Source organism: Aythya ferina, assembly GCF_964211825.1.
Source record: "Aythya ferina genome assembly, chromosome: 6".
Classification (NCBI taxonomy): Eukaryota; Metazoa; Chordata; class Aves; order Anseriformes; family Anatidae; genus Aythya; species Aythya ferina.
In genome coordinates, this window is record NC_140303.1 from 6533628 (window position 1) to 6605716 (window position 72089).

Consider the following 72089-nt stretch of genomic DNA (forward strand, 5'->3'; position numbering starts at 1 on the left):
TGATTATCAAGTCAGAAAGCAGCTGTTGCACAATGTGGTAACGTAGCTCATTAGGTAAGAAACAATTTGTTGCTTTGAGCTAAAATAGTAATAATCCAATTGTTAGGGGTCTTAAATATTTTGGATGGGTCAGGTTTCTCTTGTAAGTTAGGCTTAACATACAAGGAGTGATAGGGAGCAATCAGTAGAACGATTTAAGCTTTATAAAATTCATGGTACTTCAGTGCAAATAAATATTTCTCCGTTGGCTCTCTATTGCATCTCCTTCCTGAGCTAAAGGGGAGCCAAGAAAACTACAGTTTAAGCTGAGAGACTACAAGTGAAAAATACTCATATTAGATGTTTTCCAGAACAGCCTAAGTTCTGTTAACTGGCTGGGCAGGAGGAGGGGACACAAGAAGTAAATGCAAGTGTCTCTGCACCAGCAAACACCCTGAAAGCAGCTCTCAGGGTTTGGGGACAGCTTGCCATTACTCTGACCTTCAGACCTGCTCAGCTCCTTCAGGCTGACACCCTAGCTTGGCTGCGTTCCTCCCCGAGCTTCCACCTGAGTCTTGGAGCTTCTTCCAGCGTCTTGGGCAGCAGGTAAAGCCTCCTTCCCACCCACCAGTCTGTCGTGCAGCAGCCTGGGCTTGCTGGCACCCACAGCAGCTCACAGCATCGGCAGCCTCTGGCCCCCCAAAGGGCTCGTGTCAGGCGTGGTGAAATGCCTGCAGGGAAGAGCAGCTTGGGAGGAGAAAAATATTGCCCACAGGCGCCCTTGGTATTGCTATAGCAATATCTGCTGAGGTTTCTACAGTGGTATTCTCCAATTGTTGAAAGTTTGGTCACATTATTTAGGCTGCTGGTTTGTAGATTAGGGACTAAGTGGACAAATGCAGGCCAGGCCCAAAGCCCGTGGAAGTTGACAAGGGAAAAAACCTACTTTATTGATAAAGTAGTGAAAATACGGCCTTAAACGGAGATGTGGAGTGCAGTAAAACATTTCGATGTGCAGTACGGAGATGTGGGTATGAGGTCAGCAGTGTACAAAACACCATCTGCACCACCCCAAGGCTGTGCTTAATTTAATACAAGGAACTCCACCTCAGCCCCAGAATATATGTAACTGTCTTCCACACTGCCACTGATATGGAAGAAATGTTGTGCTGGAGAGCAGCTTGATCTGCTGGTCCAGAGGCCGTGAATAGCAAGGATGCTTTAGCTGCTGGAGAGCCTACTCCCGTGCCTATTCTACATCAAGAGGTTTAACCTCGACACGTGGCTGCCGACTCCAAAACATTATGTCTAAGCGAACCAGAAAATTCACATGATGCCTCTTACCTCAGGACCACTTGTTAGAATATTTGCTGTTATTTATTCCAGCACTTAGAAAGTCGTGTGTCTCAGCACACATACAGCAAATGTAATTATGCTGATACTTGTAACTATGGAGTTTCATTTCCTTGAAACCCTTCTCTTTCCTCTGACCTTGGAAAAGCAGAAATGCATTAAGGAAGTCGAATTGTTGTCTATTGGTTATCTATGGAAAGTTGGCACATGCCTCACATGATCTTTGTTTTTGCCTCGAAAAGAGCTAATGTGCTTCTTTCGCCTCGCATATGGTCTGGAATGAACTTCTGTTGCTCCTGTTTGCAAGCTTTCAGAGGTTTTTTTTTTTTTTTTTTCTCCACCCTCCTAACACAGGCTAGAAATTAAAAGCAAAAATTGAAATTGAACAAATATTTTATGAGTTATAAAAATATTTGTAATATCAGTTTCAAGTAATTTCAGCTGCTAGGATAAGAAGGGATTCTCAAATAACATTTTAATTAGAAAGTGGTTTGGTAGTGATTTGTATTATGGTCCAGCAGTTATTTGTTTTGTCAGAGTGGCAGAGATACTTGCCAGAAATGTGAGGATGAGAGGCAGCAGCTGCGAAATGACTGCGCATTGCTAAGAGACACCGAGCAGAAAGGCATTGCAAAGATATTCAGGCATTTGGAGAGGTGTATGACGAAAGCTTAAATACAGCAGGGAAAATAAAAACAGTAGGGTACATAAAAGTATTTATTTTGTCTGCCTATACAGCTACGTCTAAGAACACATTTTTCACATGCTGGCACCTGCTAAAGTTAACCAGGTGTTTCTGCCTTTAGGTGGATGAAATTTGTTTTTAATTTTATTCATTTACTACAGCATCAGAAACAATTTTATTTATTTATTTATTTATTTATTTATTTATTTATTTATTTATTTATTGGTCCTGAAAATATCTGGGCTTCTATGAACAGGGCAAATGTGTTTCTTGACCAGGTTTTGGTGGTTCTTTCTGCTGGTGAGCTACACATTCAAGGGAAAAATGACTTATACCACATCAGCTTTTGCTATTTGGTTGACAATCTGTGGGGGAAATTGGTTCTGTGAACCTTTCTCATTACGAGTTAAAGTGGGCAGCACCAAAGCCCTAATATACACACCGTGCTTAATGGCGTGTCCTTTACCATGTGAAGTAATATGTGTGACAGCACACATGTACCATCAAACCCTAAATGACATTTCAGAAGGGGAAATGCCTTCAAAAAAGACCGACTAGCTGTAAATAGTCTATTTTAATAGATCAAAATCGGAGTCCAGTGCATTGTGATTCCACCAAGAAGCACGCAGCACGCTCTGTGATTTGCTCCTGGGAGCAATTGTGTTCATTGTGCTCATGACATGTACAAATATACAAGAAATAATACTTCTGAGGTTTCACATCCTTTCCGAGTGTAATCAGAAGACCCAGGAGTAGATGTCTGAGCAACGACAGGGGTACTGCGGAGTCATATGTTTCCCATGGACATCAATCGTGACTTCCCACTCTTCGCTGCCACACATCTTCAAAGCACAAAAACAGCTTGTGTTTTGGGCAGGACAATTATTTGCTTCACATCAAAGTTTTTTTGCAGCTCTTAATTCAAAATAGGTTTCAAAGGAGTAAAACTAGTGCAGGTCTGTATAACGCACGGGGGGCGATGTCTTCTCTGCCTCTAGTACCCTTTCTACTGACAGAGCTCTGTCTCCTCTGCAAACATTAATTAAGCTGCCTGCCAGAAAGAAAATGTGCTTACTGTTTCAGAATCAGGGCCACTGCTAATTATTGCCACAACTCTTCAGCGTTTGCAAAGAATTGCAAAAATAATCATCCCCACACCTTACCTGTTGTGCAATTGCAGTGTGATACCTCTCCTGGTACTTCAGCCTAGAGTATCTGAGTGGTCTAGGCCTGTGAGGTGGGATTTTGTCCTTCAGGATCGTGCCCTTGTTGCTGCTTTGATTGGTCCTAGGGGCAAAAGTTTAATAAAATAAAAATAGGCCCTTTGTCTTATACTTAATGGATTCAGTAGCTATCTGAAACCTGCAGTTAAACGTCATACTAAACAATACAAAAAAATTACTGGAAAAATGAATTATAAAAGGGATTACTCATCCTATAAAAATCTCTATGCTGTGCGTATTCTGCTGTAAGAGTCTATCGATAGAGATGCTCGTTGCGCATAGACAACCTCCCGTGATTATCTGGACTTCTTGACCCAGGGATGAAGCAATCCATTTCATCCTTGACGTAGGACTTAAGTGTCCACTAATAAAAACTGCGGGCAAGGCTCTTACTCCCTTCGTGCTGGCTGCAGGGCAGAGCAGTCCAGGGCCTTGTGGCCGCCCGGTGTCCCTGAGCACGGCACTGGGCTGCTGGGGCCATCCTGTGCAGGGGGATCCTTGGTCCCCTCGGTGCTCTCCCTGAGAAGTGCTGCTGCAGGCTGCTTGCAGAAAGCCAGTTGTGAACGTCTGCTTTCGAAAGTCACACTCGGTCCCAAACATGCGTGAGTTGAAGGTTGTTTCTGTTTCCTGAGGTTAAAATGGGACTTTTGTTGTGTGACGAATTCACGCTAGGCCAGCCACTCAAGCTATTGCTTGCTAGTTCTCTCCAGAAGCTTTGTGCCCCCACAGAGAGGTGAGTGAGGCAGTTGTTCAGCATTATATTTACCTCTAGAAATCATCAAATCTCCATTCAAAACCCTTTACTAAAAAGCTCTTTAGACTTGAAATTTTTGGTATGAGGACAGAAAAAACTCGTGGTTTTGTTCAAGACTGTGCTTTCTTCTTATCTCTCTGGTTGCCCTTAGCCATCCCTGCCTGCCTCCAGACTGGACTCGCTTGTTCTGGCTGCCAGACTTGCTGGAGTCCAAGCCAAGGGGAATTTTTCTTTTTCCACAACATGTTTTCTGGGGGGTGGCTGTGCAGGGGAGCTGCTTCCATCCCCAGCCGTATGAAACACATGTCATCTCATGAAGGAAGCCAGCTCTCAGGAAGAACAGGAAGGAAATGCTTTTCCTGTTTCATATAAGCTCCAAAGGCTTGTGAGCTACCTTTGCAATTAATCCAAGCGAGCTGCAGTTTGTTGGTACGAAAAGAGATGTTAAAAGAGTTGCTAATCTTTGAATGCCTTTCCTCTTTGGAATTTGAACATGGAATAAAATCCTTGGCGTAGGTATATTTTTATTAGGAAAAATTGTGTATTTTTCCTCCAGTCATGTAGTTGGCCGCAGATCAAAAATTGGAGATAAAAGCACTCGGGGTGAGAGGCATACTTCAAGCTTTCTCCATCTCAGCTATTTAAAAGTGCTTTTCTAAAAATACATTTTAGCTAGACTGAAAGCTGCACTTGGAGACAGCCTAGAAGATGCTTTGGCTGGCTGAGGCCACCCGTGGCAAGGTATGCTTTGTGGGAAGTCAATGGTTAAGGACTGCTTTGCTTCTTGTTTTCAGCCTTCCTGTGGCCCTGGAGGTCCTTGTGGGAACATGTTCCAGGGGAACCGCAACCACAGCTCCCTTACTTTATCTCCTGGGTGGTTCGTTCCTTGGCAGGATGCTTAAAATAAATACATGCCATGTGAAAAGCTAAAGGAAAAGCTGAAAAACATTAAAAACTCTAAGTAATGAGAGCTACAATGAAGACAGGGCAATACTCAAGAGTTTTTGTTTGTTTGTTTGTTTTTACTCTTTTTTTTTTTTTTGGTGGTTAGTCAGCTTGGCCATTCTCTGCACAACTGGGGGGACAGCTAAGCATGAAAGATCCCCCTTTGCAAACCCCAGAAGCCACAGCAGATTTGCTCCATCGGCTTTCTCATCGGTTTAGGTGCTGGGAGCAGGAGAGCAGTGCTGTGACTCGTTAGTGGTTTGATGAGCAGGGATGTCTGAAGGAACACTTAAGGAACACAAATGACCCCTAAGTCATATGATTTTGATCTGGGGAATGTGCTCGTGGGATTAAAGCGAAGTCTGACATGTTTTTCAGCTTTGATTTACCAAAAGTCAAAATACAAAAGTCACATGACAAAATACGAATTTAAACAAACATGTGTACGGAATTAAAAACTGCAAAATATGAAAGCAGACTCATGACTAAACTGCTTCAGGGGACTGCCCACACCAGTGTTATCAGTCCCACATGAGATCAGCATTCTTGGTGGTGTCATGCTGTAGCTTTTATCTTTGAGGCCTACCAGGCCTCGGTACTGTCTCATTTCACATGATAATTTGGATCTGGGACTATCTGGATATTTTCTGAGTTTGTCATCATAAACTGGGATTGCTTTAGTTTCTCTGGAAATGAAAGTGAATAGAAATATCTATTGAAACGTCACCAGTGTAGTTGGAGGCCTTGCTGCTCTTTGTAATGTAGGCAAATCCAGCAGGGTACGCAGTGAGGGTTCCTGTCACCTAGCGCAAGGTGCGTCTTTCATTACGCATAACCCTAACCTTTTACACCAATATTGAACAACTTTTTTCCCCCATCTTCCTTAAAAGGCTGTATTTTTAAAAGCTTTTCAACAGCATGATGTATGAAGGGAGTTCCTCAGTGGGATTTTTAACTTTCCAGCAGAGAAGCCTCGAGTTGTGCAGTACGCGCAATTCCCCGGGTTGTTGGACTGCTGAAACACTGTCTGGTGACATGTTGTGCTCGCTTCCCAAAGCAAGCAGACAGGAAATAACAAACCACATACAATTTTTGTGCCATGGAAAAAAGAGTCCTTATCCTTTTGGTGACAACCTCACTGTTGGACTTGTGGGTGCCTGACCTCGCTTTTGGCCACAAGCCTTCTCTTAGTGAAATGTTCTGGGTTTCCCCCTTACAGGGCTCAGCTCCAGGCAAGGAAGCAGTGCTGCAGAGAGCTGCTTGTGCTGAGCAAGTGCACTCGGTGATGGGGGCACTGGTCACAGACCCTGCAGCCCAGGGACACGAGGTGGCCTCTGTCTTTCAGGACTAGGGTAACTGGCTGTAGGTGCAACCACTCCGTGGTATATTCCATATGAATAGAGATAGAGGGGTAGATTTATAATGGGAAATGTGGGAAAATGTCTAGATATGCACTGTTATTTCAAAGCTGTAGTCTTTTAAGCCATGCAGCCTTAGGATATACAATGTACAAATCTAATTACGTACCTGATTACCTTGAATTCTTCTTATAGACTGTTGGCCTGAAGCTAGAAAACTATGCATATATTTGCTCAGGTGAGACTTTTGTTCAGCAAAAGGGTACTGTCTGCCATTTTTCCATGCGATTGACCTCACGGACTTCAATGGGATTGTTTGTAATCTTAAATATGATGTATGCTCAACCAACTGAATTGCTGTCCAAGTAAGCTCTTTTTTCTCTCCTACATCCAAGGCTTGATATGCTCAATTTATTTATTTAGAGTACTAAACTACCACCACTGCAAGCTAAATTTTATTAGAATTTCTTTTCATCCTTTTCAATAATAGTATCCGCTCCAGGGTTTTAGAAAAAAATAAACACATTGTAAATGTTCTGTGGATATCATCTGGTTCTGGTTTCCGACTTCATTTTGTTTTCTAAATAGCAATGGAACCGATTCAGCAAATACAGGAACAGTCCAGAAACATGGTATCGATTAATGAGAGATGGTTTGGAGATGCCTGCCGTATAGCTCAGCGCATTCTGGGTGTGTTTGTGTGTTTCAGAGAGATCCCCTGATTTCCCTTATTAGCACAACGTTGGGAGTTGACATTGCTTAAAATACTGTCATGCAAAAACACTGCAAGGGAATAGATTCCTTGCTAAGGAGCAGTGCCCTGTGTTTTGCTGATGGACTGTTTAAAGGATCCTTTTTCATTAATTACAGTTTCCATAGAAGAAAGTCAGAAATCAATGTCTCAACTATTATGGGAATATGAATTAATTTGACGTATGAAATCTAGTAGAAGAGTGTTTCCTAGTAACTTCTTCAGGTTAAGATGTTCAGAAAGTTATATGAATCAAAGAACAAATAGCCCCAAATGTCACATTTCCTCTTTTTAAATGACCAATTGTTTTCAAGAGTGCGACCATGTATGCTATTGAGAGTTTAAGGGAAGAAGGGATTAGTAAAATCTGTCTGAGCAGTGATATCTGATCTCCCAAGAATGACACTTGATAAAGGATATGGTATGAAATTCTTGTCTTATTCTATGGCATTCTGTGCCATATTATCATTAATATGTCAAATCCCTTTAAAGATCTGTTATGCAGGTTTGAAATGTGCTCTTCCTTTCCTTTCATCTTATCACTTTCTAAAGTGGAGCACAGCCGTAGGATGATACATCACTAATAGATGCTGTAAATACTAATATCTGCTCATATATGTATTGGACATACCAGTGGATTTGTAGAAGGAGCAATGGGCTAAGCCAGACACGGCTGCCAGGTTATTTCTAGAACAATTTTTCCTCTCTTTTCTCTTGAAGAGCAGAAGCGTCACTGAACTATGTCAGCTAGGAACTTGGGCTGAAGGTAGATTTGCTGCCAAGAACATTTTTCAAAGCATTCAGCTTGCCTTCCATCTTTTATTTCAGTCCATTATAGTCAGATTTGCAAGCGCGGTGCACCAAGTACTTCCTTCCCCTCCTTGTTTCCAGACCATTTTAATAAAGGCTATCACGTACATGATTAAAGTAGTTAAATTCTAATAGTCTACAAATATTTGAAGGATGCTATGAACTTTCTGAACTATTTTTGAGGTTACTCATTACTTTAATGAATTAATGTTTGTTTAAATGCAAACACAGCTGTTTCATATGTTTGTTTGTTTTCTGTTCCTTTCACGAGGGACTCATGAGATGAGCAAACAAAACACATGGGGTTGAAAAACCTTATTTCTTCAAAGCCTGTAATCCCAAATGACAAATATTCTTGCTCTCCAAATTGCAAAGGGGAGGGGGGGTGGAGAATTGTTATTTTCTGTTGCCTTTTGGCTTGTAATTTACCCTAAAAGCCATAAATATGAATAAAACCGAGCTTCCAGTTATTGCTTTTACGAAGGAGCTTGTCTCCATCCATGAGATACCAAAATGCACAGACCTTTTTTCCCCAGAAGAGCTTTTATGCTTCCCTCCATCAAATATGCTTTCCTACAGGGCACTTCAACATTTACCATTTGCTCAGGTTTTTTCCAAAAAAAAATCTAATAACCTCATTTTTCTCCCTTTAAATATATATTTCCTTCATTTTATGCTAATTTTTCTTTATGAGCATCAAACATTTAACCTTCTTGATAGTTTGAGCTAGTAGTAAATATAGGATTAGCAGACTTACACGGAGGGCTGGTTCACATCTCTTTCTTTGCAATGTGATCTCCTTAATGAATAGTCAAACTGAATTTGGAAAATGAATGCAGGATTAAAAAAAAGGCTGCTTTGTAACTCTCAGATTCTACTTAAAAATAATTAATGTTGACTGGATTTCGTTAAAAAAGTGGTTTTTACTTTATTATTTTCAATTGAATGTTTACTGTGAAATTCTTTACTCTTTTAATTTCCAGAGAGGAAATGCCTAAAGACTCCGAGTTCGTTTCCGAGGAACCCTGCTGATTTAATTCCTAATAAATTCTATAGATCTGAGCCTACACCTGGTATGAAACTTAAAAGCAAATGACAAGTAAGGTGATTATTTCAGTAACGTGTTAAGAAAATTCACCTAATCCCTATTGTTAAGTGGTCAGAATTTTTTCCTCTGAGGGAAAAAAATTAGAACAAATGCCTCATTAAAAGATTTGTTTTCTGCGGTCTGTCAAGCTGCTTTTACTTTAAACTTTATTTAGATCAGTGCTAGGTTTGCATTAGTCTAGATGTGGTTTCTTAGTAGCTCTTGGATCTCAATTAAAAAAAGAAAGATGTCCAAAGCTCCTGTGGGGGCTAGGTTCCGTAATGGAAGTCGCCCACTTCCATGGCTCAATCCTGTTTCCTTGTTAAAGGCCTCTTAGCACATTAAACAGGGCGCAAGGGCTTGATCCACATTTCTGGATGGCTCTCTGGCACCAACAACATCTTGCTGCTCATGTGCACGTAGGTCAGCGGGGGCTTGAGGAGGGATTCACCCCCGTGCTGCAGGTGGCCCAGTACGTGTGTGCAGGGCAGGAAGGCACAGCAGCCACCTCTCCAACTTGGCATGAGTGGCTAGTCGAGAGTTACACAAAAGGAGAGCAAATTGATTTCTAGGTTGGTTCCATTCAAAAAAAAAGAAACTTCCTGCAATTTCTCTGTGCGCGTCTCCCTCCTCTCCCCTCCCCTTCCAAATAACTTTTGAACCCTTTGGTCACTTTTAACCCTGCTTGATCGAGAGGTTGCCCTACTGCATGCTCATTGGGATGAGCAGCTGGTAAGAGGAGAGAGTTGCCATGAGCGTCCTGCTGGAGAGGAGCCTGTGTGGGACCAGGGAATTCACATGGAGAAGAGACGTGAATGCTCCAGGTAGATGAAAAGTAGCTGCTGGAGACCGAGCTTAGAGAGCCCGAAGCCACAAAACCATGGGAAAATTAGCAATGCTGTGCTGTGCACAGAACTTTTTTCTTTTTCCTAAAGCTTTTAGGCATGTTTCCTTCCCCTTTTTTTGTCAGTTCCCCTTTGCTGCTCCTTCTCTTGCTGACACTACTCTTGCAATGTGAGCTGTGAGTCTCTGCAGGTTCGTGCTTGACTGACAAAGGGATAAGCACATCAGCTGCGTCAAATATGTCTTTGCATGTTGGATTTCTGCATTGTACATCACGCAGTTGGATGTAGTCTGAACAACTGCTCGAACTTTTCAATATAGAGAGATTTTCTTGCAAATAAGCAGCTTTTTTTTTTGATCTGTTCATATGTGAACTGGCAGCAATGTATATGTCAAGGTCTCAAGGGTGGCTGTGTCATATGTGTAGTGTGGATATCTTTGCAGCATTGCTGTCAGGTCTACTGGATTTTTTGCCCTAACTACGTAAATGGCTTGAGTTAGAGCTGAGAAGGGCCACAGAAAGCCTCCATCCAGCATTTGTATTTCCTAACCCATCTTCAGTTGTTTTGTAAGAAATTCTCCTTACAGTGCATTATTCAAGGTTGAAATGTTTTTGGAACATTCTTTGCTGGTTAAATGGAAATCTTTTATTTATTGCTTCCAGGTGATTTTCAGTGATGTGTGTTTGGGGTGGTTTTCTGGCTTCTTCTAAACCAGCTGATTTAGAAGTGGTTTTTTATTTTGCAAGTGATGCGGGTTTTTCTTTCCACTTAATCCTTGAGATCAGCTAGTGGACTTCCCATAGAAAAAGGAAGATATCCCCAGCCTGCTCGCAGAATTTGCCATCCAGAAACAACACACCATACGGACTGACTGACGAAGCACCATGGAAATTTTCCTTTCCTGCCATATGTGATAGTTCTCAGAAATCCTGCTTTCCTTTCCACCGTGGCAAGCGAAAGAGGGCTCTTTTCAACGTGGGGTGTTTATTTCAGCTCTTAAATAGCCTCTTTGTACTAGCAGCATATTTTGTAGTTGGTTATGCCTGTAGTACTTTGCCTTCTATGATTTTGAAGTGGGATGAGAAATAGAGCAACCTGCAGGCTGTCAGTTCATGTGAAAAATAAGGAGAAACGACCAAAGGTGGGCAATTTGGGGCTTGCCTTTAATGTCTTGATCACAGCAGAGCATTCGCTGCTGAGCCCTTGGACAACAGAAGGTGACAAACCCATCCTTCTCCTGAGACAAGGCTCTGGTCTTTTAATTGTCTTTCATGCTGGGAAGGCCTATTTAACGGAATTGTAATGAACCCCCTGAACTTACAGATACATGATTTTCAAAGAGGAAGAGGATTGTGACAGGTTTTTGCCCTGTCCCCCATATTTCTTCCTTTGAAGAGCCAGAACTCAAGGCAAGAGAAGCCGAGGGGGCAGGGAAACTCTAAGCACAGCCAGCACGTAACCTGAACAAAACCTTTCCATGCAGAAGCTTTCTGCTTTGGGGAAATTGCACCTTGCCTTGGAATGACAAACTGCAAGAACGCCAAATTGCAGCGGTATGATTGTTGCTATTTGTGAAGTAGGTAGCCATAAATGAAAGAGATGGCATCTCAGCTAACGCTGGGATCTGTGTGTGTCTGCTGGCTTCTTCTGCTGGCTTGGGGGAGAAATGAAAACTCCTTTGGTCACTAAAGGACATAAGAGAGCCAAGATAGCTGGAGCTTTGATCACAGTACCAAAGCTGGAAATACAATAAACTAAGCAGCACTGCAAACAAACACAAGGCGAGGCATCAATAACAGAAACTGGAGGCCAGCTTTATGGCTGAGGTAATCTGGAGGCTGTGCTATTTTTAAATCAGGGAGTTGTAAGCGTAAGAAAGTCATTTTGAAAAATAGCCCCCAGATTCTGACTTTTCCGGGCAGTACCTTCTTTCTTGAAACCTGCTCTTTTTCCCTGCTCTCATGAAGCAATGTGTTGGGTTTCTGGCTGCAGTGTCCGCTCGTGGAAGATAAGGCTCATTCCTAGCAACACAGATCCATCCGTGTGGGTCGGCGGAAGATGAAGGTCACAGCTCCAATAACGTGTTGAAAAACTCCTAATTATTTAACCGGTACTGGGACTGCGTGAGAAAAGAGTGGGATTTGGGATGTTTAGCATAAAAGCATCATCCCCCATGCATACAAAGAGCTTCTGAACCAAAAAGCCCTCCTCTGTTCTCAGTGCAGCTTGGCTGCAGCTCGGTGCCCATCTCCAGCTGTTTATTTGTGTCCTATCGGAGGTAGTTCCAAGCCAGCTTTTTTCCCCCAGCCTAGCTCACCGCAAGGGCAGTGAAAGCTTGTGCTGGCACAAGGCTGGCAGGGATTCAGGAGCAGAAATGAGCAGAGGAGGTTAGCTAGAAGGTGGGAACGCTTCTTTCCAGGGCAGCTGCTTGTGCGTTTAAAGCATTTAAGAGCCCTGTAACCTTCAGAAGTGCTGAGCCACACATTTCCAGAGCTCTGTGGTAACTCTTCCTTACACCCACACTGTTATTTACCTAAAGGGCTTCATTCTGTGTGCTATACAGGACTTTTTCTTAACATAAGTAGCTTGGACTACATCCACTTTAAAACCAAGCACGCCACTAGGAACACGGTTGATAGCAGCATTTTAAGATTCAGTATTTGCTGTGGGTTATATGTTTTTGTGCCCATGGAGTACAAAGCCCAAGGGTGCTTTTCGATGACTTCTGAAGAGTCAGGATTTCAGGCTGACTTGCTTTACAGTAACACAGGTTTCATCACAATTTCTGCCATCTCTGTGATGATTTCATGTGGTCACGACGCTGTCATAGCAAGTTCTCTCCTTCATGTGCTAAGTTAATGAAGCTGTTTAAGTCCCGAGCTGTTCAGAGCATTATTTAAATGGCTTTTGCAACCCGAGAGGTGAGTGACCCTGCTGTCCTGGCGAAATTCCAGTTTACATAATCTACTACTTAACTCCCCAAAGAAGTGCTGTGCAGAGGCCAAAACTGATGCCAGGCCCGTTCGATCCGACCTGGTGTATGCACAGAGTGTGGTGCCCTGCTGAGATTCGGGATCTGGCTCAAGCCACCAGTATTTGCTGTGTAAAACCAGTGTTAGCTGAGGTATAAACTGCTTCCTATAAACAACTGTGGCAGATACTAAAGGCGATCAACAGTAACTACAAGCCAGAATAAAGAAAGAGCAGCTTTTAGGACTGTCCAGATCCATTTGTCAGTATTAGGTGACCCTGACAAAAATTACCCTTGAATTTAAAGTAAATTAGTCAGAACAATATTTGACCTGTAAACATTACCCCGGAGACCTTCCAGAGGATCATTCCGACTCTTTTAAGAGCATAGATGAAAACAAAAATGAAAGGTTGAAGAGCTGAGTGTTTGTTTGTTTAAAGGAAATGGAGCAGATTACCAGAGAAGTTCACGACAAATGTGGAAGAAAAAAAAAAAAAAAAGAGTTGTGGCAAAGAAACCTTATTTTTATTAGGGAAAAAAAAAAGAAGTCATCAGAATAGATAAGCATTGAACAGATTGCATGGGTTGCAGAGTGACTTTTATGAGAGGATTACAAAATAAGACGAATATCTGCCAGGCATAGGAATATACCTCAGTTATTCTGCTTCAGGGCAGGAGGGGGGACTGGAAGACGCATTGCAGTCCCTGTGAGTTATGTTTCAGGTGGTGCTGCTGTTATTCTCTGCTACTTCTACTTCTGGCTGTTGCCACGTGCTCGAGCAGGCTGGACACATACTGGGAGTTGGCAGATGGAGGCAGCTGCCATGGTCAAGCAACAGAGAGGGTTAGGCAGAAAAACATCCAAAAGACAAAGATCTGGGTGATACTAGAACACCCTCACAAAAATTGCAGTTTGTATTTTTTTTTTTTCCTGTTCTTGGAAAAGCTTAAAAAATATTGTAACCACTTTTTAGCTCCTTCTACTAGCCTGAAGGTGGCCGGCCGTGAACTGCCCTCCCAGGGCATGGAGTACAATCGGCCAGTGGTAAATATGGAGAACCTTCCTGTCCGCTGAGATACAGAAGGCTTTAAAAAAAAGCAGAAGGCTTTAAAAAAGCAAAACTAAACCAAACAAAAACCCCAGAGGGCCAGCAGAAACCAACTGATTTAAAAATAAAACGTTTCAAAACATTTGGAACAAATCAGAGAGCGGAGTTCCAGCCCTCCCTCCAAATCCTTCGTTGCAATTGCAGTACCTTTCAAAAAAGGTTTTCAAAAAGGTTGGTCAGAGTCTAACTCCTAAATGCAGTAAATCTCTTAACAGAAACGTTTTTCCTGCTTGAGTAGAAGAAACATATACCAGAAGCACGAAGTGAGGACATGCACTGTAAGCATGAAAAACCCCTAAAACTTACACAGGACAAAGGTTAGAAAGGTAAGGGTAATTGCGATGTGTTTTCTTGATGACAATTCGTCATACACTGCTCCATTACCCTAACACAAAACTGAATTGCATGGGAGTTGTATCTTGTTCATAACCGGTTACTTTCCAGCAAAGCACCTTGCTTTCCCAAGAACACGATAACTTTAGGAAAAGAAAATGAACACTAGCAGTGAGATTTCCTTCTTACCTTTAAAGTTGGACTTGTGTTGGAGGCTTTGATGCAGCAAGCATTTTTGCAACAATGCGAGTAGATCTATCTACTCAGCTTGCACTTGTTTTTCTCCAGGGCTGAAGTCTGATTTTATTTAAGAAAAAGACCAAAACCTTTAAGCGTGTCTTTCCTAGTATAGCGCACGTTTTGAAAAGGGGAAAAAATGCATGCTCATCTTCTTTATTTGGTACTTTTAAAAACCTCTGAGCTTTCAAAACTGTCATTTGTCACTTACAATCTGAACACATTTTTCTAATTTGTCATGCTGAAACTTTGAATTTAGGGGAATGTCCCTTGGGTCCAAGGTTCTGAAAAAGCAACACTATCACCTGTAAATCTGTAAGTGAAATGGACAGAAATAAAAATTGCGTAATATTGGGGGAGCTGAGATTTTTCTTTGTGGGTACGTATACCTGAAGGTTATCTAAACAGCTGGTATAAAAAGGGAGAAAAACACAAACACAGAAAACTGGCCTTAGCTACGCTGTATGTAACAGCATTATTGCGTTTCTCTTCTCTCCCTGCAAATTTGTAAGATTAAAATAAAAAAAGCGAACCTTCAGGTAAACAATTTGAAAAAAAAAAAAGCATAGACTTTAAGATGTGCCATTTCTCTGCTATCCCAAAGCCTCTAAACAAACTGAAATGCCTGAAGTATGATTTTTCCTTAGCATTAAACTTTGTAGCAATATTAGTCTCAATGTAATTTATGACAGAAGAAAATATTTTGTCTGTTGTCCCTCACAATCATAAGTAATAAGCCCTTTGCTGCCAATTAATGGAGCCAGCCCCAGACAATTTAGCCTGAAACTATAACAAGTGACGTTTTTCACCTCAGTCTAACAAGAAATACATACACTTTGTGCAAGTTCCAGGCAAGAAACTGTCAATAACATGCTTTATGCAGGGCTGTATTTCTTAAAGTATGTTTTTTATTCCCCACCTTTATCTGTTTTGACATCCATGAGACCATAAAGTTCTAAAGTAAAAAGCATACTCTTTTTCCACACTAATGAATTTTAAACTAATTTTGATGTCAATTCAGCCAGTACTCATATGTAGTGGTAGACTTAATTGTTTTCAGTACAGTGTATGTTTACAAGTGATTACCATCGAGGCTGTGTTTTCATCTCCAGTACTTTGATATGAATGCAGCGTCCCTAGTGCAGGGGACATTTGTTTGCTGCGGGTTACTGCTTCATTTACTGCACAGACAGGGGTGCAGAAGGCTTCTCATTTCTGCAAGCTTCTCTGTTACAACTGTAGATTAAGACCATATACTCTTGCTAATACCTCTGTCCTCAGCTGTCACAGGACAGCCTCAGGACACCAGGGCACAGTATTTCCCAAGGCTCAGGGAACAGGCCTGTTTGTACACCACAAGCTGACAGCCAGAATTGTCAGTGCTTCTGATCTGTATTTTAATCTATGAACTGCTTCACGGGGAAGGCACTGGCAGTTGGTCAGCATGATAAACAAACAGCTGCAGTTGCATTCAAGAGGGGAAAATACGCTTTTCAACCCATGTATGTGAGGAAGAGATAGCTTTTTTCTGTTGAAGGGCACTTGTACCCTCCAAAAACCAAAACAAAAGCAAACCGGCCTTTCACTACATGGTATTAGAAATGATACAGGAAAGTGTTTTCCAGCTTGTTCCAAGGCAGGATTAAAGGCAGTAGCAAAGGAGGGAAGAGGATGATTTTTCACCAATAAAGTATCCTACCTGTTTCCAGTATTTTTAACTTAAATATTTTTAGCAGAATATTGTTTCTCCAGAGCTCTCTGACCAATGCAACCTCCACCAGCTTGCCGTTATAGTACACAACAGGACACTGTTTCTATGCTTAGCCCTCAGCTCATCCCTCTCACAGCTCTGTTATGCATACAGTAAGGTGGCAGAAAGGAGATGAGTATCCCTGCAAAGTTCTGTGGTGTTCTTGATAAATGGGAATGCAGAGGTTTCATTATGAAATAATGACTTCAAGTGCCCTATGCCTGAGAGTCTCTGTACTGTACAAATACCAGAAAACATGCTAAGACCAAATAATAGGAGGCAGTTATATTCCAGAACCAGACACATTGAACCACCTGTCACCTATGTCAGATGAAAGAATTTCTGAGGAGAAGACTTGCTACTTATCTGTATACAGCACAACCAATTTCCCTACTAGATCCTGAACTCTTGAATTAAGTACTTTATGAACTGAAGCCCTTTGCTGCTGTTCTTTGGCCTCAGTAGCCCAGTCTCTGCTGGGGAAGTTTTCAGAGGCTCAGCTGTGACTTCAGAAACTCATCACAAGTCCAGTAATGAATTCAGCTTCACAAGAAGCCTCTTATATGCACTTGCATGACAAAAAGATACAGGTCAGATGTCTTCTAAGCTCACAGAGAATCAGTGATAAAGCTAAGAACAGAGGCATTTTTTTCCAAAAACTTTAATCCCTCCCCCAAGTTCTCTCTTCTTATGGCCATAGATGTTGATAAAATTCATGGTCAAAAGAGTTGAAAGGGTTTTGGAACAGTATTTAATATCCAAAGCTTCAGCTTACAATACAAAAGAAAAAAGCATGATGTCTGTTTAGAAAGCTGATATCCAACTGTAGTCCATTTTTCTAACTTTTCGTAGCTCTTTTTCCTCAGCTTTGGACAGTTTACATGTTATCTCTCCTAATAAATCCATAGACTTTGTATTTTCTTGTTCCATTTCAGTAACATCTTTTTCCTCGTCTGAATCCTCTTCTGCTTCTTCACTTTCCATTTCTACTTCATCAGCAACTTCTTCAGCACTGTAAAAGGAAGATGATTGGAAATAGTTAAATAGGTAGTTCTGACCACACATGGTAGTACAGTTCAGTTATCATGCAAATAACTTCAAGCAAATATTGTTTTTTTTTTTTTTTTAAAGTCTCAGGCTACAGAAGAACTACTGTACTTCTTGCCATCTCCATTACAAGCTATTTCACATGGCTGGCTTCTCCTTTAAGTAAACTTCCCAAATACACATTTTCTCCAAACATAATATGTACTGTCAGAACATGCAGCTCAGCATTATGTAAGAAGTTATTCCATACTTCTATAGATTAGAAACATCGCACATACTGGTGGATGAGACAATTAAGGCCACTCTTCTTTCAGATAAGAAACAGGTCACTTGGGGTCTTAAAAAATGCTGCAATAGCACATTCCAATGAAGAATTTTTTTTAAATAGAGAGGTATTTAAAACAGCTGCTCCCTTCTCACTTGATTCAAAAGAAACTCATGCTGAAATAGAAACTATACGTTAAAGTAATTATATAGAACAACCACCACCTAAAATATGGTACTTTGACACTATTAATTCAAATACATGTTCTTCAAATACCTGTTCTGTCATTAGGAATGTCCTAGGTGACAGAACAGTCCCGGTCTCCTATAAGTCATCTGATCTACTGAAGTTTATCCCTCCAAGTCAATGCATTATAGATGTGTTATATCACTGTTTATTAATACTGATACGGAAAAGAGAAGGATTTAACATTAATAAGGATATCAGTCTATACAGTGATACACACTTACCAGCCTTTCAGGGGCCTGCTCCTACAGTCCTTGTAGCTGTATGCACTTCAAATGCACAGGCATACTAATTACTAGAGTCAAAGTATGAGCTCTACAGCTGCAAATATTTACAGAGGCCACTGAACTCCTAAATTCTTCTGTACTAAACCACACAGAAGTTTCTATATATTCTTCGTATGCGACTTTTGCCACTATTTTGTTGGCAAAAAAAGTTTACTTGGACAGTCCAGTAAGAATGTTGATCTCAGAAGAACAGGCCACCAAATGCCTGTTTGGCATTTGGTACTCAAGGCCAGGCTGGATGGGGCTATAAGCAACCTACTATTCTATCACCTAAGAGGAGCAAAGGCAAAGAGTGTTAGAAAATTATCTAAAGTGTAAGAATAGCTTTTTTGAAGATGCATTTAAATTCAACTGATCTCAATAACTAGTATGAGTTCTCCCATTTTTCTTACCTTTTTTTCTCTTTGGAGATGAGCAATGAATTAATAAATATAGGACACAGGAAGGAAGCAGACGGCAAAACGTGTGCTGGAGTGTGCAGGAGCTGAAGAGAAAGCAGAGAAGCTTTATTATGAATGCTTTTGCCTGTCATTATTTTGCTTGTTCACTTACTGTAGTTACTCCTACCTCTTTAACAGCAGGGGAATCTTGCTCGTGGTGATTACGAACTACTTTTGTAAGGTCTGTATCCCCTTGTGATTGTTGATGTCTGTGCTTTCCCAACAGCAAGCTAAATGGGGTCACTGGAAGGCTTTCTTCTACGGCCAGCTTGAATAAAAAAAAAAACCACAACTTGTACAACTTGTATTTGAAACAAGACAGTTTTAATTAGAACTTCTATTGTCAAAGATCTAAATTCCATCTCATTTTGAATTACCGAAATTTGGCTAGAAGAATTTAGAATCAATCTAGGTGACAGAACTCCATGCTCAGATTTAACTGAGCTGAGCCATATGACGTGGCTCCTGATACTTATTTCTCTCAGGCCACAAACCAAGGCTCCAAGCATTAAAGAAACCAAAACAAGGAAGAGAGCTAGCTCAAATATCAGGTGGTTTTGCTTCATGCATGCAATCTACATTCTTTTAGAAAATTATCAGATTTTGTTCAGGAAAATTAGAAAAGAAGTATTATGTTACTAATACTTCACCTTTTAAAGGTTTTATGAACAGGACTTCTGCCAACATATAAGCAAGTACAGATTAGTGCCCCTTCAGATAAGGGCCTGTGACTCCCTGTCAGGATGTGATAAGTGTTTTCATGACAGATGGGAATTAGAATCTGTCAAGTTGAACACCAACAGAATTTTGAGTACCGCTACACATTTCTATCAGAATTACTTTGAAAGGTACCTGTTTGCTTGACACCGTAAGCCTTTCTTCTGGGGACTTTGTGCTAAACGTCATTAGCTCCTAAAATAAAGAGAGATGTAGCAGAGTTATGACATCTAGAACTGCTTTCTGTGTTTCAGTACCTAGTCCACAAAAGTTTGGCCCCAAAAGATTTGTTTGTCAAGTGGAAGAAACCAATACAACTTTCTCTTTATTTTTAGAAAGAAAAGGAAGCAGGAATGAGCCCAATATCTCTGTACAGACTTTGCAGGTAGAAGGGAAAACAGACAAAACAACCACACAAATAATATGGGGAAAATCTGAATATCGTATGAAAACATTTGCATAGCTAGCAACACTTCAGCTTCTACATAGTTTTTTTCTGTGAAAAAAGCAAGAGAAACTATTGGAAGCAAAAGAGCAGTAAATAAAAAAAAAAAAAAAAATCGATGTTAAGCTGTTTTAGCATTTGAAAGATTTTAATGAAGAACCATGTATGGCTTTTGTTGCTTTGAAATTATGAAAGGAAACTAATACTCAACAACAGCTGAGCACCCTCACATCCAAGGAACCACTGCTAACCATTATTTCTTACTTGTGCATCGGTAAGAAGATATAGTTGGGATCTTCTTAGCCAAACGTATTTTTCTGAACCAACTGTTTCAGGTACGTCTCTTGGAACGAAGGCAGCACACTGGATTTTTTCTTGACAAAGGTTTCTCTGGATACAGATCGGCCGTGGCTCATTAGGCTTAAACACAAACACTGCAAAAAGAAGAAGTCTCGCCTTTAAGTCATGAAATTCTTACCTTCCTGGATAGCTGTCAAAGCCCTGTGTATGACAGCCAGTAAGGGCTGGACTGGATTGTCTTTAAGCACTAGTTTGCAGGACTTTTAACTGGATATCCTCAATGCATATGAGAAGTTACCTTTTATGGTATTCAAATCCAGAGAATACGCTTGGTAATTAACTTTTCTGTAGAACAGTAGCTCTGGGAAGAATAAACATATCAGAGCTCTGACACAGTTTTCCACAGGTGCAAACACAGACTCAGGTTTGGCTTTTATGGAATTCTAAGAAAACCTTTTCTAGAAATTATGCTTTCACAGTTTTAAGATCCACTGACTACTACTTGTCAAAGAAGCCTTTGTACTCACAGCTGGACTCTTTTGAGAGCCATGAGACAGCAGCAATGTGTTCTGAAAGGGGATCAGGTTGCAGAATTACAACGTTGAGGTGAGCACTCCATTCCACTGAAAAGCAAACATAGCAACAGACAGATGTGAGAAGGCAGCATTCAGTTCCACCCCGGTGCTTTGCCAAATAAAAGGTCAAATGGAAATGACTCAAGGCTTGGCCTCTGCAAGACGCATACAACTTCACTTATTCCCAGATTAATTAAAACACAATTATCAACTTCCTCTACAAGTGCAGGAAATACAAGCTGTTACTGTGTTATCACCTAATGTAGAATTAAATATGAACATACATGCTAAGAAGGATACTATCTTAACTAAGTATTAAAATCTGACCCACTACAAAATATTCTGTGGAAATCTGGATCAAACCAGAATTATTTAATGGTACCATAGTAAATTTGTGTTAGATGTCACCACAGTCACTCTAGTACACATTTAAGCTGATCTTACATGCACAACTGAGCAGGTTCCAGCAACAGAGAAAGCCATGATCAGTGGCACCAATAAGGTATTTGGAACATGTTAGTCTCCCAAAGCAGATGTCCCTACAGAAGCAAAAAGTCAAAAAAGTTAATGACCTTCAGATTTCATTCTTGTGAATCAATACTACATAGAGAAACAAGTCAGACACATTCAGTTAAGATTTAGTTCTGAGATTTGGTCAGGATAAGTTTGCATTTTGCTTTCACCTCTAGCGAGAGGATGCTTTCTTTCACATGCAACCACAAAACAGGTCTGGAAGATGTCAAGTATGCATGACTCCATAAGGATTACGGAGAATTTGGAACTGTTCCTACAGCATTCTGATTTTAAGCAGTGATTTTAACCTCATAAGTAACAAACATGTAATTACTAGTGTTAACATCAGGACTGGAAAAAAGCTTCCAGTATTTAAAAAAAAGATTCCCACCACTGAGCTAAGAACTAGAACAAGTAAAGTAGTAAAAAAAAAAAAAACAAAAAAAAAACTTATAGGTTGCTGATTTGTTTTCTGGAGAAAATAAGAGCCTCTAACATTAGGCCAGTAATGACTTGGAGAAGCAGCTACAAAAGTCTTAGTACTGAAAGGAAACATAGTTCATTCGTAGCATCACTCAGAATTTGTTTAGAGAGAGATCTGGCTCAAAGACTAACTAGAGGAACCAGCGAGGTCACCCATTGCCTGGCTTTCTTAAGGCAATCATAAAAAGGTGATGCTTCACCTGGATCAGGAACTACTGTATATTTGCAGTCCATCAAGCTTCATGTTGAGGTTGTCCTATTCTTTGGGCCTCTAAATTTTATCTGTACTGCGGACCTGAGCCATTCCTCACCACCCTCATGCAACAAAGAGACACCTGCACCTCTTCAGTATGTCTGTTAACATGGCAGCACCCAGCAGAACATGCTAAAGTAGTCTGCCAGCCACATACAGGTTTCCAGCAGAGGTTATCAGCAATCAAAATACACATTGACATCATTTGCATTATAAAATATGGCATAATGGCTTACCAATATACTTCCTATTTGAATTAATGCATACAAGAATAAAGCACTACCTTTTTATATTTATACTTCAGTATTTTGATTCATCTCTACATTAATGGGGAAGTTCCAGTTAGTCTTTTCCATATATGAAATATGACATTCTGCTGTTAAATTCAGCATTTCTAGGAACACATACAAAATTGTGAAGTACTATGAATTGATTCTGTTTTGAATACTCAAGTAAGACATGAAAAGCCAAATATAGAAGATACAAAAGCCAAACATACCTTATCTTTCCAGGTGGATGGCAAAACGTACACTTCAGATCCCACGTACTTGAATCCCATACAGTGACAGTTTCTTCAAAGCTAACAGCAAGCAAAGAGCCATCTTCTGAGAAACAGCAGTTAGTCGCTTGGTAGTTGTGATAGCTGCCTACAAAGTCACAGCTCCAACTCAAACTCTGCTGTGCTGCATTGAATAAGCAAATTAGATAATTAAATTCAAGTCTATACACAAAGAGAGGAAAATTCAAGTATTAGTGCAGCAAAGTAGGCTCAAGAGCATGACAGCTCAGTTTCAGAAGGCTTACTTTTTTGTGAAGTAAGCAGAATCTACCTTTCTCCAGTACAAGAAGCATCTAGTATCTAGATTTTTCATTTGCCCTCTATTTTGCATCCCAAGATTATCATGCTTGTTTTGCCAACTACATTAAATGTTCTCAAGTAAGCAGGTAATAGATTTACAAAGTGAGAAAAGATACCGAAAGACATCCTTTATCATCATCGATTCACAGCTGTTACATAAGAACTGCCTTTGAAAAAGCCAGAACCAGTTCACTTCTTTAAGCAACACAGCACCATCTAGAGGCACAGTAGAGACTTGCTACAAAGAAAACACCAAAAGGTTGTTCCACATACGAACCAGTTAGTTTATTAATTTAATACATGCTTTTATGGATATGTGCTGCACAGAAGATACAGCACATTCAATCCTTTTACCTGATAATTCCTCTCCTCCTCTGGAGGAAATACATAAGGGAAGTCAACACTAATTTTTACTTTTATGCATGCCATGGAATAGAACTCTGTGTAGTCACAGAAAAATAATAAAAACACCACCCCAGCATTAAAGAGACCAGTCAGCAGATGCAAAGCTATCTCAAAGGAAATAAAAAAAACCATTAGGTCTCATCTTCAGTCCACATTGACTTAAGATCACAGTTGCCTAACACTGAAATAAAATTAAGCAGTAAAATCTTTTGCATTTGATGTTCAAAGGCATATGGAATAATGACACACGACACGAGAGGGGCATGTATTATTTTGCAAGAAGCAAACCCCAGCATGCATTTTGAAGAGTAGGATTTGGTTACTTAAGTATCTTGGAAGTGGATCCTAAATATCCATTCTAGGACTTGTTTGATCCAATAAAAAAAAAAATCTATAAAAACTGAAACATCTAATAGGAAGGAAAGATGTTCAAAAAGTCAACTATCAACTGGTGGATTTCCAGAATGCTAAAGCGTTGTTGTTTTATACTAATGGCAACCAAAACACTATCTCTGTTCCGCATCCTGCTTCCTTGAGAGAATTGTCAAGACTATACTCACAGAAATGTCTGCTTTCCCAGCACAGAAGCATCATTACACAATGACAACCCTTTAAATAATTAATACAGGCTGCCATTCCCTTCTGCAGCTAATTTGGTAAAGTCTCTACTGTTTAAGGAACCTCTATATCAGTCTGTAATACTGCAGAACTACAGAACTTCATGACAGAGGATGCTCAGGAGAACATAATACTCCACGCACCTGCAGAAATATGTAAGTGGATGGGACCAGAGGGCCAGGTTCTAAACAGATGAAGTTAGGGTCAGATTTATATCGTGTGTTGTAAGGTGGCAAATAAGACCATGTTACACTTTGACCATGCTTACCTTCTGGATCAGTGTCTTCTAGTATCACCCAGACTTTAAACAGACAATCTTTGCCAGCTGTTACCAGTATCAGGGAGTCATCTTCCAATTCATCCATGTCACGGAAGCACATGGCTGTTATGTGGTCATCGTGGGGCATGCTTATTTGAGTATTCAACTTAAAGCTAGAAGGAAAGAAAAAAAGCTTGTCACTTATTTCATTTTGAACTTCAGGAAGATTACAGTTTAGAATTATTCTAGAAGGGGCAGGGAGAAAGGGAATCAGAGAAACAAAACTTGTAGTCAGAAAGTGATTTTTCAAATAAGCAGTCAAGAAACACATTTGAACTAGAGGCATGTTTTGTTAAAGAAAAAACAAGGTCAGTTTTCTGTAACTTAAGACTAATCAAATAGCAATTGAGTGGAGAAAGTAAGAAATTACATTCAGGACAGCTATTCCTAATCTCTACTTATTCTCTATTTATTTCATGTTTGTGGGCTGTTTCAGATGTGTCACATGCATTTAATCCCTTCCTACAGTTAAATCCAATTTTCCTATTATTAGTTCATTTGAAGAAACCCTTTACAAGACAACATTTGCGTAGATATTTGCATCATGCTTAAGGTACAGACTTGGACACCTAGAAGGCCATCTCTAGTTATCATTACCTTTGTGTTTCTTCATCAAAGAACCACAGCTTCAAGTGTAACTCAAGGTCAGGTTCTTCTTCTCTCTCTTCCACTGTTGCTAACCACTTGCCTTGGGCACTAAATGCAACTTTAACCAAGTCAGTTTGGTTTAAGCCTGCCTGCTGGATGTATTCTTGTTGAACAATATCCAACTGAAAAACAAGACAAGAATAAATATGAGAATTCCAGTGTAGATTTATAGATATTAGTCAGAAGACAATGGAGAAAGGATGTGCTGCAAGCACTGATTTGAACTGATTGGTCTTTGGCATAAAAAAAAATCAGGATAAGCAAAATTATGGCATGCAAATTCCATAATAATAGGAAGTGTGTGCATGTGAAGAGGATATTGCATGAGGATTTTACCTACAAATTTGTGGCATTTAACTTGAGAGTAACAACACTGGAGGGATTTATTCAACTGTCAGCATTTAGCTATGCGTACAGGTAACAAGACTGTGACAAAGCTGACAAAATCTCAGGCTGGAATCCAGTTGCAGGGTACGGGTGCTGGGTTTTGCTTTGTCTTCTGAGAAATTCTGATGTATCATATACTTGACTGAAGAAGTTTTAGCACAGGCCTGTCCAACTTACACTGTACAGCTGTTTGTCACTTTGGAGACAATAGAACTGCAAGTGGCCAGCCTCTCCATTCAGGACCAAAGCTTTGGTTCTAGGATCAACCACTAGACCAGTCTTGACATCCCTGGCTGGGAACAAAAGAGGACAAATGACTTCAGATTGGAAGTTACATATTCTACCCCTTAAGGAGAAGAAACTTCACTGCACTTACCTCTAATTAGCCCTTGAATACTTTTGGAAAATCTTAGGTTGCTGTTTATTATTGTGATTCCTGAAAGGAAAAGCATATAGAGACTTAGAACAGGCTTCCACCAAGCATTAACATCTCACAGAGGGAAAGGCCCTTAACTGTATACATATCAGATTGTGAAAAGATGTCTCCACGTAATCTGTGAGATCCCTAAATCAAGATGTAGCCAAGCTACAGCAAATTTGCAGAACTGATGGAAGAGCAAAACAACCTGCTTTAAGTGTATGTTCTTTCAGATCAGCGTTCAACCTGTTATGTATTATCTAGTTAACTCATTTGAAATGAATGAAGTAGAGGTAATACAGACTTGCATTCCATTTTTGCATTAGGTGGTACTTAAAATACTTGGCTTACTGTTGTCTGTATGCAAGGTGCAATAGAGAGTGCCATCAGACGAAACAGAGATGTACTCAATAGCAGATCCCAAGCGAGGAAGGAAATCCTTCTTACAGTCTGATCCGTTGTGCCACTGAACCAGAACAGCTTCAACTCCTCCACTCAGCAAGCTGGTTCCTTTCCAGGAAATAAACATGCAGTTAGAGGTTTTGTTTAAAAAAAAAAAAATATTGTCAGCACATGTATGTGTTAGTAGAAAAACACACACTGTCACATACAAAACAGTTATTCCTCATGCCCAGCCTGTGCAACAGACATATACATGTATGTTTCCTATTATCCCATGTTAAACCATTAGAGAAACTTACATGAAGTAACGAAAACTTGTGCCAAGAGTAAAATTTAAACAATGGTTTGGGAATCGTAAGCCCCATTACCTTTTGTATCAGTTCAGTATTTGTGTTAGAATATAGATGTTCTCCTTCTATAAGTATTTTGCAGTAAGAAGTATGCCAAGAAATACATTCACCTGAAAGTGAACTGGGTTTTTATCATTAGGTTTGAGCTCAGACAGGACTGGCTTACTTTCTTCAGGTTCAGACAGACTCTGGCAAGAGCTCATTGGCATTACTGATGAAAAAGGAGACAGTAGGGTGTAAGTGGTAGGAAGAGGGGCTAGATTTTACATTCTGCCACAGCAAGTCGATTTTTGTATTATGAACACCAGCCAAAATAGCACCAGAAAAGCTCAACCGCTTCCACTTATTTCAGATCCTTCCTGTACATACTTAAAATTCTACAAACTTATTTGTTAGTAAGTGGATGAACTTGAACTTCCATCGATTTCTTCCCCCCATTCTACAGCTCTGTGTCTTTGAAAGACTCTTGTACTCACCCTCTATAGAAAAAGAGAGATCCATGACCCTGTCATGATGCCAGTGCATGGTGGAGAACACATACTCTTTGTTGTGGTAGAAATTCCTCCTATGGAGAAGGAAAAGAGTACTTCAAGCACAGGGTCATCAACTGAGCAAACAAAGGGGAATATTGAATCGAATCAAGCGTATCTTTTTTCTAACCTCTGAACTACAGTTTCTTGTATGCTTTGGTGACAGGGAAGGAAACATGCCAGCAGCTTTCCCGGGGAATGCTACACCTTCCTGGCATGCACTGTACATCTTACACACACTGAGCAACCCAGAGCTGCAGAGCAACTTGGCAAGCTGACTCTTCTTAACCATGCAATTCCACGAGTGTGCTCTCACTGGGACTCTATTGCCCACAAAGTTCCTCCAATTACTCTCCCATTACCTTTTTCAAATACGTTACAGAATAGTGGAGCGTGGCTGAATGGGAACATTCCCTCTGCTTTAACATTAAAATTAAGCTGTACCCTGAAGTCAATGTGAGTATTGCAGTCCCACAAGCCTGGCTATTCTTTGACATTTTCAGCAGTCATAAAGAGCAACGTAAGGACTAATTAGACTGCTTTGCTCAGGTTTCACTTAATTTCTATGGTCATGCCAGTTTATGGGGTACACAGATGAATCAAAATGAACATACCAGAGTCGAATCTTTCCATCAGCATGGCCAGTTGCAATACAATCCTCCTTAGGATGGCACGCTACACAAGTGAAGAGGTTATTTCCACCTTTCGCGTTTGTTGCTCTTAGAGAAAACCTTCAGAAGTTAAAAATGGAACTCTAATTATATGCACATTTTTGAAAACAAAAAGAAAACTTCAGCTGATGCACAAGTACACAGAAGTAATTCTGACAGCAAAATCAACCGTCTTCCAGTTGTTATAAACTTACACACACAATGTAAAAAAGAGCGAAACTTTCTTTCCACTTATTTCATTACATCTTTGCTTTCAATCAAGTTTATTTGTTCCACTCCTCCCTATCCCACTTGGTCCTTGACCAACCTGTCACTTGTTTCAGTCCAGCATCGTCTAGAAAAATACATACCTGAGCTGAAAAAATGAGCTATCAAGAGCTACTGTGAATACTCTTACTGCCCACCTTCCTTTTTAAAGGAAGCTTCTCATGTACTGTCTACAACCCACCTAGCATAAAACCAAATGGTTGATGAGAAATGTAGATTACTGCGTGCACACATCACCAGTTAACACATTTTTAATATATTCAGATTGAAGCAATACCTGATATCTTCATCGTTCTTACCTGTTTAACTGTTTCCGTTTAAAAAAATAAACTTGGAGATGAAAGTTCTTGACCGATGCCACATATTCACCCTGTTACAGTAAAAGAACAACCAACCAGTTAGGAGATAAAGACTGTACTTACACATGGAAGAAAAAAAAAAAATCGTGGTTCACTATAAAGCACTTGAAACTGGAGATGACACCGGATTGAACACCAGCATCTGTTTTGTCTACTGGTGCTTAGAAAGTACCTGCACAGATGGCAAGAAAGGACTGTTACAACACTTTGAGCCACCACTTCTAGCACTTTTGTCTTCATCCCTGTTTTCAAATGTTCATTTGACCCCACAACCCCAAAACATAGTACACTAGGCATTTCCTTTTCCCTGTTTGCTGTTCTTTAGACAGAACCAATCCTTAGGACAGAATCAATCCTTGTGAGCAACCAAACACTGCTGTATAAGATCTCAGCAAAACAAAGCTACATATCTACTCCTAAAATCACATTTAGTTAAGATGTTAAGGATGTTAAGATGTTAAGGATTTTAAAACCTTCGATATCAAAAGGGACTTTAAGACATTCATGAAATTATGGGTAGACTCCGTTCTCCTTGAAAAACGGTATTTAACAATAGGCTCGTTTCCTGGCACTTCCTACTTTTTCCAGTCCATTTCGTATGTGTCAAAAGTTCAGTTCTAGCAGATTGTTTTAACAAGTATCACGGCTGCCTCCAAGTGCTGCTGAAGCTTATGTCTCTCAAGGAAGCCTTTCCAGAAGTCAGTAACCTACAATTTCTTTACAGCCAAGGTTCCATATAATGATTTTTTTTTTTTTTTTTAAAGGAGTATGTTTTGCTTGATGAGTCTGAAGTGCTGCTGTGCTGTATATGTATGAAAGCAGCATATCGGTCATTTAACAGCATATCAGTCATTTAAAAGGAAAAGAAACAAAACAATACCCAACACTCCCCACCAAAGGCGAATATACCTCTCTTCCAAACGCAGTACACTTTGGTGACGCATCCACACCTTCCAGAACCACAGAAAATTCCTTGGCTTCCACATCTTGGCCTGCTGTTTTTGTCAGCTTCACTGAGACCAGTTGGAATGTATCTGACCAAAGAAAAATCTGTTACCAAAAAACTTTTGCAAACAACTTTATGCATGTCCATTATAAAAGCGATTTTTATAAAAGCTATTTGCACTCAGTCCACCTTCACAAAAATCAAGAATATTGGAAGGTACTAATATGTCTGAGAACTTTGTAATGCTTCTCAGAAAAATATTGTTTAAGATATTCTAATTCACACAGCACTGAATGTTGAGGACTAAATAGCAAATTCCAGTGCAACCATAAGCAGAAAGCAAGCGAAGTTAGATAATGTTTGATCTTGCTCTGACATGATGTTTGTAGAAATAGAGAAGGAATAAGATCAAGCTATATTTCAAACTAAAGTCTAGTAAAAAGTAACCATACAAGCAGTTAAAGTGGAATAGTAGCCTCAAATGCTGTGTGTACACTATATTACGGTCGACACTGTTTAAAGATTACTGCATCTACATCATCAAATATGTGCACTATGTGATTTAGAAATGAAAATGAGCACTTTCCTAGTCAAATGTAAAAAACAGACCTCAAAGAATGAAAATAAAAAAACAAAATACAGAACCACAGGCATCTGTCATAAGACTTAGAGAACATTAATACATTAAAGCACCCTGCTGTGCACTATTCGCTCTGTTAACAGTAGCTTATAAAAACAATATCATAATGATGACACTAAGCATACCTCTTTCACCTCTCTTGGGAATTATAACAAACACCGAGTCCTCACAACTATCAAGTGCATACAGTGCGAGAAGTTTGTATCCCACAGTGAAAGTCTGATGAAAGAAATAAAAACCCAACAGTTACTATACTTGAGCATAGAGTTTTCAAGAGGCAGCAACACAAAACTTTTACAGTGGGGAAAACAGATGTGCTTTGAAGAAACCTTGCTGTATTGGTTGTCCATTCAAGGACAAGTAAGAACTCTATTCCATCAAGGACTAGTATCCATATTAAAACAGCACTAACATACACCAGATTTAGCAAAAAATAGGAAGGCACCTTACCCCCAGTACAAAACAGAAGGCTCAGCTATTGGAAGTGCCCCTCCACTTGGCAGAAAATAGGACCAACAGGACAGACAGCGGCCCATACTTCCACACCATCCTATCAGCTCCTATTGGTACCTCACAAACTGCAGCGTATTCCCTTAAAACTACATTGGGCTGAACTCCAGCAAGTAGTAGTCAGTATGTCAACAGACGGCTGTTTTTTCCCCTAATAATATTATTTATCATCATGAATTTCTGCAGTGACATATGTATCAACATCTCATTACTGCTATGAATAGACAGCTTTCAGGCTGCGTTAATAGTAGAATGCATCTCAGACTGGTTTGTGTCAATCCTTACTATCATTTTACAATCAGTGGGCCAAGAACAACTCTGCCACGCACTCACTGCACCTTGATGAGAATCCCATCCGTGAAGTCCCACAGCTTGATGCTGCCATCAAGAGAGCACGAGTAGAGCTGAGGAGCGAAAAACAGCTATTACAACAAAACATCAAAAGCCAGGTTCTACCTAAAACCGCTACTTAAAGCCTGAACACCGATCTGGGGAACTTTTTGAGCAGCCACCACCCAGGTGCGGCCCATCTCCGGGGACAGCGTGCCTTACCCGGAGCAGCACCACAAGCACACCCGCAGAGCCAGCCCCCCACAAGGGCCCTGCGGAGCACTCCTCCCATCCCCAGAGCCCCCCAGCCCCCTCCCCAGCCCTGCCCCACCTGCAGGCGGTTGTGCGGGTTGAGCCCGACCCCCGTCACCAGCCCGCTGTGGCCGCGCAGCAGCCGCACCAGCTCCTCGGTGGCCGCGCTGTACACCTTCACGAAGTCCCCGGCGGTGCACAGCAGCAACCTGCGGCGAGAGAGGCGACAGCCATGACCCCTCCCTGCGGGGACAGCCCCCCAAAAACACCACACGCAGCCCCCGGCCGTACCTGGCGTCAGCGGAGAAGACGGCCCGGGCGCCGTGCAGGGGGCTGCCCCCGCAGCGCACCACGCGGAGCCCCGCGGCCGCCACCATCTTGAGGCCGCTGCCGCCCGCCCATTCCGGCCCCGCCCGCTGCCGACATGGCGGCCGCCCCGCCCCGCGCCTCAGCGGCGCAGCCTGCAGGGGGGTCGCCTGCTTTCCTCCTTCCTACGCGATAAAAGTTGTCTTAATGTTGGTATCACGCCTACTGTGGGGACACAATGCAATTCACTGCCACGTATTTAGGGTATCGCTGCTGTTTGGACAGCGGTACTTGGAGCCATTTGGTAGCGCGCCTATAGGTGGGCACCTGTACACAGTAACTACCAAACTGTCTTTTGCTCCTGAAGTGACCTAAACTGGGGCTGTGGGACTGGGCTGAAATCCTTCAGCATGGCGAGGAATGACCAACATGTACTGCCCGAAGGAGTAGGAGATGTTAGAAGTATCTATTTTGTGGTATTAAAGTGAGCAAGGAGCAAAATGAATTTCAGCTTTTTTTTTTTTTTTTTTTTTTTTTTTTTTTTTTTTTTCCCACTTGGTCGAAGTGGGTTTTCTGATTTGTTTAAATTTACACTCGTGGTACATAAAATTTATATGTCAGTCTGTGAAAAGCCAAAGAAATTTGCTTTTTTTTTTTTTTTTTTTTTTTTTTTTTTTTTCCTCTCCAAAATGATAAAAGTTGTGGCACGTTCAGCTTGGTGGTTATTTAGGAGGAATTGTGACTTTTCCAGAATTAAGTACTACGAAGTATAGCCCAAATTAATAGGACAGTGAAATAGAGTTCAGGAAAAGACTTACAGCTGAGTTCAGGGGAGCAGAATGAGAGCCCTTTAAGGCCAGGTGTAATACACCAGGTTACCTTTCTCATTCATGAAGTCAGGAATACAATTCAGGCCCAAACCTCTTGAAATAACAGTAAGTTTGCACTCCACTCACTATTCAGCAGATTTCTTGCTTTCTGGAAAACTTGGCTTACTTCAGTTGTGCACCTTAATAGAATAGGGGTTAGGTGGCTGTCTGATGGGGAGTGCTCCAAGCAAGCTGTGAGCTTTGGCATGAGGTACACTTAAAAATTTGGTCTGCTGTTTGTAAACTGGCTTTGGATGCCTTTTTGCTGAAAATCAAAATCATAGGAAACCATAGCTATTAGGCCTTGCAATCACAGGAAACCATCGTAGGAAACCATAGCCATTATGCTTTGCAATCATCTTCAGCGAGATAAAAATAAGCAAAATAAGCAGGTTTTCTTATCTCTTAAAATTCCGTCATTTAGATGGTGATGCCTCATCCATTCAATAATGGATTGCTGTTTTGCGTGTGCAAACATATTTAAAACAAAGACAGCGAATTCACTTGCTAGTTTCCAGTTCAGGAAATATTTATTTGAAGGGCAACTACTCTTGAAAGGAAGAGTGAGTACCTGAAGGATTATTTTATTTGTTAGGAATGTTTCCCTCTTAGTGGTGTGTGAACGCTAGGATCTCATTTCTTTACTGAAAGAAAATCTAACATGCCAGATTACACTTGCATATGTAATAGGAACACGTGCTGTTGTTATGGGAAGCTCCTAGAATGGACTAAATGAGTAGTTTTCTTTTTCAGGTTAGGAAAGCAGTTCTTTTTAGGGGCTTGGATTATGAGATGGGATGTTACAATAATGATTCTTAGCTGCTGTGAACACTAGAGGGTGCTAGAAGAATGACTGCAATAATAACACCGCATTTAAAGCCCAGATTACCAGGAAAGTGAAATTGCTTGAGCTAGGACTCTATCATTTAACGAGCTCCATTTCCTTCGTGTTCAACAGATGATGGCATCTGCATTACCTGTACCGCTGTGCTCTTGTAACTACGTTGTGAACTGTCTTTCAGTCTATGGATGGTACATGTGTCTGGTTCCATGCATGTGTATGTCGTTCCATAAGCTACTGTGCAACAGCTGCACGTTGTGCATCTTGCAGTTGCACTAGTGCAAGTGCAGAGAACAGTCAGGGCTTCAGATGGGCAAACAGGTGCCAAAACAAGGAAGCAAAACTGAGCTTGCACCTTTAATTTCTTTCTGAACTGAAACCGTGTGTACAGAGAATCTGGGATAAGAAGAGACAGACGTACATGAGACTATGTTAGTCTGTGTAAAGATCTTGCTTTGAGGTTTCCTTGTCTTTAAATAGTGGCTGTTGGTAAGCAAGGATACAGCTTGGGGGAAGTGAGGACCATAATGAGGACCTTGTGAGCTTCTTTACCTTAAGCAGCTGCTGGATCTCCAGTGCTTCCTATTCCAAAATGCCTTTGAAGATTTTGTTTCTTACCACTTGGAAAGGACGCCAAGCTTTGTCCAGCTAGGGAAGGCGAGTACTGCAGTATTGAGAAAAAAAATCTGGATGAAAGAAAGACTCTCAATCTTAAACTTTCTGCTTATGGTCCAACAAATGTTCGCGGCCTTTCCTCTGATACAAACCAGCTGTAGCCACGCATTGCCGTGTGTAAACAGTATTCCTCTGCTCTTAGCATTTCTAACCACAAAGCAACAGATTGCAAGCTGTACTGTTCTCTTTTCATCCCATTTGTGCTACTTCCTTACTACTAATAACCACTTGGTCTTTTTTGAATCCCATCCCGTTCCTGCTGGAAGCAGCGAGAGCAGGGCCCAGCAGTGGGCTGTGCCCGGTGACGGGGAGGCAGGCAGAAGATACAGTGGTCGTGTTGGAGCTCTAGTGCCCTCGTGAAAAGTCTCACCCTAACAAGCTGGAAGGCAAGGGGAAAAATGGTGCTTTATTACATTACTTCATTAGGATTAACTTTCTCTGCTACTTTTTGAGGAGCAATTCAGAAAGCAGCTGTAAGGCACTTACTTTTTTCAGTATTTCCTTTCATTCTTTAAAAAAAAAAAAATCTAAAGAGATCACTGTCTTCAGTGGGAGTGAAAACCATGAGATGGTCCTTAGAGATTGATAGAAGAAATCAGTGAGGTGCTGCTTCAGAACTGAGGCTGTTCTGCCCCAGTTTATGTAGTATAAGGGTCAGGTCCCTTCCCCTCCTCTGATATGGCTATTAGAAAGGTTTAACTGTTTTTCTTTTTTTTTTTTTTTTCTTTTTTTCTTTTTTTTTTTTAATTATTATTATTTTTGTATATATATATATTTTATTTAATTTCACACCCATTTCTCTGCTTTCTTCCCATGTTTTGTATAGAAGTTTCCTTCACACCTTGGCATCTGACCGGTGCTGTTGCTTGTCTGAAGGGTACATACCCTTTCCTCCTTAAAGGTCTCCTCTGAGATAGATACTACCAACAAAACTCTGGTGTATGAGTATAATCATGTTAAGCTGAAACTAGCTGTGAAAGTCTTCCCTGTGGTCAGCCAGCAGACTTTGCAGCTGAGCAATGCGAGGCCCTCCCTTTCCCCAGGGACGAGGTATATTGTTCCTGCAGTGCTTCCAGCCACTTCTGCCTGGAGGACAAAAAGGAGTCAGACATGTTGCGTCTCTTACGTGGTGATGTGGGAGGAGCTGAAGTACTTGGCTGGCACTGCAGAGATTTTGAAAAGTACCCAGTTTCCATATAAAATGGATTGTTAGCCACATTTTGTGAAATCTGTGCTCTTAAGTAACTGGAAGGTCAGAGGAGCAGGAGCAAAGGTTACTTTGCAGTGTTGGTTAATATTCTAGATGTGTAGCTTTTGAAACATCCAAAATGATCTAGGCTGTCAAAGTAAAATAGCTAAAGTATCTGCAACTGATTTTTTTCATCTAAATTTTCTTCCTCCATTGAGCAACTACGTCTGTAGGCAAAAACTCCTGACAGCTCCACAGAAGAATGTCTGCCAAATACAACAAAGGTTTCCTGTAAAACGCCAGGCTTCAGTCAGCCTTATGGCAAATGCTAAAATTTGCTTGCACCTGTGTTTTGTTTGAATGGGTGTGCTTGAGGCTCGTGGAAGTAACCAACTGTTATCTCTGTGAATTGAGTTTTCACTTTAGATTTAAAATAAAAAATAAGTAATGCAAGATAATTCTATTTTATATGGTTACTACAGTTTTGCATGAAACCTATGACCTTACACACGAAATTTCACACTGTTTTTGGATACTCCTATTTGTTATTGAGAGGCCACAAGCACCAGAACGGCAGTACTGCTGGATTTCTAATCTATATTTCCACGGGCAATGGTGCAGGGTCTTCCTATTTTCTGTTACTGTAAAGTGACAGAAAGGTGATTTTGGCATGCCATCTTTTAATACTAGTGGAACAAGAAGCATTTTCAGTTCCCATCACACTCGTTGGCCTTGCTTAGCTGTGCCTTGCAGGCAGAAAGCTGGCGCGCACCAGCTGCAGCAGGAACTTTCCTTCTTGTTTCTTCTTTGCCTATGTGTGTTGATGCCATATGAAAGAGTTCCCATGCTACTGTGCCCTGACTGATTTAGGGGTGAGTGTGTGACATTGAAACATATGCCAAAAGAAAATGCAATAAATATGAAAGATCTGTAACAGAGCTGCTCTATTGATACGGACTGAAATCGGTACAAATATTTCTCTGAAACACTCTACATATCAGAGTTCCTAGTTTTCACCATTGTATCTCACTTCTCATTAGCCATAAAGTTGCGCATAGTCTGAAAAAGAACTTTTAAATGAAATTCAGAATTGCCAGCCTAGTCTTTTGCAGATAAGATCAAACATGATCCTAGCAGCAAAGACAGAGTTGCTTATGGCAAGGTCTTCGTATCCTTCCCAGAGGTTATTTGCTAGCAGTCCTTCTGTAGCACAAAGTGTGAACATCTAACCTGATGTACTGTCTTCAGTGACTAATCACAGAATTGCATGCAGTGGTGTTGCAATTTCTTCAAAATGGACCAATTATTTGGGATGTAGGTACCATTTGCCCTGACCAGGAGAATAGGAGGAGGCTTGCAGGGGTTTATTTTCCTAAAGCTCATGATATTGGCTGTGGATGATGCAATTTACATGAAACGAAATTACTGAAATAACTGAAGTGAAGGAAAGCTTGGTGATAATCCCTTTTAGGAAAGGCCCTTGCCATTGGCAGTGTCGTGCAGACTGGGAAGATACCAGTCCTTTTTCCTCAGGGTAATACGGAAAGCATCCGTTTTCGGGTCATTCCATTACAAATGGAAGTGCTGGAAATGTTTGGACTGGGAATTATGCAGTGAAAAAAAGAGAATGCACTTTCATTTTATTTACAAAATACCTTTCACTCAAACAGAAGCTTAGGTAATGAAAAGTTGGGCTTGTAAGGATGTGAAACGAATGTTAAGGTGTGAAGATCAACCTATGAGTGAACTTGATAATTGTGTCTTCAGTTCAGCAGCTTTCTTTTTTGTCTTGGTTGGCCTCTGGAGTCCTGGTTCCTGTTCAAACTGTCCTGCTAAGTGTTTGGGCTTGCTAAACCAGGGCCCCTCGGTGGAATGGATGCTGGTTCTGCTGCCCCAAAACTGCCTCGGGTGTGCGACCGGGGTTCATCTCTCCTAGGGCTCTTGCTGCTAGTTGCTGTGTCGCTCAGCACCTCCTGTGATCCTCACGGGAGCCGCAGGCCGTGCCCCATGTGCGGGGCTGTTGTGTGCTCCTGCTTGGCAGCTGCCTGCTCCTCTGGCTGCAGGCTGAGGCAGAAGAGGCGGAGGAGCCATGGGATCAGTTTTTCCACTGAGCTGGCTGCTCAGCACCTGATGTTACACACTGCCCAGCCCTTGGGACGCGAGTGTGAGGAAGCTACAGTTTATGTCCAGCAGAGGATAGCTCTTAAAAATGCACCGTGTAGCTGCTGATAGCTGCTCGATAAGTTGTCAGCACAGCAGGTGCTAAAGGACACCCCTCTGGGTTTGAGCTTTAGGAAAACCACGCCTGTGAGCAATACCAGGGAACCCGCATCACGTCGTCCTGTTCCCAGGAGTTTAGTAGTAATCTTCACCTATGTAAGCATCTCAAAATCAATTCTGTGACTTTCTTTGTGCCAGGTCCTGTTTTTGGATTGAGGGGCCAGCCCTTAGGGAGTAGGAGTTTACATGAATTCAGCTCCTTGCCGCAGGAGCCCGATGAGTCACCCCCAGCCGTTAAGTGAGATTTATGGCGATTGATGAATTGAACACAAAACTGGGGCATTTCTGTTTTGAGCGAGCTAGTTTTCTCCCTCCCTCCCACAAGTGTCCTTGAACACATTTGTAAGGTGCTCTTTAATTCCAAGACGTGTTACTGTGAATAAGGAGAATGTTGGGAAGAATTTGCTGTTTGCAGAAATGCTTATTTTTGTGTTTTGTGTTCTCGTTTTCTGCAAATGCAAGATCCATTTTCCAAAATGAGCTTTTTTTTTTTTTTTTTTTTTTTTTTTTCCTTCTTAGGAAAGAAAATACTATTTATTGACTGCCTAAGCAAGAGGTCTTCAAGAGTCTTCCATACAACCTAAGTGAACTCCTATTAGTCCACGCAAGTGTTCTCAGTCTTAGCAAATTTGAGGGAAGTTTACAGACTTTGTGTAGCTGAATCTTGAGATTATATATTTAATTCTGGGAAGAGAAAATCCCCTAAAATCTGAAGCCTTGTCCAAAACCCGTGGAGAGGCCTGAGTTGCATGTTTCCACTCAGCCTTGAGGAGAACAGCTGAGACTTAGAAAGATTTACTTCTCCAAGACAAAACGTTTTGCTTGGAAAAGCATATTATTTATTTTATTATTTCTTATATTAGTTTTCTCTTTACTGAGACATAAGTTCCAGAATGTTCAAACTTGAAAGCCTTTGGTGTTTTGGGAGGAGAAGGGCAAAACCTTCACTGCTTCTGAGGTGTTGCCGAAACCCCTTTCAAAGACAGTTATTTAGAGGAAAATGAAGTCATAATTCATGTGCTGAACGGGAATATTTTTTTTTCTAGTTATAGCGGAAAAAAGTATTCCATCATGTGGTTAGACCAGCCAAGCAAATCTATGACATGTTACTAATCAAAATAATATACGAGCTTTTTCAGTAGGAAAAAGAGAACACTGAAATTCCTGCTCAGGAAGGTGTCCTGATGGTTTAGCTGTACCGCAAAATTGGGTTTTGTGTTAGGGACTGTAATAGTGTGGGGGGAATTTAGGATTGCATCGTGTGCCATGGCCCCTGTCCCCCTGGAGGTGTATTTGAAAATCAGCGTTGGAATATTCTTAGAAAACATGGATTTTTGCTTATTTTCACAGAATCACAGAATCACAGAATTTCTAGGTTGGAAGAGACCTCAAGATCATTGAGTCCAACCTCTGACCTAACGCTAACAGTCCCCACTAAACCATTTCCCTAAGCTCTACATCTAAGCGTCTTTTGAAGACTTCCAGGGATGGTGACTCCACCACTTCCCTGGGCAGCCTGTTCCAGTGCCTCACAACCCTTTCAGTGAAGAAGTTCTTCCTAACATCTAACCTAAAACTCCCCTGGCTCAACTTAAACCCATTCCCCCTCGTCCTGTCACCAGGCACGTGGGAGAACAGGCCAACCCCCACCTCGCTACAGCCTCCCTTGAGGTACCTGTAGAGAGCGATAAGGTCGCCCCTGAGCCTCCTCTTCTCCAGGCTGAACAAGCCCAGCTCCCTCAGCCGCTCCTCGTAGGCCTTGTTCTCCAGGCCCCTCACCAGCTTCGTCGCCCTTCTCTGCACCCGCTCAAGCACCTCCATGTCCTTCTTGTAGCGAGGGGCCCAAAACTGAACACAGTACTCGAGGTGCGGCCTCACCAGAGCTGAGTACAGGGGGACGATCACCTCCCTAGCCCTGCTGGTCACACTGTTCCTGATACAAGCCAGGATGCTGTTGGCCTTCTTGGCCACCTGAGCACACTGCTGGCTCATATTCAGCCGACTATCCACCATCACTCCCAGGTCTTTCTCTGCCTGGCAGCTCTCCAACCATTCCTCTCCCAGCCTGTAGCTCTGCTTGGGGTTATTGCGCCCCAGGTACAGGACCCGGCACTTGGCCTTGTTGAACTTCATGCAGTTGACCTCAGCCCATTGGTGCAGCCTATCCAGATCCTCCTGCAGAGCTTTCCTACCCTCAAGCAGATCGACACACGCACCTAACTTGGTGTCATCTGCGAACTTACTGAGGGTGCACTCGATGCCCTCGTCCAGATCATGGATGAAGATATTAAAGAGGACCGGCCCCAGCACCGAGCCCTGGGGGACGCCACTAGTGACTGGCCTCCAACTGGACTTGGCTCCATTCACCACGACTCTTTGGGACTCTTTTGCATCATCTAGACATACAGAAAATGCTGTCCTCTATCAGACAGTGCAAAGCAAGCATTTTTCAAGCACTGAAGGTAACACTGTGCCAAATCACACTTTCCTTACCAATACCGCATGTGTTCACAACTGTCTGTCTTCACTGGGCCACGGATGTGATACACCTATTTTGAGAACCAGGATCAAAGATTTAAGATTCCAGAGATAAAAATGTTCATTTCTGGCTCTTTAATGAGTACCAAGGTCCTACACTGATGTTGTTGAGCCGCATACATAACTTTTCTGCCTTCTCTGCACTTTACAGCAGTTAGCTGTCATTTAAAGTAATTTACAAAAACAGCTACATTTGGTTGGGGTCTGACACTAGAGATGATGCCACAAAGACTGGGGATGGACGTCACCAGAATCAGCCAAACTGGCTCTGCACCTGCTAAATAACATCTGTAATGCTAGAGTAAATGCAGTACGGTTGGCAATTTGAAAGCAAAAGCAATTTGTGCATTGCAAACTTCAGACTAGTTCGTTTGCAGAGACTCAGAAGGGCATTCTGTTCAGTTTTATGTTTTATGGTGTTGTCATGTCTTGCAAACTTATCTAATAATGCTGTGAAAAAATACTGAAAGCCAGTTATCCATCAAAAAGATGAATGATCACTCGAACCTATTTAAAAAAGATTTGTAATATTTTGGCTCTTGTATGTTTGTGTTCTCATTGGCTGATGGAACCCAAACAGTTCAGCTTTGTGTTTTAGGCTGTATTTTAATAATAGCTGGTAAATTAACAAATATAACCCAGATCCATGTATTGCATTACCCGGTTAGCTCATGGGTTCCCTCCTGTCTCTGGCCATCCTGTTGTATGTGACACACAACGGGCAGCCTTGCAAACTGTAAGGCTTATGGATGCTTTATAGAACTTCAGCTCTCTCCAATGTGCCTGAGCAGCACTTATCTCCTGAATAAAACAGCAGCCCAGCAGTACCTTCACTATGTTATTAGGGAGCGTTGGAGGTTCCACTACTTCTCTAGGGTCATTAGAAATGACAATAGGACTTGTCAAGAGCAGAAAGGCAGAGCAAACGGGACTGAGGGCCCCATCTTTTCTCACCTTTGTCTTTTGGCATCCTTCTGGAAGTGTCTATCAGCACTCACTTCCCTTTCCCTTTATGCACAAAATATTCCCCAGTTAATAGCATTAAGAATTTGTGTAATGTGCATTAAAATCCCAACTCAAACTATGCCTTAACTTTCGGGGTTACTCAGAATGCACACTTCACAAGTGTTCTTTCACCTGATTTAATAAAATGACTGAAGTAGCCAAAGCGTGGGAAAGGAACTGCCTCAGCCCTCAGTATCTGAAAGCACGCTTTAGTGAGCATCTTTCCTCTTTGGGGGGTAGGAGACAAAAGGGTGAAGCAAAATGAAGTGGCCCATTGCATGGTTTGCACGATGGCACTGGAATGATCTGATTGTAATGCACCTAACAGAACTAGTTCAGGGCAGTTAGCTCTAATTTAAGCAGTTCTCTGGATCTCTGAATTTTTCTCCCTCCCTTGATGGATGTAACAGGTATTTTTTCAAAGATCTTGGTGCCTCTTGATTACTCAATAGACTTTCTCGTTCATCCATTTCTATCTGTAACTCTTTCTGTACAAGTACCATGCACGTACCTGCCCTGGAGCTGTCAGCAGCCCCGTGCTGCTCCGTGCCCAGGTGTCCCAAGCATCAAGGTGTTAACTTAGCTAATGGGACTGTGGAATAGCTGTGTGTGGAAACATAAGGTGTTGGCTTCTGATTTCTTGTCAAGATTTTTATTGTTAGCCATTACCAAACCATGAATGGTTCAGGAACGAACCGTGGGTGCAATAGGAATGATATAGTTAACATGCCATTTGCTTAAGCTTTAGCTGGTACTCTGCTGTACAATAAGGACTGAATTACTAGTTAACCCTGCTGGCTTTTCTGCTCCAATTATTAGCTAGCATCACCTGAATTTGAAGCAAGCTGATGTAGTCCTGTGCATATTTGGCCAGACATTTATACAAATAGCCTTAAATTTATTTATTATTATTATTATTTTTCCCCCTAAAATCCTTAGCAATTGCTTCTTGCTGGAAGCTTAGTGGTACCACAGAGGCAATCTTCTTTTTTTTTTTTTTTTTTCCAGAAATTCTTATTTTCTGATTCAGAAATGTAAACTGAAGGTTATATGTATTTTCCTGTTACCTGGCCTTATCATGGTAAAGCAGAGAGCCTCATGTATATTATATATTTTGTTAAGTTAGAGGAAAGGAAGCATATTCATTAAGCGTTTGCCAAAGCATGCCTTTGAGTTATTTCTGTCCATCTCTTTCTCAAATATGCGTGTGCTATGAGTGTTTCATGCATGAAAAAGGATTTTTAGCAGTTTGTCTTCTGACCAGCATCAAGTGCATTTTTTAAAGCTTTTAATCTTCCTTTCCCCTTTGTGCCACATTCCTCACGAGATTCCGTCCTGAAGGCACACCGAGTTTTCTGCCGCGTTTTCGTCCTCGGCTGATGGCCGATGAGGCTATTTTCAAGCAGCAGCAGTGGCATTCTGCTCTTCCTCTTGTGTTGCAGGGAGCTGCAGCGGGCATGGTGAGAGAATGTCAGTCCTTTTGGAAGGTTGCAGCAATTTGCTGTGTTTTTTGCGGCTACAGTTGCACGCAGAGAAAGTCTGAGGGGGATCTGCTGTACTTCTAATGCTACAGAGAAGAGATTTAATTTTTTAATTTTTTAATTATTTTATTTATTTATTTATTTATTTATTTATTTATTTCCTGGAGCTTAAATGCTTATAAACTGTTTGCACTTTGCTGTAGATAATGTATAGCATTCCCCAGGACACAGATGCCGTACAGCAGAATCCCTTTACAAGGCGGCGCAGCTTGCTTCTACCATCAGATGTGTCTGGTTTGGAGAGCAGCTGAGGCTCTAGATGTGTATGTTTTATTTTTAATGGGTCTGCTGGAGTGGCAGCCATGACATCAGTCCAAAACAGGATTACACCGAGACTGGAAAATGCACACGTTGAAGTGGCCAGCAGCGAGCAGGAGTGTGTTAGGCTGTCAGGCTGTGCTGTGGAACAGATGAAAGGCCAAGTGCAGTGGCTGCCAGATAAATAACTTCTAAAATAAGTTAGTGGACTGAAAGGTCTATTTTTCCATAACTTCTCCAACCTTTCGTTTCTGCTTTAGAAGCACCACTGTGAAGCAGAGGCAGCAAGACACACTCCAAGGTTTCCCTTGTTAGTGGGGTCCTATTGCTATTGCCGCAGTACGGGGCGCTATGTATTTATGGTCCGTCTGCCCACGCCTTTGTGAAACCAATGCTGGCGAATTTATTTCTTAAAACTCTAAAGAGGCTGGGGGAATCTGTGGCATCTCAGAAGACGCCGTGAGGCGATGAAGCATGGAGTGACAAGGGCCTAGAGCTGGAGATATCCCCCCAGGCCTGAGGACTTGGCTGCCCGCGCATGTGTGGGGACAGTGGGCGGCTCTCCCCCTTCTCCCTCTCTGCACGGAGCTCTCAACGTTTTTACACAGAGTTTGTGAATAATTTCCTCCAAGCTGAAAGTTTGTTTATTTTTTAATGTGAAAATTATTAATGTGAAAATGTTCCCAACAGGATTAAAATCCCCATTTTTCATCCCTAGCAGCTTTTGGAACATTGTGTGCTATTTATTACAGCTTTTTCCATCCACAGCGCATTCAGTGGCAAAAGAGGCAGTGTTACAGCTCAAAAAACTACTTCTGGTTTTGTAATCCCCCTCCTGGTTCCAGCAGAACTCGCAATACAAATGTGAATCCAAACTTTGCCACACGTTTGTGAAAGATCAGGCATGTGAAAACAAGATTAATTTAGTCATTGAACTTTTTGTTCCTTCAGAAGCAGCATCCGTGGTCTTTCAGTCAAACTTGGGAGCCAAGTCCTGAAGTCATAGCCTGTGTTCTTGCCCATGTAGGAGCACAGGCTCCATTGCACCTTGTTTTGCCCATGTTACTGTGTTGATGCTTTTTGTTAAAGAGCAAGGCTTTAAATGGTTTTACTGACAGCAGGAGTAGTATCACCTGACAGTGAAATCCCTCAGTTTCACTATTAGGACACATGTGCAGCTCTGACCTTCAGAGCAGTGTTTCTAGGCAGCATTTTCTGATTACCATTTCCCTTTCAATGTTTAAATCCTTCATATATTTATAAACTTTCCTATTCTACTTGCTTCCTTGGTTTATCTCACAAGAAACATTAGAGAGATGTTAATTTTTCCTCTCTAAACCTCCATCTAGTCAATTTAGCCTTCCCTTCCCTTCCCGTTTATTTTCTGTTACACCAGAGTTACACTGATTTGTGTGTGACTAACTTGCCAGACTAACAAAACTGGTGCAATGGTTTTACTTTTTTCCCTCTCGGAACCTGGAGAACACACATGTAGCATGGTCATGTAATACTGGGATTCCCATTAGGTGTTCTTTGTTTTTTTTATATAGATGTATGATGTACATGTATTTTATTCTCTTTCTCTGTCTGACAGCTCACCGTGCTCAGCATACAACTATTTACTTGTTGCAAAATTGTAGGCGTAATCTGCAGATCATCTCGTACATCACGGAACAGAATACGCCTTTATTTCTAAGCTTTTCTTTAATATGGTTTACCATGAAGCTGGTGATGCCTTTCTGAGTAAACATCTTAAATTCAGACTTCAGCTGTGTTTCTGGCTTTTATTATTCTCACTATTCAGTGTATTTATTTATTTATTTTTCAAAAATGCCATTGTCTGCTCCCATAATACAGATTTTTAGGGGCTATATGTGAAGTTTCCAAGCCACCAACAGTCTTTTATAAGCGTTCACACACTGTAAGCTTAACCTCCATCAGCTTAATGTACATTCCAGCAAAGCTTGATTAGGTATGTACCAGGAGCTTTCTAAGACATTAAAATGAAACGAGATTTGTACCTCTCTAATGGCTTCTTGTATTTAGCTTTTCTATTCTCTTGCCCAACTTCTTTGCTCTGTTTAGGATTTATTTTCAGACTGCAGTTGATTTACTTTAGTGCAAGGAACAGTAAGAGTGCTGAGGCCCGCACTCTCCTTGGTTTTAAGGTGCTTCAAAAAATCATTTGTGCAGATTTGAAGCACAGCACTTGTCAAATCTTTGTTATAAGGCACTAGAAAGGTGATGTCCTGTCCCTTTATAGGGGCCATAAAACTAAAGGAGGAGGAAAAAAAATCAAAACCCAACCAAACAAAAAACAACTGAATAAACACTTGTAGATATTCCAGGCATTATATCCAACTGGTTTTGATCTCATAACAAGAAATTCAAGAACCGTCAGAACCATCTAAAGCTCTTTGCAGTCAAAGAAAAACGCCCTGAAGTTCAGCTCTGAGCTTCATTGGAATTCCTTTGAACTGCATGGACAAGGTGCATAGCATAACAGATGCCACACTGCTTTGTAAATCAGTAACACCTTTATTTACCTTTTGATTTCAAATGTTTATAAGAGTTGATATCTGAAACAATGGAAAACATTTTGTGCTCTAAATCTTTCTTTGGTGTGCCAGTGCTTGCCTATGCTGAGGAGAGGTGCTTACATCTCTTCACCTTCTGCACTATCTCCCTTTTCCACGTTAGGACTAGTTCTGAGTTTAATTGAGGTCTTAACTGAGGACTTACTAAGTAGTTTTATTGTGTGCTTGGTATGAGCACAGCTATTTTACCTTTGCTTCTGATGTATCTGCCACTGATTTCAATAAAAACACAGCTGCATTGATGCCTGCTGCTGGCCTTTTACAAAATTGCATTGCAGGACTATTTCCTTGCAAAAATAGCTTTACCACGAGAAACACTGGGTAACTGAATGCTAAACCACCACCACAGTAAATGCTTTTGGGAGAAAGAAAAATGATACAGGAATTTCTGGCAGATCTCTCCATCTGGTTATGCTTACAATCATTTTTACTTATTTATTTATTTTTGACAATAAAACAACGCGTAGCTCTTTCACGATAGAATTTTCCATGACAAAACCTCCTTAGTCACATTTGCAATGCCAGGTTTCTGCTATTGGAAATTACGAGCTACCTATTAGAAACTGGCAATTTCATGCAGATGTAATATTTACATTTTTGAAATATTAATTGCACCAGTTAAGAAATTATCTCTGGATAAGAAATAGAGCTTTGAAATGTAGTAGTTAAGTTTTGAGAAGTCTTGCCTGAAGCTAGTCCAAGAAAACCAGTAGTTAATAGAGCTTGTGGAAGGGCCAAGAAGTAAGAAGTATGAATCAGATGAAGTACTTTCTGAAACGTAAGGTGAGGTGCTAGTATATGAAATCATTATTTTTGACATGAGATGAATGCTGTAATAGCTGTGCCTTAGTGTAACAGATACCTGTGGACCATTTGGGAGTTGGTTTCCAGAGGTGTTGATGATAGATTTTACCCACGAATGCAAAGAAAATGAGAGTTCTTTGGTACAGTAAAACCTCACAGCAATACTCAGAAACAATGACCGATAAATCAACTATGTATTGTTGATTTCTTTACCCCATAGTAATTCACTGAAAATGCTGGAGAGGAGGTGTAATTCTATATTATGAAAGCACAAAAAGCTCCCTGGATTTCTTGAATTCTACAGCCATTTGCGAAATCTGCCACCAACGATTATCCATGCTGCTTCTGAGTAACACCAGGAAAATTGGATGGCCAAATGCCTACCTGTGTAAACTCTCATAGTTCTGGAAGAAAGGAGGCACTGGTAATTTCTACCATCTGCGAGGCTACTCAGATAAGTCTCTAAAGGCAGAAGTTGTTCTCTTGGATTCTTTCTGTTTACGAGTAGTAGGACTGTTGATCACGTTCCCTCTCCATTGCTATTCAGGGTTTGTACATGCGTAAGAATGGAAATAATTGACTGGCTCTTGTGGACTTAACTTTCATCTCTACTTTGCTTTTAAAAACTTAGAAAAAAGGATTGAATTTCCCTTCCAGGGAAACGACTGCTATGGTTTTATATAAGATTTTCTCCAAAATTCCTTTTGGCAAATTCCACTCCTTGTTATTTTTTGTTTGCTATGTGATTGACACCTTAATGAAAGCTTTATAAATTAACAACAAAAAATGGTAACATTGCAACTGGGCCGGACAAGGGTTAAAAATTAGACTTTGCTTACACACCAGATGGCTAGATCTATGCACATTGATAAATGTGGCATATGAAGTACAAGTTGTGTTTCTTAGAACAAACAAAAAACCCTAACTACAAAGCTGTGAACTATCTGATCTGCAAACCATATGTCAAATCTCTTTTGAAGTTTTGTTTTTACAAGCAGCCCAATAACCTACAAGAGAAGTTTTATAGAAACATAATAGAGCAGTAGCATTTTGTAGTTAAAGCAATATTTCTTAATCTGGATTGATTTCTGTTTTTAGTTCTCTATAAAGGTTAGCTGTCCAGGCTCTGGTATTGGTCAAAGAAGTTTTAACTGGTTTGCTTATACCAGAAGCTTATGATGGAGCTGTTTACCTGGCTGACAAATTGCTTATGTTTTGGTTAAAACTCACATATTTCAGCTTGTTCTGTAGGTGCTTCTCAAGGCAGCCTAAAATAATCTGGAGCCAAAACTGCATTATTCCTATATAATAGTTTTCTGATGTGCATTTGAGAAAGCATATGTGTATGTAAGGTAATGGAAACGCAGTTAAATAATTTTTATGACTTATAATATGAGGTAGAAGTGTTTACCCATTTTTCACAGCCTGGATTACAAGCTTAATGACTCTTTAGTCTTTTTAAAACTTCCCACAATGGCACAGTTCATCCATATATTTAAAACTTTCTCCATTATTTGTATGAGATGAGTGAAGTAGTTGTATATTCAGAGAGAATTGTTGATATTGTTCACTAGCTTTGCTCACCACTTGTCTGAACTGCATAGCTTGAGGAGCATCAAGAATCAAAGTCTCAAAATTCTCACCTTTCTTCAGGCACCGGAGCAAATAGTATTTCTCTGAAAACTGGTGAGTAAAAATTTGAAGCCTGGAGGGATGTATCTAGACTTTAAAAATTACTTAAATCAAGTGGTCCCTTGACTGCATTCATGTATGCTGTTAATTTCATTCTCTCTTTTAAGCTACCAGAATTTATTTGTGCTTGTGTTGTACAATGGATTTGAAATCCCTTACAGAAAGACACAATGGCTTGAAAATTCCCTCAAAACTTGCATCATTGGTAACTACTATTATAATAGGTAGTTTTTTTGACATTTTTCTTCCTAATGTTTGATGGCCACAGAAAGTGAATCCAATTTTCAGAAAACTTTCCTTTTATTCTTTGTATCAAAACATTGTTAACAACAGTGTTCTCCTAAGTAGTGCTTCTCTGAAATATACTGACAGTCTTAATTCATTTAATTCTACATCAGAAACCACAGACATCTCCAAATACCCAGTTGACCAGTTTTCAGTCCAAAGCCTTTTTCGAACTCTTCACAGGATTTAAATAAAGGGCCTCAAATATGTATCTAATAAAATTCTGTTGTGGCCAAAGGAAATGTCTTTCATCTGTGTTCAAATATTCTCTTCTGACCGACTCTCCTAGACATACATTAATTGCAGTATTTGTACAGGTGTTAGAAGGGTATGCTTGATTTTTTTCCAGCGTCTAAATTAAAACCAAACAAATCACCAGCAGCCTGATAATTGAGGTGGAAAATAAAAGTGGAACTGTTTCTCTGAGCATTTACAAATTTTGACTGTGCTCAAAAAGAATCCACAACTGAACTTGTCTGGTCTTATCCTGGTGGAGTCAAACAGTTGCTCTGTTGTCCTTAGTGGCCCTTCTGTGTATATGTCAATGCCAGGTAGCTTTGTGCTTCCCAATAACTTGCAAGCTACCCTTCAAGGTGGTTTAAAAGATAAGTTCACATGAATTAATAGCTTTGTTTTGTTCCTCATAAAACACACGTGTAACTCAACAGTAGTGGATGCTACATCTATGTAACAAGTCCTGTCTGTGATAGATTACAGAGCAGAGCATATGGTTCAAATAAGGAAAAAAAAATCCCTTGCTTACCAAATTGTTATAATCTGAAACAGTTACCACTTAAAACTCAGACCCTCTTTTTCATGATTCTGTGTCAAATGTCAGGGAGTAAAGCAGGAGGAATACATGAAGAGTAGTGGTAGAATATCTAGTGTTGTATGTCTTATTTCTTGAAGTATGCTAGAAATCTGTTTGTTTACAGAAAGGGCAGCTGTAAAGAGGTGAGGACAGATTTTTTTTTCTGACTGTCTAGGAGTCAAACCTAGGACAACCCTAGCTATTCTCCACATGTCACTGTGTTCACATGGATGCAATAAAGCTTTCCAGGCATGGATGCACTCCAGAATTTCATCCCCACGATTCAGCTTACTACTCAGTAAACAAAGCAGATGGTTTTTCCATTGGTATCAGCACCGAGGTGACATGTACATTGCCACAGTCAGCCCACCAATTTACATGGGAAAGAAGAAAAAGACTCCACAGCCATTACACTCCCAAACTACTTGAAGCAGATGTAAGGATTTTTTTTTTTTTTTTTTTTTTTTTTTTTTTTAATACTTGAAAGTATGTTTATAAAACAAAACATTCTTGGTGATTTTTTCCTCCCCTCCATGTATAAAGTGTTTTATTTATTTATTTATTTATTATTTTTATTTTATTTTTTAATAGTTTTTGTTGGCTAGCATGTTGTGCATCTGATTTAGGATTGCAAAGCTTGCATGGCTGACACTCTTAGTAGTCCTCTGGTAATCTTTTCTAGGTTTCATGTTCTTGAAACAGAAATTACCCTTGAATAGGTGTGTATCAGGGAATGCATGGGTAACACATCCATAGATAGAAAGTTTTGGAGGCAGCCCTCTGCATTTTTAGGATTTGTTTTGTATAAGTATTCAAAGAGAAAAGAGCTGCTACAAAGTGGCTGTAAAGAATCAGTAGAGCTCTGGAAACAAATCCTGAGAACCTGACTCAAAAGGCTGGGCAAGGTGGGAGAAATAGATGGTCAAAGTACTGGAACCATTTCTTTGCATATACTCAAATTCCAGAAGCAGCATGACCAGGAGATGCTCCTCCTCATGGTTTGAGTTACATTTAAATGTTACATTTAGAGCTAAAATCATGTTCCAGTGAACTGCATAGAAACCCATCAAAATTATTGCTTATACTGAGTTCATGTTTTACCAAAATTGGTCATACTGTGTTTAAAAATGAGCACAGTAAACTGAAGTTGGTCTTGGAGTGCTTACCATGGTTCCTATACATTTTTTTGGACACCACTTATGTATATTGTTTAATAATATTCAGAAACTGTCTGTCCCAGTGCAGAGGCTGCAGAATGAGCAACAATACTGATCTTCCCTCTGTAGTGTCTGTGAAAAGTTCTGGTTGATGCCAGTGGAAATTTGAACCTTGTCTTTGCAAGGCCTCCATGCTGTTGACGAACAAAAGGGTAAAGGTTTCAGTCTGGCATTATGCCTCCACCCTGGGAAGATACCCACAAGCATTGAAATCTGTCTCCTGGGGTCATCCCCATGCTGGTTGCCTTTGTGGTGGCTGCTGTTGTGGGTGGAAGCTCTTGTGGTGGGATCAGCTCAGCCTGGGAAGGACACATGGTGGTTCCTGAACTATGGGAGAGGTCATGCAAGTGGACAATTTTGTGCAAGTACCATCGTTAAGAAACCTGGCTTTTGTATCACAGCAGATTTAGGAAGGAGAAATATCAGTGAACAAGTGTTGATTACAGTAGCTTAGTGTTATGGTTACTACACAAAGAAGGACTTGAAAAGGAATCAAGCATGGACAGCTTTCCTGAGTGGAAATTCTTCAGAGATGCAGGTGTTTGCTAACATTGCACACAGGGTCAGCTAAGCATTCATTACGTTTTTAGCTTTTGTACTAGAGACAGTAATTCTCCTTTTCTAGTCAGTTTATTTGAAATCAAAGACAGTTCACCGTGGTCACCAACAGGCACCATAATGGCTACAGTTTTCACAACCAAAAATCATGTCCTAGTTAAGTGACAGAAAACCCAAACCCGCCTTAGCTTGCCTTCTTCTAAATGTTGTCTTTTTAAACTTAGAAACTGGCCTTAAAAAAAAATACAAACAAAAAACCCCACCCAAACAACAAAAACAACAAACCCCCACAAGTTTTTAACTAGTGAGGCCTTCCACCATTGCTGAAGGCCTACTCCAGGCCTTCTAACTTTGGCTGTTGGACTTTGGACTTCACAGAACCAAAATAATGATTTTTTTTTTTTTTTTTTTTTTTTTTTTTTTTTTTTTTTTTTTTTTCCTTTCGAGTATTAGGAAATTACAGAATGGGGTGTAGCTGAGAGCGAGGGTAGTTGTCCTAAGTGAAGGGAGGGTAGACAGGGGAGAAGGCAACAGGACAGAGACCTTAGAGGCCAAGAGTGACCGCACCAAAGTCTGACAACAACCCAGAGCCCGTTTACCTCAGGGAGACTGCCCAGGTCTAAAATTATGCTATCGTGGTTCCTGAGTTTCCACATATACTGGCAGAAAAAGTCTATGTGAGATTTCAAGAACACAAAAATAGATGTGAGTTTGTAGTTAGTGTTTTATTATTCACTGTCATGCCCCATATGAAGGCTTTGTTTCACTATGCTTGAGAATTATATCACAGGGAACCTGGTTATCTGTTTAATCTCATTGTTTATACTTAGTACATTTAAAGATATAAAAGTCAATAAGCAGTTTGTGAGTGAAGAAATAATTCAAAAAGACGACTTTTTTTTTGGCACTGAGGATGCCACTGGAACATTTTGTAGGGAGACAAGTGGCTGAGCAGCCAACAGTGTCTGCCCATTTGTTGTGCAGGTCATAAAGAAAAAAAAAAAGATCTACCCTGGTTTAGTAAACTGTTAGTCTGATAACAAAAATCCGGAGGTAGGACAGAAAACAAATCAAAGAGAACAAATCGAGTTAGGTCTCTGTGTACTGCACTTCAATGTAACATTATTTTAAGTTGTAAACTGCACAGTGAGTTTTTGCAATAGCTGCAGGGACTGTTTAATTTGCCATTGCCTCTTGCCTAACTGTTTGTTACTGTGCTCTGATTGCTTTAATTCCTCTGCTCCAGAGAATTCATTCTGCCTTGCATATTACACAGGGAATGAGAGTTTTCCACATCCTTTGAGTTACTTGTTTTTCAAAAGCAGTATAGACTTCTAATATAGGGCTTGAAGACCATCCATAATTCAAGCACTGTTCTTGTAATGTCTGCACACAAGAGCAGTTAGTAAAATCAGTTGCTGTAAACTGTGTACCTTCCATACTTGCTTCTATTTTCTTATAGCAGAAGCTGCTGCTTGTTAGGGATTAATGAACTGAAATTTACTGGCATCTTTTGCAAGCAGCAAAATAAAAAACTTCATTCACATGTCTGCTGAAGCAGCTGTGGTAAGAAAACTGAGATTTTCCTGTCTCAGTTAAGCTGAAATCAAAAGTAATAGGTATGACTTTGCACTGACAGGCCAAAGCATACTAGATTTTTAGTTTTCATGCTGTTGCACCTCACTTCCCTGAATATACATTCAAGATTGTCAATACTTTCCAGCATTTTTCTCTGCAAAATATAGGGCCCTACATAGTTCTGGGGTTTCACTATTTTGATAAAACAAGCAAAACAAAACCAAACCCAAAATCTCCAAACCACATTTTTTTTCACATAATAAATGTTTTTCCATTCTTGGGACTTCCAGAACTTTATTATTATTATTATTTCTTTATTTTTATTTTTTATTTTTATTTCTTTTTTTAACAGGTGAGGCTATGAGAGTTACCTAAAATGTTTACTGAAGAGGGATGGTTGGTGTAGTTCTAGAGCTCAAAATCATATGGCTACACTCATATGATATATATATATATATGTATATATATAAATATATATATTGAGATAGTGCTAAATAAGATATTTGTTTAAAAATCTTTGGTTTTCTTAAGGTAATACATAAACCTCTTTGTCTGAAACCCTCAGGTTTTAGAAATACCAAAAGCCAAAGTACAGTTTAGAAAAAGAAATAAGAAACATCTGGTAAGTTAGGATTCTGTCTGCACTGGCACAAAGATGCAATAATAAAAAGCTATTATTTTCCAAGTCCATTCTTGCAAAAAAATATTATTACAACAGTCTGCTGGCTGCAGAGTGCCTTATGGGAATGAGAACATGTTGCAAAGCGTTTTGATGCACTGAACAGCTACACTTTGGAAACAGTTCTGCCTTGGCTAGTTGCATGAGAGAAAAGTCAGGTTGGCTTGTAGCTGGGGCAGGTTTGTGCGTCTTTCACAAATGTTTGAGGCAGCAACTAGTAGTAGAACCAAATGCAGTATGAAACTTTGTTCCTTATTAGTGAAGGCAGTTATAGTACTCTGTAACTGGTTCTTCACAGCATTAAAAAAGTCACTGAATTGTGACTTCAGGGGATATTTTCTCTGGTTTGTCAGCCTGTCTTTGATATTCCTGGTAGCTATGGGCTGTGTCCTGCAACAGAGTTGGATGCGGTACTTAGGGATGCCAACTACATGATGGTTTAGTGGGTGATATTGGTGGTAGGGGATGGTTGGACCGGATGATCTTGGAGGTCTTTTCCAACCTTAATGTTTCTATGAAAGCAGACATTATGTGTACATACAAACGTTCCAGATCCCAGCCCGTGATGGTGCTAGGCTTGTTCATTGCCTAGGGGCAATTTGTCCTGGGGACATAGCCATTGCCCCTGGCCCAGGCCGATTCCCCAGCATACCAGACGCAGTGTGTGGTGGTCGCAGCAGTGCAAGCAGGGTGAGCCCACGCCAGCAATGCTTTGAGCCCTTGCAGTCAGAGCACAAATGACTGCTGCACTTTCCTAGTGTGTCAGCTCTGTACATCCTGGCAAAGAACATCCTAATGCCTCTCCCTAAAAAAAGGTGATCTCTCTGTTTTAGCAGCAGCTAAAATTGTTTTGGGGCATGACAGCCGATACCACAATTTTGGAAAAAGCGAATTGCAGAAGGCAGCACTGCCTCAGCTTGGCCCCCAGCTCGGGTGGACTCCAAAGCGCCTCAGCGGGGCCCTGCCCCGCTGTAAGATGGCGCCGGCGGCAGCAGGTGGCGGTGTCGGCCCGCGCTGCGGCCTCGGCGGCCTCCCTCGGGCTAGAAACCAGGGGGCTTCTCCTTTCTGCAGGTTTCCCGTGCTCCTCAGTGATTGTCCTCACCTCAGTTCTGGTACTGATTCTAAACACTCTTTCTAAATAGGCATTGCACTCAGACTTCTAGCAGAATTCGCTCTTGGAATGCAAAATGCATTTGATACCGGTGAAATCATGGGATCATAGACTCGTCAGGGTTGGAAGAGGCCCCCAGGATCATCTGGTCCAACCATCGCCCTACTGCCAATGTCACCCACGAAACACTGCCCCTAAGCACCACGTCCAACCTTTCCTTAAAGGTTTCTGGTTATGGAGGAGCATGCAAACAAGATCTTGCGTTAAATGTCATTTAAATGACTAAAATCGAAATCTAAACGAATATCTGGGTATTAAGTCAATCTTGATGAATTTCTACACTATCAATTTATAAAATTATGTTTTGAAATTGCATAAAATGTTGGCGTTGGGGCATCCTGCTTCAACGATTTCCAAAGTGTAGCAAACTTCTGTGTGTAGAACTATCTCCTTTAATTTGTTTTGGGCATCCCTACTGATGATTTCCTTTCGCCTATTTCTTGTATTTTAAAATAAAAAAGCTGTTCTCATCTCTCTGCATGTCTGTATCACTCTTTCTTCGTTTTCAGACTTCTGCCATAGTCCATCTTTCAGGATCTCTTCTCAAACAAAAGTCACTGCATTTGTTTCTCATATGGGAGCCATTTTGTATCTCTGGGAAAGCTCCTCAGGTTTTATCACTTTGCTTATTAAGTTTTGCTTTCTATTTTTCCCCTAACATTTAATAATATTCTTAATATTTTATTTTATATATATATTTTTTAACTTACAATATATATATTGTAATATATATATTATATGTAATATATAATATATATGTAATATATATATTAAAAAAAAATATATATATATATTTTTTTTTTTTTCATAGAACTGTGTCCATAGAAAATAGCCCTAAGGTCTCTCTTCTGAATAGAAGTAACCGGTTTATATTTATTATTATTTATATACTATGCATTTTAAAAAAGCCCTTATTTTGTTTGTTCATCAGTAGAAGATTTGGATTTTGAAAGTCCTTCCTGTGAGTTTGATTCTAGTTGGGTAGGCTTTCAGCCCTGACAACGCACTAGGGAGAATCTAATTCCAAACATGGCTATCTAAAATCTGAATATCAATTCTTGTCAAAGGACAAAAAGATAAGTGCTTGGAAAAGCCCCTCTCCTTCTGTCAAAAAGCAAAAACCAAAAAACCAGCCAACCAACCAACCAACCAAACAAAACCCCCAAACTGCTGTATTTCTTAATCCAGCTCACACCTGAAGCTAGCACTGAATGCTTCTGTCTAGACCCGAGTCTGCTTACTTCAGAGTGATGTTATAGATAGTTCCGGATATAATGTAGTTTCCTAAACTTCTGAAGTCTTGGTACAAGTGCTACCTTTATACGCTGTCTTAAAGGACATTAATTGTACTATTCTCTGATATTTGCAATTTAAATTCAGATATAAAGTTGAAGGCCATCTAAATAGGCCCTACTTTTCTTCAAGGGAAGTGACATAAAGGAATGGTAATTTTGCCCTTGTACCATTTCTGGGGGGAAAAAGAAAAAAACAAATCACAGTATTTTTTCAGTGTATATAATTGTCAATTGAAAAATAAAATGCAATAAGGTGCAAAAAGCTTCCTGTTGTAGAGTTTGAACAATTTATAGGTGATTCCTGATGTGTGACCAAAATATCCCAGTTGTTCACCTTTGGCAATGTTGTTTTCAATTCATTTGGCAGAAGACAATTATTTTCCCATGAAAGCCCAGCCAAGCTGAGTAAGAAGTAACTATTTTGTAACTTATTCCATTACTGGTTTTGGTACAGAGGTGATTAATTTTAGTCATTTTAACTTTATGCTCATAGGCCCCTTGCAACAGGGAAAATACTTATGTATTTACCTATTCCAGTGCTCAGTAATAATACTGGCACCAACACAGACACCGCTTCATAGTTGGTGTAATTGCTCGCCCAATTTTTTGTATTGCCTAGGTTCATCTCCAACCATGTGGCAATGTCATGGTTCAAATTTTGTAACATTTAGTGTTTTGCCTTTACCCCAAAACAGTTATGAGGATAATAGTATGAAGATGAGAAAATCCCAACACACACCTTAAGTTTTCATCAGTCTTCATAAATGCCAGCAATTCAGTAGGTAATGTGACTGTGTTTTGGGAGGGGTGAAAAGTTGATTAAAAATTAAAATGCTGTCAGTATGTTAAATATAATTTTAAATATCTCTCTTGCCGTCTCCTCCCAACCACATTATCTATCTTCCATCATACTGAAATAATGTTAATTGATCCCCCGTGTGAATGTATTTATATTAATAAATGAAAGTTGGATTAGGTCTTCAGAGGAGAGAGATTATGAAGAAAAGCAAAGCAGTAACTTTAGCTTAGTAGTATTGAAAAAAAAATCTCTTTGGAAACAGAAAATACCAACAATGAAAGAATTGGAACATTGCTTTAATCGAAAAGAATGCTAAACTAATGTTTATATTAGAATAAATTACTGGCAAACACTAAGAGAAAGTATGAAAATATTTCTAGACCACAGAGACAAAATAGACTAAATTTTGAGAGGACATAGAAGGGAACCTGAAACTTCCTGTTATTCTCCTGTGTTGGAATTGTAATAGAAATAAGAAAGTGATCCTAGCAAAAAATGTATTTTAATATTTCTGCTTCACTTTTCACATTACCTTGGAAAACTGTGATAATAAACAGTAAAATTAAGAGGTCCATATGTTCTACCATGCACATTTTGCTGTTTTGCATTTGTTAAATGAATCCACATAATAGCCACATTACAGAATGTAAATTGTGATGTAAAATTTTTATGAAAAAGTTACTTTTCCTCTAATGGAGAATAGAGACCTTTATACGCACCTACCAGATCTGAACACAGAGCTAAAGCTCCTGGCTGAAGGACTTGAAGGAATGGGAGCAGTGGGAAAGAAAGTATTGAAGTATCAGCAGGTTCTATTTGAAATCAACATCCTCTGAAAGGAGATTGTGACTGGCTATAGACTTGTATTTTTTGAGTTTAAATGATGGTTTCTATCTACTCTTTCATATTTTTCTTTGTAGAAGTAGGCATCCCAGCCAACTTGACTTATTTATTTATTTATTTATTTTTATTTTTTTGGAAAATATTGTTTTCTCACCTTTTTGTGGGGAGGGGAGGGCTGAAAAAAACAGCTTCCACAGAGACAAAAAAAAAAAAAAAAAAAAAGAATAAAGAAATAAAGAAGTGTATGTCATGCTTTGGATGTAGTTGCATACATTTTGCAGACTTGAATCAATCACAACTCAATTTGTCTTACATCCAACAGCCTGTTTTTCTGTAGGCAAAGTACAAAGTGTTTTATCAGTTATAGAGGTTGCTTCTGGAATATTTCTCTCCAAATTAATCCCACTTGCTCTCCATTTCACAGAACTAATTCAATCCATTTCTCATCAATGGAGACGTTTTCTCTGACATTCCCTTTTTCAAATGAGTTTTTAGGTTGGAATATGCAGTCTAGGAATGAAAGCGCTTCTAGACATTTGTATTGTCCAGCTGAAAATTATATTTCATAAACTACTCCTGTGGCAAGGAAGTAATGGCTTCAATAATTATATTAAGTAATTAATATTGCATCATTTAAGACTTGGCAATTATTATTATTACTATTATTATTATTATTATTATTAATAATAATAATAATAACACAACAATTCCAGCAAAGTTTTTACAAGTGTACATATAGAATTGAGTCCAGCCCATAATTTCTTCTATCACATTCTATCAGTTTGATTTGAGGCAATGTTTTTACCTTGAACTAAGAAATAAATATAATACGTAGTATTTGATGATTCCCTCATCTGGGTATTAAGGTTTTCCAGTGTCTTCTGTGAAATCAAAAATAACTTACGTGAATTTCCAGAAGTCTGACAATATAAAGCTTGTTTACTGTTATGCACTGAATCTTCTTTATACAAAAATTCTGCAAAGTCTACTTTTACTTGGAATGCATGAAATAGGCTCATGCTTGTGGAGGAACTTGTAACCCTACAAAGGATAACTTTGATGCACAGAAATGTCTTAGAGCATTTTATAATTTTTCTTTAAAAGTGTCAGCAAAATATACTGTAACTGCTTTTAGTGTAAATGTAATTGCTATTTCTGTCAGGAATTAGCACATTCCACATCAATTCTCCAAGACTGAAAATCGAATTATGACCTTCCAGGTGTTTCTGAAGTGTAAGTTCACTACCATTATCCCATTTCTGAGATCATCCTAGAGTACCTGGTGTTTTCTGTTCATTAAACATGTGCAAGATTGAACATTGAACGTTGAACATTGTCTCAACTAAGTCTTATTAATAGAAAAAAAAAACCAACCAACCAAACAACCAAACAAAAAAAAAACCACAAAAAACACAGCACATTAAAAGCTTTAAGCTTTATATTTAGAATTGTTAATAACATTGTCTCTCTCCTTTATTGTCTCTCTCCATGCTTAATGGCTGATGGTCCAGTCTCTTACTTGTTAGTTAATATGTTTCTAGCTCACCCACATCTCTTCACTATCAGTTATGTACAACCTGTCCACTTTATTGTTTGCAGCCAGCTCTCTGCTTTCCCCTAAGCCTATCATAACCCAAATCTTAACAAAACAAAAAATACCTGCAGGCAATCTCCTCGACCCTGAGATACCTCCAAATACTCAGCAATATTTAGCCAGTGGATTAGCTCTGACTTTAAATTGTGTGTTACAATACCTGCCTGTTACCTTGTAGTTCTGTCTATCAGATGTAGTCTCTCATCTGTGATAGGCACACACTCTTATTTCCTATTCTTACCATAATGCTGTTATGATATAATCCTTGACTGGTACTTCTAAACCCAAGCATTTGGGTTTAGATGCTTCTAAACCCAAGCACTGAGGATCCCTCTGGGTCCCTTCCAACTCAGGATATTTTACGATCGTATGATTCATTCTATAAAATCAAATATAGTCATCTGTCATGTAAGCATATTCTGACAGCAGGAACACAAAATATGCTACAGCTGTAATAACTTGGTTAAAAGATGGAAATACCGGTCTATTTTAGAAATATGTTAAAACCAAAAACCAGCCACAGCATATATTATTACAACCTATTATCCTCCAAAAATTACAACCTGTTATGGTATTTCTAGCCGTGTAGTAAGACTGCACATGAAATATTCCATTTACTCGAATTTTCCTTCTTGGTGGTAGTAAGACCGACTGACGCTATGGGAATGGTATTTTAATAATGCTTTGAGAGATGATGTAATACTGTGATCTTTTAAAGGGATTGTCTTTCTGCTAGGATTTTTGTCTTAGATTACTAAAAAAAAAACCAACCTCTGAAGAGCTCTCATTTGTGTGGGTTTTTCAGGCACTTCATCCAGGAAAAAGTGCACTGCACAATTTATTTTGCCATCCTCTAACACAACAACACACTCATCCAAATCCTTTTGAAGCTTAAGAACTTTCTATCTATTTCTGTAGGTTTTGTATCAGGTTCTTAAAAATAATTAAAAAAAATAAATCCTTTTAACCTGCATGCAAGTGAACAACTCATCTCTCAGATTATAAATCTGATCACCAGTGGAAATCAGACAGAAAGATGCCCCTTTAAAGGCACTGTGCTATTGTGTAGGACTTTCATGGACATTTTTACTTGTTTAAAACAGGGAATAATTGTGGAGTCAGCTTCCCAGAGGTTGGGGCTAGTCAATTTTGTGCTCCCCATTCTTCCTCAGGAAGTAGACAGGATTCCTCCTCCTTCCCCAGGGTTGCCCAGTTTGGTGTCCTCCTAGGAAGGCACGAATGTGCCGGCTGTTTAGGACGCTTTTCTTCCTCACATTTCCTCCTTTAATGTGTTCTGTGCTCTGTATTTTACTTTCACTGGACTTCCTCCAAATTTTTCATCGGGAGCAGAGAGTATTACTTAAATCTTACATCTGTTAAATGAATCTATTTGTGTGCGGCAGGCTGCTACAGTGATTAATAATTCCCATCTCGCTGTGGACAGTTGATGCAAAACACAGAATAACGTACTTAAATCTGCACATTTCTGACTGGGATCATATTAGTCATCTTTTCTAGACAGAACTGAAGAGCCATGTCTACACTCAAAGTGAGGTTACTTAAAAAGCAGACAGAAAATGGCACGTAAAAGTTCACAGCATTTTCAGAGTATGCATTGATGTATGTAGCTCTAAAAAAATCCAGGGTGTGGGTTTTCTTCTTCTTTCTGGAAGAAAGACAGATGTTTGAACATTACCCACAGCACTCGTCATGTTTTCCAGGTTGGATTGCTGGATGAACTGTGGCTTCCAGTGTGTGATATCTCTGGGATTCCTCTTCTGCTACATCAACATCTGGCAGAGGGATTTTATGCAGTTCTGTGATTGCTTTCCCCACTTAAATTGCATATGCCATTTAAAATGTTAAAAGGTGGCGACACATGTTATCATACAAAGTAAAAGTGGTTGTGGCTGCCAAATTCCACCCCTGCTTTACCGGTTCAATGTGAACTTTTAGTGGTGGGAGGTTAGAGAGCCTAGGCCTAATTTACCTTTTTTTTTTTGCTTAAGTCTGAGTGAGAACCTTCATCAAGCAACAGTCACTGATAAGAAAGGCACGTGAAGAAAGCTACTGATGAGGAGGAAGAACTGATAACTGGAGTCAAATCTAAAAATTAGCAAAGTTTCCCACTGGCTCAGCTCCATAGCTAGCAATGCAGGTAACCACTGGATGCCGCAGTGGGGATCAGGCGCCAAGAAACTTGTGATGCAGAACTTCTTGGTGACCTGTAGCGAGGCGATTGTGGCCAAGCCCTGCCTTCAGCAACTGCTGCAGAAATGCTACTGAGATCAGAAAAGTTTCAAAGAACTTAGTGAAAACAAATCGTGGTTCTCGTTCTTTCTCTTTAGGGTTGATAAAACAGGTGCTATCCATATATTGCACAAAACTGGGTTTTAAGCATGAAACTAATGCATGCGTTGGTGAATTTGTGACAGGCAGGAGTGTGATGAATCGGTTAGTGTGCCACAGCTGACAGAAAGCAGCTCTGTAAGCATTATAAGCATGTTCATTTTCATCTGGACTTCTATATGGCATCAGCTTGGAGTGCCCAAACTGCAGTTTCTTCAGCTTTGAGTTTGATGTCCTGTAGTTCACTTTCTGTTCCCAACTGCTCACTTAAAACTGCGTCATTTTTATATATTTAAGTTTACATGGGCTTAGTGCTTTTTTAATGTCATGGAAGGTAATTTCTACTAGTTGTAACTAGTTGATGTTGCAGTTTCTTTAATGTGTAGTTCCACGTACTACAGGTGTAATCAGAAGAGTTGCCAGAGCTGTATCTCCCGGTTATAAAAGGGTCTGGGCTGCACACACAACCATCTTGCAAGGGCTCAGAGACCAGGAACTCTGCCTGAGCTACTCAGAAATAACCCGAATGTGGTGACTTCCAGGAATACTGCTAAAGAGACCATGCCTCTGTCAAGCAGATTAAAAGTTTCCATTTTAAGCTATGGAACAGCAAAGTAGTGGGTGGCCAAGGTTGTGGGTTTTCATTTAATTGCATTTTAGCGTATTGTATAATTAAGTTTGGTCGTCTAGAGCCTTAGAGGTATATTTTAAAAATTGGTTTAATATTAAATTAATATATTTAATATGAAGACAAATCCTTGCGTTTAACCTAGTTTAGGCTGATCCAGCAGCCTCCAAGAGAAAGCCTGGTTTATAACGATAATCTAATTTTTTATTCTACCTTTTTATCTCATTAAGCAATCCTCAATGTCTGTCTGAAAGCAGCCGCTGAAATTCGCCACTTCTAAGGGATGAGGTGAACTCTGCATACAGCAGCAAATGTAACGCTACCTCTAATCCTTCCTTGCAAGGCATGTCTGCTGGTCCTGTAGTTCAGGAGGATGTCCAAAGCGACCTAAAGACACTCCATGTGGAAACCTCAGTCATAAACTATAAGTCCCAAACACTGACCCTCGAAGATGTTTTCTTTGATAAGAATGCAAACAAATAAATCAGTTAGTGAATGCCTCTGGTACTCCCCAAATTGTACCACTTAGGCTATTGTGATTATGTCTTGCTTCTCTATCAGCCCTAGTATCCTCCAAGGTTTTTGAGTACGGGATGGATTTACTATCGCAGCCACTAACATTTGCCAGAATTTCTTACTGTAGTCATCTGTATAGCTGCAGTCATGGCAAAGTCTCTTGTCTTGTGCTCCCCTGAGAGTGCCTCTTACTGGGATTCCTGGAGAATAAATCAGCGACTGTTTCAGCCCACATTCTAGTGAGTGGACGACCTCTGTATCCCTTTGGATTGCTCTGCAGTGACTCATAAGTCTGCTCCAGTCCTGGCTTTCTTAACGTTTTCCATTCAGTTCAGTTGCAGAGCAGTGATTTTTCATCAGCCCAGCTGTAAGAACATGAGGGAATCCTGTTTAGAAGAAATTAATTAAGTTTACTAAATCCGTGGTGCTTCCTGGCTCTTTACATGGCAGTTAATTTCATTTTCCTTATTGTGAATTTCTGCTTGGCAAGTTAGCATGCTGAGCAGCTAGCAAACAGAGGGAAATATCTCCTGGCTATCACTTGCCTATGTGTGTGCCAGACTGTGCAGTACGACCCTTGTGTGGCACTTGGTACGTTGCTCCCATGTCCAGCATAATTTAATTTACTGGTCTGCACAGATTTTATTTTGGAAAAAGAAATTCGGCCATGCTGATGCGTGGAACAATCTGATCACATAATCTCTCTATATGAAACAGTGGGAGGATGGTGATTGGTTTGCAAAGAAGTGAACATACTGAGTAAAGTGTAGCCAGGATGGAAGATGGAGTTTTTAAAGGAACATACACGAGAGAAGACTGAGAGCTAGTTCCCATATAGGATTTCCAGGAGTAACCCTTAATGGGAAGGCACCTACAGAAAATGTTTCGCATGCTCACTCCCTCAGTGCAGATGATGAGACCAGCCAGGGCTACGGTAGGGAGAACTAAAATAGATGAAAATTCAGTGCCAAACAATGCTGTGCTCCCTTGCTCCCTTATGGGTCTGTCCCCATCAGATTTTTATTACTTGAAGGCAATAGCACCAGCATTAGCTCCCCACATTCTGGGGAGGTAATGACTTTCAGTAATGTGCTGCTATAAAATGGATTTGTCCAGTCCATCTAACATTGTGTTTCTGCATCCATCTCAGTTTAAAATACCTTGCAAGTTACTCCAATAAAGAACAGGATTTCTCATAAAAAAGTAAAGCTGAATCTGGTGGTCTTTGATAATTTATAGCATTTTACTTGGATTTTGTTTTCTAAACTCGTGTATTTCTCATGACTTTTTACTTTAGCAGACAAATAAGCAAAGTCATCAGCTAAAGCTTTAGCTAGACCTGTGATGGATTTATTGTATGAAATAAAAGCAGCAGATCTCATGACTGAAAATCACAATCCACTGCCATTTGTTCATCCAAATTCTGAAAGTTGCTCTGTGTGTAAACATATCCGTGCGACAGTCATTATACAAAGAAGACCCAAGTTTGAAGACAAAGTGTATAATTTTTTCTTAACATAATGTTATAACTGGAAACCCGAAGTGAACCTTCTAACCTGAAGTGAACCTTCTAACTGAAGCACCTGAAGTGCTTTTACATGAACGCATGCAGTATGAGGAATAAAATGGATGAGCTAGAAGTCCTGGCCCAGTCCCGCAACTACGACATCATCGGCATAAGCGAAACCTGGTGGGATGAGTCCTGTGACTGGGGTGTTGCGATAGATGGTTACAGGCTCTTCAGGAGGGACAGGCAGGGTAGGCGAGGTGGTGGGGTGGCGATGTATGTGAAGCAGGGGCTGGACTTTGTGGAACTTCAGGTCAGCGATGGCAAAGTTGAGAGCCTCTGGGTAAGGATCAAGGGACGAACGAATAAAGGGGATGTCGTTGTGGGAGTCTATTACAGACCGCCTGGCCAGGACGATAGTGCCGATAAATTATTCTTTACAGAACTAAGAGAGGCCTCGAGATTAACTCCCCTTGTCCTTATGGGGGACTTCAACTTGCCAGACGTTAACTGGGAGTGCCACACGGCTGACACAAGCAAGTCCAGGAGGTTCATGAAGCACCTAGATGATAACTTCTTGGTGCAGGTGCTAACGGAGCCAACTAGGAAAGGTGCCCTCCTAGACCTGTTGCTAGAAAACAGAGAGGGTCTGGTGGGAGATGTGGTGATTGGTGGCCGCCTCGATCATAGCGACCATGAAGTGATTGAGTTCAAAATTTACGGTGACAGAAGGAAAAGTGCCACCAAAACCTCATCCCTAGATATGGGGAAAGCGGACTTCAGGCTGCTCAGGGAACTAGTCAGCAAGGTCCCCTGGGAAACTGCTCTTGAAGGCCTCGATGTCCACCAGTGCTGGTCATTCTTTAAGCGATGCCTCCTAGAAGCACAAGATCAGGCAATTCCTAAATATCACAAGTCAGGCAGGCGGGGCAGGAGGCCGGCATGGCTGACCAGGAACATTCTAATGGAGATTAGGCGGAAACAGAGAGTGTTTCGCTACTGGAAGGAGGGCCAGGTGTCATGGAAAGAATACAGGGATGCTGTTCGTGTTTGTAGGGAGAAAATTCGTGTGGCCAAAGCACACCTAGAGTTGAAGCTGGCTGTGTCTGTGAGAGAAAATAAAAAGTTTTTTTTTAGATATGTGAATGGAAAAAGGAGAACTAAAGAATACATAGGGCCGCTCCTTGACAGGGAAGGTCTCCTCACAGACAATGACATAGGCAAAGCAGAGACGCTTAACGCCTTCTTTGCCTCTGTCTTCAATGCCGATGATGGGCTTCGGGACCCAGGGTGCCCTGAGCTGGAGGACCGGGACGGTGGGGATGTCAAACTCCCAACCGACCCTGAACGTGTGCGGGATTTGCTACTCCACCTGGATCCCTACAAGTCCATGGATCCGGATGGGATTCATCCCCGGGTGCTGAAAGAGCTGGCGGACGTCATCGCGGAACCTCTCTCAATTAGTTTTCAATGATCCTGGGAATTTGGAGAGGTCCCGGTAGACTGGAAGCTGGCAAATGTTGTGCCGATTTTCAGGAAGGGTCAGAAAGAAGACCCTAGCAATTACAGGCCTGTCAGTCTCATGTCAGTGCCTGGTAAAATCATGGAGAAGTTGGTTCTCGGACTTATTGAGGCGCACCTGGGGGACAAAGCAGTCATTGGTCCCAGCCAGCATGGGTTTGTGAAGGGTAGGTCCTGCCTAACTAACCTGATTTCCTTTTATGATAAGATCACCCGTATGGTGGAACAAGGGAAACCAGCTAATGTGATTTTTTTGGACTTCAGCAAGGCTTTTGACATGGTTTCCCATAGGATCCTACTGGACAAAATGTCCACCATATAGCTAAATAAAAACATCATACGATGGGTGAGCAATTGGCTAACGGGCAGGGCCCAAAGGGTTATGGTAAATGGGGCTGCATCAGGCTGGCGGGCGGTCACCAGTGGGGTCCCTCAAGGCTCCATTTTAGGGCCAGTACTTTTCAGTATTTTTATAAACGATCTGGATGTAGGAATAGAAGGTATTTTGAGCAAGTTTGCTGATGACACCAAACTTGGAGGAGTTGTGGACTCGAATGAGGGTGTAAAGGCCTTGCAGAGGGATCTGGATAGGTTGGAGAGCTGGGTGATCACCAACCGCATGAAGTTCAATAAAAGCAAGTGCCAGGTCCTGCACCTGGGACGGGGAAACCCTGGCTGCACGTACAGACTGGGCGATGAGACGCTGGAGAGCAGCCTAGAAGAGAGGGATCTGGGGGTCGTGGTAGACAGCAAGTTGAATATGAGCCAGCAGTGTGCCCTGGCAGCCAGGAGGGCCAACCGTGTCCTGGGGTGCATCAAGCACGGCATCGCTAGTAGGTCAAGGGAGGTGATTGTCCCGCTGTACTCTGCGCTGGTGCGGCCTCACCTCGAGTACTGTGTGCAGTTTTGGGCACCACAGTATAAAAAGGACATGAAACTGTTGGAAAGTGTCCAGAGGAGGGCTACGAACATGGTGAAAGGCCTGGAGGGGAAGACGTACGAAGAACGGCTGAGGTCACTGGGCCTGTTCAGCCTGGAGAAGAGGAGGCTGAGGGGAGACCTCATCACAGTCTACAACTTCCTCGTAAGGGGGTGTTGAGAGGCAGGAGACCTTTTCTCCATTAACACCAGTGACAGGACCCGCGGGAATGGGGTTAAGCTGAGGCAGGAGAAATTTAGGCTTGACGTCAGGAGGGGGTTCTTCACAAAGAGGGTGGTTGCACACTGGAACAGGCTCCCCAGGGAAGTGGTCACTGCACCGAGCCTGTCTGAATTTCAGAAGAGATTGGACTGTGCACTTAGTCACATTGTCTGAACTTTTGGGTAGACCTGTGCGGTGTCAAGAGTTGGACTTGATGATCCTTAAGGGTCCCTTCCAACTCAGGATATTCTATGATTCTATGATTCTATGAAATTCTGTTTATTTTTTTTATCAACGGATTTGATCAAATCATCGAGAAAGAACTATTCCTGTGACAAAGGCTGGATCTGAGAGAGTCCCCAGATGGGCATTATTCTGAAGGAGAGATACAGTAAGCAGCAGAAATAATTTGTAATTCTTGCTTTATTCTTAAAACATTTAAGACCCCCATCAGAACATGCAATAGAAATGTTGTTTGAGAGGACGTGTTACTGATGCTTAACACTACCAGCTTTTGGAGTGGTAGAACTTACTTTCAGTAAAGAATTACCTGCCTGAAATTGTGAAAATTCATTTCACTTTATTTTCCTTTTCCTGTTAAAATTAAGTACCAACACTTCTAAATTACACTGACGTCTTCCTGTATTTACTGTACCTGCTGCGTTCTTCTACCTTTCACTTCTGTGGGTTGGGTGAAATGGAAGAGTCACTGATGTGGGGCACTGCTAAACATGAAAATTGTTAAAAATAAATATCTGAACTTGAAGAGTTCTTAAAAAAAAAAAGCTCCATTTCATTTTTCATAGCCAGCATTGAATTTCATATGTTCCATTATTAAATGAGGCTTGCAATACTAAATCCCCACCCTGATAAAATTTCCATTAAAAAAAAAAATTATATTATTATTATTTTTTTAAACACCAGAGACTGCAGTTACTTGAGGAGTGTTTTCCATAAAGGCGGTGCAAATCTGATTTCTTAGCAAACCTATAGGTGAATGTTGTATCTTCTTACAGATAATAAGAAGCGTTTGGACTGTGCATGACCAGTCACATGGTCTGAATTTTTGGGTAGACCTGTGTGGTGCCAGGAGTTGGACTCGATGACCCTTATGGATCCCTTCCAACTCCGGATACTCTGTGGTTCTATGATTCTATGATAATAACTAACAAAGAAAAGAAAAGAAAGCTTTGAAAAGCTACAGCAACATATTATACCACACTGCCTTTTAATGTTAATAATGAGGGTTTACGTGTGCAGCTAATTACATTTTTATGACTGCTTTGTGCAGTGGCCAGAAAATAGGTGCTCACTTGTAAGCACAAGTGTTTTTCTCACAAAAGAAGTCTCAGTGACTGCTGTGAGTCATTAGGGTTATTAACAGATTAATTGACAAGCCAGGTGGAGTTGACAAAGTGGCGTGCCAGGTTTTGTGGGATCTCTTTGGCAAGCAGGTAGAAGGAGAAAGGTGAAGTAGGAAGCAGTGCTGCTATCTGGAGGTTCACTGTGGTGAGTTGTAGAAAGCGCTACAGCTATACCAAGAGCTCAGGGAAAAATCCTTGTGTATACTATTGCTGACTAGAGTTGTGATTATATGAGCTTTGTTGTTTATGTACTTTGCATACCTATAAAAAAAAAAACAAAAACCAGCTGAATATCTATACATCTGCTAATTTTCTTGAAATGTTTACCTTCATAGAGTTTGTGACAAAATTAGGGTCTGCATTTTCAAACTTTTTGTGCTTGTGTTCTAGAAATAATATAAACTGGTAGATATTAATTGCTGTGTCACTAGAAATTGATAAGCTTGTTCTTTTAACATGTTGAAATACCCATAAAGATATTTTCTGCAAGAATCTATGGTTTTTTTTTTTTTGGATATGATTTCCACTTATGTGTTAGGATTGGATCACTTGATTAAAGAAGAACAAAACATGAAACAAAACAAAACAAATCCTTGAGTTTCAAGAAGTCTGGAAGAATTTGTGTGGTATTGCTACTAACAAGTCAAGATGTTAGAAGTGAAGATGTCTATTCTGACCTCGTATATCATTATTTTGAAGCAAAAAGAGATGAAAAATGTGTGGTTTGTAAGCTTCAACATTTGAAAAACAGATCTTATTGTTATAAAGTAGTAGTGCAAGTTTAGGGAAACATTAGCTATGATCTTGAAAATTCTTCATAATTTGAATTCCATTCTTAATCAAAGAGGACTAAAGTTCCATGAATTTACATATGAGAGAGGAAAAGGAAAGTATGAGAACTTGAATCATGGCATTGATTGTGTTCCTTCCCTGCATGAGTGGGTGTTTGAGGCTCTTTGTGAAAATGCACAGATCATAATTATTGCTGAAAATTTACTTTTTTAAGACGTGGTTCTTCTGGAGACATAAAAAAAATATATATATATGCTGTTTTGTGATGGGCAAAACAAATGATTTTTTAAATTATTTTTTAAACTTAAATGGTGATAAAATGGGTGTTTGCTTCTTGCTCTGCATTAATGACCTTCTTCCCCACTAGTTAAAGTTTTGGAAAATAGAGGTTGTAGCAGAACAACACCTGCAGCTTGTGAATCAGGTGTGGTGCCCAAAAGTACCACTAAAGAAACCCCACAGGTGAATCCACCATTTACTAACTGTTGGGGTTAGTAAATCAGTTGCAGTCTTCTGAAAGAACATGCAGGAGTCAACATGAAAAACTGTAAGTGATCAGTTTGTAGTTGTCATTTTGGGGGGACTGCTATGGCATTGACCCATCTTTGAACTGGTGATCTAAAATAGCTTCTTTTGTTTGAGCCACGTGCCTGTTTTTACGTGCAGGTGTGTGGGTGGCATTGCTAACTGCATTTATCTAATATAAATAATTTTACAAGTCAAATAGTCTGGATACCTCTTTATAAGCAGTTTTGGAAGGTAGTTGACATAGTTTGACATTTTATATGAGCAGTATCTGTGAGTGGTTGTGTGAAAGCAGTAAAGCTTGCACAAATTGTTTGTGTTAGCCTTTGAAGTCTCTGCTTTCTTAATGTCTTAAATTCTTCTTCTTTTTTTTTTTTTTTTTTCTTTTTAAATTATTATTATATTTATTTATCTGTCGTGTGCCTCTGTGACAAATATACAATCTTGAACACCAGAAGCATTTTGGTAGTAACTTGACTTGAGCCCAGCTGCTGTAGTGAATGTTGGTTTTGGTGTATGGTCTTTCTGGCAACCTTAGAAGTACAGAAACTGCGATTTTAAGTTAGTAAGGATGAAGGATTCCCATCTGTAATATCCCTAGTAGTAATGCAACACTTACATCTTCTGCTCTGGCTTGCAGGGTTGGACTCCCATGTGTTAGATCTGCATTTGTTCTATACAGAACAGAAACTTTGAAATGTTGTGCTTTATAAATTCAAACTATAGAGCTTGAATTCACGTTCTCTTATCCCCCCAGCCCACCATCTGAATTCTAGTTAACATTCACTTAAAGCGTAGCAGTAAGTCACTGCAGGAGTGATGTTTTTCCATGGTGCACAGATGTGTTTTTTTCTTAGCTGTGATTCTCATCAAGTAGTTTGTACTAAGTTTTGTAGCAGAGGAGAAAAGGGAAGTGGATTATGAAAAGGAAGAAATCTAAGTTTAAAACCAAGCAATAAATGGGAAGGACAAGAGCAATTTATTTATCTTCTTAAAAAAACAAACATGCTTTTTTTTTTTTTTTTTCCTCCACCTAACCATTTCCTCTTAGGAAGTAAAATCTATCCTTATAGCCTATGTATTTTCTGATAATATTTTATTGAAAAGTTGTATAAAATGTGATAGAAATCCATTTTTTTTCTTTAAAAAAAAAAAAGAACAAAACTAAAAAGCTTTGTTATCATTGTTTGAAATGGATGACTTCTGCATTATTTCTGAAGCATCTCTGGGTATTATGAGGAAGATTTTCACAGCTGTATAGTGAGAAATTTTTGTTCAAATTCAGTTGTGTAAGACCATTGAACTCCCATTCTTTGAAACCTTCCTAGAGTACCTCCTGTTCAGGGCAAGTATTGCATGGCTCCCTGCGTGCTTGCGTGCTGACTGCTGCATGAGGAATGCAGCTTTGTCTGGGGCTTCTCGGGGCATCAGAGGTGAAAATCTGTGGTTAAAGCTCTAAAGCTAGTCAGAGGATTACGTTGATGGAAATGTGCAACAGAACTTGCTGAGGAACGTGTGTGCTCTTAAATACAGACTGAAATGCTGATGTTGGTGTATAAAAGTTTAATGTTTTTTAAAAAAATAAATCCTTGAAGTTCTATGGTGTTGTAAAACCATCTGATACTGTTTTGAATGTGAATCTCAAAGCTCACATTGACCAAATCTTTTGTTCCTCCTGGTAGACCTTTCAGAAACATTTAAGCAAATGAAATACATTTCCTTTTCCAGGAGCCTGGGTTGCAATTGCTCTTTTTAGATTAAATTAATGAAGCAATTACTTTGCTTGTATTTAGGGCTCCTGTTTCAGAGTGTCTTAAACCAGAAACAACTTCTCCAAATGCCCTAGGAAAGTGACATTCAACATATATTTCCAAAATGTATTTTTGGAGTGGAAAAGCTTAATAAATATTCCACTCCTGCAGGATGAGATGATTGTATACTGCAAATTTGGAAATATGGAGACAGCAGAAAGGAATGCTTGGCAAACATAATGTCAGATCATAAAGGAGCTCCCTTTTTTTGAAGGGAATATGGGAACTTGTAGGCTTGTAATGCCTATTCACTTACTGTGTGAAATTTGCTGACAACTAACCTCACAGCCATCAAAAAGAAAAAAAAAAAAAAAATTAAATTAAAAGCCAGTCATCTTGGACTGTGAACAGTAAAGAAGGACTGGTAACCAGAACAGAGACATTCACAGCTCCTGCCTGTCTGCTCCTCTGCTGTATCCTTGTCTTGCCCTTCAGAGCATGTGATAGCAGCTTTGTGCAGTTTGTACAACTGCTTCACTGCTAGGCAGGAAAAATCCCCAAATAACCACCAGATGTTAAGGTTCTCTGATTCCTGGAGAGGTGCTGGGGAGTACTCTTAGAGCTTCTGTCCTGGGTTCCTTATGGCTTTATTTGAACTTTTATCTGGATTTTTCTTCAGCAGTTTGGGCAACTGCTGGCTGATGCAACACAATTTTCATTTAAGATGAATCTAGGTAAAGGAAATGTGAAGTAAGATTTTCTTTTCTGATGGAATTATAAAAATAGCACTGTCTGGAAGCAATTTGAAGAGTCTTTGCAATATGTAGGGTAAACCATAAGTACTTTCTGATTTGGAAACTTTTGACTGCTCCATCAGGTTTAACCCTTTGCTAAGTGTTGATGTAGCAGTTGTCACATTAGGTAGTGATGTGGTCTAGCAATGTAAAGCCAAGGAGAAGACAGAGTTAAGAAATGATATAGTCAGAGACTGGTGTCCTGAGGATAAATTATATGTCTAAGTCCTAAATGTATTTTTTGGCTAAATATAATATAAATATACCATATGTTTACATACATGGATAGAATTAAAATACATGTGGTTCACACTTCAGATACGTGTGTGTGTTTTTTTTTTTTTTTTTTTTTTTTTGTAACTATCAACTGGATTTGCAGTCCAGAACACATTTTTAATGGATTGTTTTAAGAGAACTTTGCTTACAGAAAACTTTAAGCTGAAAGTGCCTTGCTGCTTGTACCTACCTGCATGTATGAAAGCCATGCTACAGAGCAGTCGTTTTGGAAGAAGAAACCCCACCTGGAAATGATGGCCACAGTTTTAAACTTTCTTTTCTCTAGGTTCATTGAGAGTGCAAAATGTGTTGCTTTGTTTTTTCCTCTCTTTCTGTTGGGAAAGAAGCCCGATACGTATCTTAGCAATATACTACATTAGCTCAGGGGGGTTTACACAGTTTTTGCAGCGTAGGAAAGGCTGCGTACCTGAGATGTATTGAATAGTGTTTGGGAGCTGTTTGTGGCCAGTGCTAGCCGCACACTTCTGTATGTGCCAGGGATGGCATCTCCTGTAAAAAGAGCTGGAGAACTGGATGTTTATCTGAAGCTTTGGTTTCTGAATTGCATTTTTAATAGAAGTAAAAGATTTGTCTTGCTTGGGATAGCTCACTAGGTTTGTTGCTTGACTTGCTGCTCAGTCGAATTTAAATCTGCTGCAATTTTACAGAATCACAGCATGGTTGATGTTAGAAGGGACCTCTGAAGTCCAATGCCCCTTCCAAGCAGGATCACCAAGAGCACAGTGTAAAGGACAGCATCCCGGCAGGTTTTGAATTGTAGCTTTCGTCTTTATAATTACAGCCATGACTTTCAACGAGTTTCAAAGT

At 40.3% G+C, this 72089-nt stretch overlaps 1 protein-coding gene across 1 annotated transcript; it reads right to left on the minus strand.

The window, feature by feature from the left end:
- Positions 1-16918: 16918 nt before the first annotated feature.
- Positions 16919-31095, minus strand: WDR75 (WD repeat domain 75). Its single transcript, XM_084522919.1, has 21 exons — positions 30964-31095; positions 30752-30881; positions 30429-30494; positions 29706-29799; positions 28904-29028; positions 27935-28005; positions 27312-27428; positions 26644-26732; positions 25767-25925; positions 25374-25433; positions 25175-25290; positions 24560-24732; positions 23912-24075; positions 22261-22444; positions 20957-21051; positions 20465-20560; positions 19902-20071; positions 19328-19387; positions 18603-18743; positions 18428-18519; positions 16919-17202 (listed from the first exon to the last, which is right to left on the minus strand). The coding sequence occupies exons 1-21, from the start codon at positions 31047-31049 to the stop codon at positions 16995-16997; spliced, it is 2496 nt and encodes an 831-aa protein (XP_084379045.1). The 5' UTR covers positions 31050-31095; the 3' UTR covers positions 16919-16994.
- Between the last annotated feature and the right edge of the window lie 40994 nt (positions 31096-72089).

Coding starts and splice junctions, on each gene's coding strand:
- WDR75 (XM_084522919.1), bottom strand. CDS start 31,049: ATGGTGGCGGCCGCGGGGCTCCGCGTGGTGCGCTGCGGGGGCAGCCCC. Junction 25,291..25,373: donor TATTCAAGGGCTAATTAGAG/GTAAGTGCAGTG, acceptor TTTTGTTCCCAG/CCAGGGATGTCAAGACTGGT. Junction 21,052..22,260: donor CATCCACCTGGAAAGATAAG/GTATGTTTGGCT, acceptor TTGCTTCTGTAG/GGACATCTGCTTTGGGAGAC.